At 42.5% G+C, this 72,089-nt stretch overlaps 2 protein-coding genes and 1 non-coding gene across 4 annotated transcripts; all 3 read left to right on the plus strand.

Moving 5' to 3' along the window:
• The first annotated feature begins 18,043 nt into the window (after nucleotides 1–18,043).
• Nucleotides 18,044–27,488, plus strand: LOC131239288 (CRAL-TRIO domain-containing protein YKL091C-like). Of its 2 annotated transcripts, XM_058236916.1 has the most exons (6): nucleotides 18,052–18,264; nucleotides 22,302–22,560; nucleotides 23,364–23,400; nucleotides 24,306–24,411; nucleotides 25,576–25,686; nucleotides 27,252–27,488. In XM_058236916.1, exons 1-6 carry the CDS (start codon nucleotides 18,148–18,150, stop codon nucleotides 27,372–27,374), a joined length of 753 nt encoding a protein of 250 aa, XP_058092899.1. In that variant the 5' UTR covers nucleotides 18,052–18,147; the 3' UTR covers nucleotides 27,375–27,488. The 2 variants fall into 2 exon arrangements, with proteins under 2 accessions (XP_058092900.1, XP_058092899.1); XM_058236917.1 differs by lacking the exon at nucleotides 25,576–25,686 and having other exon boundaries at nucleotides 18,044–18,264.
• A 3,058-nt stretch (nucleotides 27,489–30,546) lies between these two features.
• On the plus strand, nucleotides 30,547–30,619 carry TRNAK-UUU (transfer RNA lysine (anticodon UUU)). Its single transcript has one exon. It is a non-coding gene; the product is annotated as a tRNA-Lys (tRNA).
• A 4,521-nt stretch (nucleotides 30,620–35,140) lies between these two features.
• Nucleotides 35,141–41,328, plus strand: LOC131239289 (uncharacterized). Its single transcript, XM_058236918.1, has 5 exons — nucleotides 35,141–35,329; nucleotides 35,873–35,992; nucleotides 37,348–37,458; nucleotides 38,808–39,440; nucleotides 40,782–41,328. The coding sequence occupies exons 1-5, from the start codon at nucleotides 35,180–35,182 to the stop codon at nucleotides 41,208–41,210; spliced, it is 1,443 nt and encodes a 480-aa protein (XP_058092901.1). The 5' UTR covers nucleotides 35,141–35,179; the 3' UTR covers nucleotides 41,211–41,328.
• The last annotated feature ends 30,761 nt before the right edge of the window (nucleotides 41,329–72,089 follow it).

Here is a 72,089-nt window from a genome sequence, read left to right on the forward strand (position 1 = left end):
CGGCCTCGAAGACCGTAACGTAAGCCGCTCTCGAAACGGCGGGCCTTTCGCCCCTCATCATCAACCATATAAGGCGCAAACCTCGATAGCGCCACGAAACGAGCCGCGTATTGGGCCACGGTCATGTCCCCTTGCACCAGAGTCTCGAACTCCAGTGCCCTCTGGTGTCGAATGTGGTCAGGGAAGTACTGCTCCTCGAATCGCGGTATAAAATCATCCTATGTCCAGACGTAGTCGGGTTCCTGCGACGCCGGTAACCGAGGTCCACCAGTGCGCTCGCCATGAAAAAGAAACACCGCCAACCGAACTCACTGCTCGGCCGTGCATGACATGGTATCAAAATCTTCTCCACATCGGAGCGCCACCTCTCAGCCGCAGTCGCTCGCCCTGGAATCGTGGAGGATCAAACTGTCGAACCTCCAAGTAGGGCACTCGCGCGCTCTTGCTCTCTGGGCCGGTGAAACAACCGAGTGTCTGCTCTGCCCCTGGAGTGCGGCCGTCACAGCCTGCAGCATCTGCTGCAACTGAGAAGCACTCACAGATACAGTCGGATCCGCACTGGTATCTGGTGGAGGTGCAGCATCCTCAGGATGGGCGGTATGAATCTCTGGTAGAGGAGCGACATCCTCAGGCTGAGCGGTAGGAATCTCTGGTGGTGGAGCAGGGGTCGTAGGTGGTAGTGCGGGAGTCGCAGGTGGTGGAGCTGAAGTATCCGGTGATGGTGCGGGAGTCGATCGGGTCACTCTCCTACGCGCCATGTCCTATAGGAAAGAGCGAAGGTGCCTATCAACTTAAAGGCTCGCGAAGGCACACACGTTAAGGGTCTGCAATAAAAGATCGCTAGGCTATCCAAACTTAGGACTTAATCATTCATAGTAGACATGTAGTAATAATCTTGGTGAGACCGAGGTTGAATCCACAGGAACTTATGTCACGCCCCGAACTCGGAAACCGGGCTCACAAAATTCCCGATCGCCGAATCTGGCGCCGACAGCCTCCGTAGAACCCCATTCTCGGATCCCGACACCCATTTACCAGGTTCCGATCCTGGGATACTACAAGGAGGGTTTCAAATCATTAGTCTGATTCATAATGAGCATAACAAAAGCATAACCCACAAACAATAAGCACAAGAACACCACCACAAAATCCACTATGATCAAAAACTTTTTAGTACAATGCGACAGAAAGGGGAAATACAATGTAACAAAAGAAGCAAAACTCCAGAAGCTCAGCTGCACGCTCCAACTACAGCGAGACTATGGCTGCGACTGCGTCCTGGCGTCACCTGCACGCATCAATCGTGCATAAGCTTATGGAAAGCTTAGAGGGTGGTGTAAGTGTGTGCGCAATATAAACGTGCTCAAAATGCAAGGTCAGAGTGATGCGGAATCATGGTGATGAGCACATGAATGCAATCAGTCGTACCAAGGCTATGCGGTGCAAGATATGAATGCTATCGGCCATAACACGGCCATGCGATGCAAGATGCAACTCAAGCATGCCAATCCTCATCATGTATCAGTACAGTTCTCATTCTGGATAATCACCGGGGTTCAATACACTCCAAATGGCACTGTCGCTCTCCTAGCCGCACAGTCCAAGTGAGCGTAAGAAACCTCACTATCCGCCTGGCCAATAGTTTGCCAATACCTATCCGGCACGTCGATAGCGAACCCATTCGCGAGCTGGTCAAACTCAGCCTAGTATTGCCCCCTACCCTCGGGCGAGTAAGGCCACACTCCTTTCCAACCGACCACGACACAGTGGGAGACGCGGCCTCCTGGTATTCGGCCCTCGTGCGCTCGTACATCCACTCGGTCTCGACGTTGGAGTCATCCTCTGGTACCATCGGGTTTAGGGATTTTCACCCAGGGACGTCCATGGCGCCCGTATGCTAGAACCAAATATTTTCGGTATCCACCCAGCCATCCACGATGTGTCTATGGAGGCTATGGCCCTGATGTCGTTAGGGCATACAGTAACTACAATCACACAAATGCAAATGCATGAGTCACACTATCATTCATGCAACAGTCCTGTATATACCATGCACTTATACGAGGCAACTCCGCCTATCAGGGAGCCCATAAATAGTCTATCCAAAGATATATGCTATGATCGGTCACCCTCACATCAGGCATACATATGGTGCGAATGATCATGAATCATGGATCTATACTAAACATGTATAAAGGGATGGGCTCTAGATATAGTGGAGATGGGCCTAGACGGCCTACTTACCACAAGTTTGGGCCTGTCAGTGGGCCTTAGGGAGAGTTATAATGCGGACATTTAACCAACATTATCCGTTCAATGTGGACATCAAACCAACATTGCTCCCAAGGCACTATCGCTATAGGGGTCAACACATAAATCAAGAAATGGGCCTCATGTACATCCCATTGGGCCTCTAATACATCGAATGGACCCCATGCATGGGTCTCGTATGCATATATCAAGGTAGGCCTCAATGACGGGCCACAAATGCATCCACGTGGGCCTAGTCACATGGGCCTGCATACATCACAATGGGCCTCATAAAATGGGCCTTAAATTATCTCCAAAAATGGATGGACAGTTGGATGAAACACATGCATCATGATGGAGCCCATCTAATGGAGGGTATGGTTTACAACACATACATCAGTGGGTCCCATGAGGGGCCTACCATAATGTTTATTTCCCATCCAACCCATTGTTAAGGTCATTCAGACCGGGGCCCACAGAAATGTTTATTTTTCCAAGCAACCTAGGGCCCAACGTAATGTTTATTTTCCAACCAACTGTTCATATGGTCATGTGGACCCGGGTAGGGCCCACTACAATTTTTATTTATCACCCAATCTATTCATAAGGTCACGTGGGCCTGGATCATTTGACATCCAAACTATTCATGAGGTGATATGGGCCTGGATAGGGCCCACTGAAATATTTATTTTCCATACAACGTGTTGAGGGGTTGTGTGGGCCAAGGGCCCACTGAAATACTTATCTTCCATACATCCTGTTGAGGGGTTCACGTGGGCAGCGAGCCCACTGCAATAATTATTTCACGTCCAACCTGTTGAAGAGGTCATTGGACCTTGGGGCAGATGTGGGGCCCACCGAAATGTGGTTCACAAATCCAGCCCATCCATTATGTGAGTCCCACCTAACTGACGGTCCATGCCAAGTTTCAGCGACATCCAAAACTCAGGTAGGCCCCACCAAGCGATTTTATATGTTTAGACATGTCTTCACATGATTCTAGATGGTATGGCCCGCCTGAGTTCTGTTTACGGCTGATTTTTGAGATGGATGGGTGGTACGTGGGGACCCACCGAATGCATGGCCTTGATGTTCGAAACACATCACGTGGGGCCCACAACTGGAGCCGTGAGGCCCCAGCGTCCGCCCGCTCGTCGCTGCTGCAGCAGCAGCACTGCTGCTTTGAAAAAAAATTTTATTACTATATTTTTTTTTTTGTTTTGAGGCCCACCGAGATGTGATTCACAATCCAGCCCACCCATCATGTGTATCCCACTGTTCTACCCGTCCAGAACTAGTTTCACCTGCATCCGAACTTCAAGTGAGTCCCACCGAGTATTTTTTTATGATCTGGCATGTCTTTACATAGTTTTAGATGCTATGGCCCACCTGATGATCAGATCGCATTAAAATTTTGGTTCAACGCCTAAAGAAGACTGGAGAATAGATTGGACGGTGTGGATCACATACATACATCAAGGTGGGGCCTGCATGAGCAGTCCACTAAAAAGTAACCTTTTCTTCCTTTGCTTTTTTTTTTTTTTTTTTTTTGCTAGCCATGCCTACGTCCAGCGTCTCCGGACGCTGGACGGTTTGGGTAAACACTGCCTCATGGTGGGTCCCACGCGTGAGTGGCCCATGTTCATCAAGGTAGGTCCCACATGATCATGGCCTACCATATATATAAATATTAATAAAATATTATAATATATCATTTACTCTAAATAGGGGGGGTGGATCTTTCCTAAAATGAGGTGGGCCACCTTATTTGATGGATGGAGTAGATTTAATATATTGGTGGGGCCCACTTCATTCTAAGGAAGAGAGAAAGAGAGGGAAAGAGAGAGAACTAGAGAGAGCTACACGGTGAGATAGAGGAGGGACCCCGCCACTATGGGCCCTCCATTTCATACATGCATACATCAAACGGGTCCCACCACATGTGGCCCAAAAATATAGGAGAAATGACGGTGGATCACCCACCTTTAACCCTCCTCCTTGCTCCCTTGGCTTCAAATGCACCTTTCCTATACCTTGGATGGTGGATGATGGGGGATTAATGGTGTGGATGAGAGATGGGAGGGTGTAGATGGATGATGGAAGGTGGACCACACTTGTGGTTTGGGAGAGGAGTGTTGGACGTGAGAGGCTTGGTTGCTTGGAGAGATTTGAGAAAATGAGAGAGAAAATGAGAGGATGGGAGTGATATGAGGTGATGGAGTGATGGGTGTAATTAATGAAGCATGGGTTTGTTTGAAAAGTGAGTAAAGGAGGGATGGGTGAAGAGAGAGAGAGTTGACTTTGTGAAGAAAGAGGTATGGGTTGTTGTACTTGAGATAAGGTTGCATTTAATGATGATTGATGGGACTTATTGCGTAGAGATTCCCTCGAAATCCGCAACGCGCGGTGTTTCTTCAGAATAAACGCTGATCGGCATCTTCTTACCTGGGTATCGGTTCGGTGCGCAAGTCACGGCGTTGGAACCGCGGCGACGACGCGATCGTCAAGACATAAGTTTCAGATCGAACCGACGTCGGTGCGCGGGACCTGGCTTAGGATCGTGCGCAAACACCGAATTCGGTGCGAAGGTTGCCGAAATTTGACCGGAAGGACCGCGGAAGCCAACGGAATGGTACGGATTAGGACACGGGTCTTACAATCACTCTCTCTCTTTACATCCCATCTCTCCCTCTCTCTTTCTCTCTCATTTCTCAACTCTATCCCAAGCAACAAGAGAGCTCACGTCCAAGCTCTCTTCCATGTGAGAGAGTGCATGTTTGTGTCCCACTTTCCCATCCCAAATCCTCCGTCCTAGCCTTTCACTTCTCATCTTCCACCATTAAAGTGAAGCTTAAGGAGACCAGCATTTCAACGGACCGAGAAGATCGACCGGTGGGTGCTTCTATAGGCTAGATTTTCATGTTCTTATGATGGGCCAAGTGAGGCCTACCGATCAATGGTATGGATCTCACTTTGGACCCTTGATGTGGCTAATGGCCCACCTTGATGCTTAAGATCATTCCATGATGGGGCCATTCTCCATGGACCCCATCATGATTATTTTCTTACATGAATATGGTCATCTAGACCTTCTAGTTTGGTGGAGAAAGGATCTCCACCGTTGATTTTCAATTTGGTAGGCCCATATGCAATGGGACCCACTTGATGTATGATTGGATGCTTGAAACGGAGGGCCCATAGTGCCGGGGTCCCTCCATCACACGTGTATATCTCTCTCTCTCTCTCCCTCCCTTTCTTTTATTCTTCTTTTCTTGTGATGTTGGTGTGATTGTGTGGCCCGCCCGAATAGACCCCACCATAAGGCTCGTATTTTATCCTAAACCATCTATAGGTGGGACCCACCTTATATGTATTATATCCACAACACTCATCATTTGGTGGCCCACCTAAACAGGGCCCACCTTAGGCGTGTGAAAGGCCCACCTTATATGTATTTTATCCTGGACGCTGGACGTCCATGTGAAAACACAAATATAAGCTTGGTTCACAAGCTTCTTGGTGGCCAACTCATATAGGCCTCATCTTGATGTATACTTCAAATCCAAGCCGTCCATCTCATTTTTCAGATTATTTTAGGCATTGAGTCGAAAAATGGGATTGATCTAACTTTCTAGCGGGCCACACCCTTGAAAATAGTAATTTCCACCATTGAAACTCACCTTAATTTTTCTACATGCCCAAAAATGCCCAATATTGGACTCGATGGATTTGTTGTACATGGTAGAATCCATCGGCGGACCCGGATTCAGCAGATGTGGGCCCTACCTCTGAAAAACCACAAAATCTAGGGTTTTCCATATATATATATATATATATATATATATATATATATATATATATATATATATATATATATCAATCATTAATCACAAGAGAAGGTAATACAAGCAATCAATCATGCAGGGTCCCACGGCTCCAGCCGTGGGCCCCACCTTGATGTTTATATGTCATCTGAGCCGTCCATACGGTGGGTCCTTAGGGCAGAGAGCCCCCCTCCAAATTTCAGCCTCTTCCAAGACTCAGGTGGCCCACATCATGGGAAACAATGCGATTGAACGTCTGCCTTTGAAAACTTTGTCCGGGCCACAGAAGTTTTGGATCAATCTGAAATTTGTTTTTACTCTTCGTCCAGGTCTACGTGACCACATGGACAGATTGGATGGAGAACAAACATTATGGTGGGCCCCACGTGGGACCCACAATGATGCATATATTTTATTCATACCGTCCACAGGCAATGGACGGTTGTAGCACACAGGTGATGTATGTGTTTTAGTCGCACCGTCCAGGCGGACGGTGGGACCCCTTCATGTGTTTTATTCACACTTTCCATGACAGTGGGGTCCATCTTGATGCATGTGCTGCATCCAAGCTGTCCAATCACTTTAGAAGCCCATTTTAAGGCTTGAGACTAAAAATAAGATAGACCTGCAGTTCAAATGGACCCCACCCTGGCATATGTTTGGGGCCCATCTTGATTTACTTATGGCCGTTCATTAAGGCTCACCTTGGTATATATCTAGGGCCCATATGATTAGGCCCATTTGGTATGCATAAGGCCCATATGATTAGGCCCATTTGGTATGCATAAGGCCCATATGATTAGGCCCATTTGGTATGCAAAAGGCCCCATATGATTAGGCCCATTTGGCATGCATAAGGCCCATGTTACAAGGCCCATTGTGATGTTTTCAAAGGCCCATGGGATATGGCCCATTGCAACGTACATAAGGCCCGTTGGTGGGGGCCCATTAATCCGGCCCATTTGATGAATGTAAGGCCCATGTGATACGGCCCATTTGATGTATCCAAGGCCCATGGGTCGAGGCCCAACGAGATGTCCTTAGGGTCCATTGCAATGTGTGATTCCCTATGGTTTGTGTAAATATTTTATGGCGGGCCATGCCTTGGGAGCAATGTTGGTTTGACGTCCACATTGTAAGTACAATGTTGGTTAAATGTCCGTATTGTAACTCTCCTTAAGGCCCATTGATAGGCACATACTTGTTGATAGTTCATTACTTTATAACATGCTTAGTGCACTTCCATGATTCATGCCCATACCATCATATGTATGCTTGATATGAGGAATGTTTAATCATAGCATAAGCCGTTGGGCTGAGACATTTACGGGACTCCTTTTGAGACGGAGTGCCCCACATGAGCGCATGGTACGTGTGAGATTTCCGCATGACTGACGGTTTGACTCATGCATTTCGCATTGTGTGTCATGATTCACTGCACGCCCTAGCGACATCAGGGTCATGGCTCCACAGACACATCGTGGATGGCCGTATCGGATCCGTAAATACTAGGTTCTAATATTGTGGGCACTTAGGATATCCTTGGGTGAAAGTCCGAAACCTTTTTGTACCAGGAGATGCTCCAACGTCTGGCCGAGTGGATACACGAGCGCCCGAGTGCCGAATACCAAGATGGCGTCTCTCACTGTTTCGTGGTCGGTTGAAATGGGGTGTGGCCTTATCCGCCCGAGTGAGGGGGCTATAAGCTAGCCTGAGTTTGACCAACTCGCAAATGAGTCCGCTATCGACGAGCCGGGTAGATATTACTGGTCAGGCGGATAGTGTGGTCTCTTCCACTTGCTTGACTGTGCAGCTAGGGAGGAGGCAGTCAGTGTGAGGTGTATTAGACCCCGGTGATATCCAGAGAGGAACTGTACTGATATGTGTACTTGATGAGGACTGATATGCTTGCTTCGCATCTCGCATATAACATTTGGCTACATAGGCCTCGCATCGCATGGCCTTGGTATGGCCGATAGCATTCATGTCTTGCATCATATAGCTTTGGTACAGCTGATAGCATTCATGGACTTATCGCATATTTTCACATTACTCTGATACTGTACACTTGGCGCTGGCCTTACACACACACTTACACCACCCTCTAAGCTTTTGTAAGCTTATGCACGACCGTTGCATGCAGGTAGTGTTGGATAGCAGCAGCGCTGAGGCAGGAGTGCACACCAGTTTATTTTGAAGCTTTTGATCACCCTGTATTTCCCTTCCCGCATTGTACTTAAAGTTTTTGATTTAGTGGATGTGTGGTGATGTTGTTTTGTGACTTAGTTATGCTTGTAGTTATGCTCCATTACAAAAAAATTTATACTGAAAATCCTCCTTTTAGGATCCCAGGATCGGAATCTGGTATGTGAGTGCCGGAATCCGAGAATGGGGCACTACGGAGGCTGTCGGCACCGGATTCGGCGATCGGGAATTTTGTAAGCCCGTTTTGCAAGTTTGGAGCGTGACAACACGGGAAGGTCAGAAAAATCTAAAAATTTAGGGAACCATAGAACTCACTGGGCTTGTGGACTATCGCGGACCACGGACCCAGTGGACACCCAGAAGTAGGATCCGACACTGACTAAATGCACCCCACCAATGCCAGGACCGGAATCTGGCACTCGCAAATGAAACCGAGATACTAGGCTATCCAGCCGTCGGATCTCTTCTACATTTTCGGTGGAGGTCTAATAAATTTTCCTATACCCATCCACGAACTCTGGGACCCGATCGAGGGACGGTGACCGTGGATCATAAATCGAACCCGTACGACCAAACTCCATATCCGATCGTCTCTAAATTTTGCATGGCCCTTCATCGGGCCATGGAGTATCTATCTTATAAGTTTCATGGATAGAGGGCCACTAGAATCGCTTCAATCACCAGAATGGACCCCAGAGGGCCATTTAAAGGTCGGAATCACTTACTTAGACCCTATATCCGTTCATCCGTTTGTCCCCAAATTTTACACGGGCCCTAATCGGGCCATAAGACACCTACACACTAAATTTGGTGGCCAATGAGGCGTTAGGGCCACCCCAACTTCAATAGGGAACCCTAGAAGGCTAGTTTGGGCAAGTGTGGGAACTTAAGGCCAAATGGCCCAAGTCTAGGGAATAAACCCTAGCTCTCTCATAACTCTCTCATTTACCACAACCGCCAAGGAGAGAAGGGAGAGCAAGAGAGTAAAGGAGAAGAAAGAGCGAGTGAAGAAAGAGCTTGTGTGGACCCTAGATCAAGGTGAGGCCCAAGTGAATCAAACCCCATAACTCCCTACCTCTTCTTCGAGAAAAAACTCTCCACCACAATCACACCATTCGTTCCATGATCGTCTACGTAAGATCCTTCATCCTTTTTTCTTGAAACCCTTGAGTGGAGAAGAGATTTACATGGGGTTTTAACATACAAATGTATGCTTTAGGGATTTCGACCATTCAACCCTAAAGATCCACGCCCCTAGGTCGTTCCCAAGCCTTCAATAAATTCGAAGGTGTGGACTATTGTTCTTAGGTGGTCTAGCACCAATTATAGTACGAAATTAATGATTTTGATTGCTTGGATGCCATATTAGGAGAAACTAGAAAAACCCTAGGAATTGTATGTTTGTCGAAATAGTATGGAATTGTAGGTTTGACTCTTATGATGATTATTCTTGCCTCTCACATGATTTTGTATATGGATTATTACATGTTCATGCCTTGTTTGATTTTTTCATGTGTTGTTGCTTCATACGATGTATGATTCATTACCCTTGTACATATGATTTCTTAAGATGGAGGAAGTGTTTAACTTCCTCACAAACCCATACTCACACACGCACTTTATTTCTTGATAATGTTGCTTGCTTGCAGGAATATCCGTTTTGTATGGTTGAGATGTCTGAGAATATGATAATGTTAAGCTTGTTGATAACTTGGATAGTTAACATGTTATGGATCACCCTCACCCTCTTGGGTTGGTCAGGAACACGAGGAGAGACGGTAGTTCCATCGGTAGAACTACGCTAGGGCTAGACCTGGGGGTTTGGGCAGGCATGTTCGGGTGGCTATAGTTCAACTACATGGGTCCCTTGTGCCCGATGTCACTCTTCTCACGCTCGCCTAACTCATGCAGTCTAGCCTACTATCTGACCAACTTTGTTTGCCCACACATGTATGGAACCTGAAACACCCTACAACTGTTGTATCTGATCAATAACCCACTTGAAATTGGTCCACAGCCTCGTGAGCCGGGCATGGTGGAATGAGACACTGTGTCCGAACTGTTGGCCTACGCTGGGGTATAGCGTCTTCCCGTAGTGACCGCGAGCGATCCCTTTCTCTTGGCACTCCTCATGTGCTTGAAGTCAGGGATGAGGAACCCGACGGGATCATGTACCGCGGGGTCTCGGCCTCACGCATTGGGGGGTCTTGGCCTCGCAACCAGTTTAGGGCATTGATACATGTGGTGTATCAGAATCTCCAACCTGCTGGATGAATGGACTTAATTAGTAACTCGGCTAACACAATCGCATTGCATCGCATTAGTTACGGTGGCGACTCGGCAGTCGAGGTCGCTCTGAGGGAGTGTTGTCATACGCGATCGTTAGATGGAGTTGCTCGAGGGAGCGTTGTGACGAGGGCATGCATCATATAATCCTGTATGCATGCGCATTAATAAGATTAGTTAGATGTTTATGATTGATTACTTTTCATTAAGATCATATCATAAATGATGCATGTGATAACTTAAGAGTAATAGCACCCACTGAGTTGATCACTCACTCCCACTTTGGGACAGTGTTTTAAAACACTAACCAGACCTGTTCATAGATGCAGGTGACTCAGGGCTAGAGGAGCCTGGCGAGGCGAGCTTCGAGGAGGAGGACGAGCTGTCTTACTTCCAGTTGATGGACAGTTCACCGTCAGCTTGAGAGGCGGGATTGGATCGCTGAGCAGGGGGCTCAGTTTTATTCTTTTGGACTCTCTATTCTTTTTGTGATTTTGTTAGGTGGCGCCATGTGCGCCCCTTTTATTCTTTTGGACATGTATATAGATATATGTTTGATCTCTTCATCTCAGTAGACTCGTGTGATTATGTTCATGTTCCAGAAAATTTCAGGCTGCGCAAATTAAACCAGATTAAATGCACATTTTAAAAAATCGGTTATAAGTGACTCTCGGGAACTCGGGAGTTGAGCGTATGCACAACCCCCGATTTTCAGGGTGTTACATTAAATTCATAATGTAATTGATGTTTGTTACAATTTAAGGCTAATGGCACCTACTGAGTTGATCACTTACTCCCACTCTGGGACGGTGTTTTAAAACACCAACCAGACTCTCCCGTAAATGCAGGTGACGCAGAGTACGAGGAGCCTGGCGGTGCAAGTCTTGAGGAAGAGGACGAGCTGTCCTACTTCTAGCTGATGGACGGTCCTCCATCAGCCTAGTGGCAGGTTTTGGATTGCTGAGTGGTGGATTCAGCGAACTATTCTTTTGGAGTTGTCATTCTTTTATGATTTTGTTGGGCAACGCCTTGAACGACCCATTTGCATTCTTTTGGACTAGTATATATTTGACCTCTTTCATTTCAATAGACTAGTTATGATCGTGTTTCATGTTCCAAGAAATTTCATACTGCGCACTTAAACCTAATTAAATGCAAATTAGTAAAAATCAGTATAAGTGATACCCGGGAACTTGGGAGTCAAGTGTATGCACGACCCTCAATTTTCAAGGCATTATAGCTGGGGTGAGTTGCCCTTGGCAAGTGCCGTTGGGACGACGTAGATAATTCATTTATAAGTGTCTACTGAGTTTGTGGCCCGCGATGGACCACAAGCCCAGTGAGATCTACGGTTTCTCCAATTTTTAAATTTTTCTAACCTTCCTCAGCCATTGCAGGACCCGCGCAAGCAGTTGCCAGGCACAAGCAGGCTATCTGGCTTGACGGCTCGCACTCGGTTCGATCATAACCAGACTGGTCAGCCTTAATGGGTTAACTTGGGTTAATTTATTGGTGGTACCCCACATACGAGCTGTTTAAGTGAACGGTCCTACAGAAAATCCTACGTGGACGTCTTAGGATACTGTTCTGATTGGACAGGACGTTACAGAGATATACCTTCTTTTTTTTCTTTTTTTTTTCTATACTATAAAATGATCTATAAAAATAGATAGACGATATGGATGAAAAACATACATCATGGCTAGTGGCAGGGGGAGTAGCCAATCCATTTCCCATATTCGCACGACACGTATCTACACCAGCCAATCCACTTCCATCAAATGTATACGTAAAATGGACGCGGATTAGATACTAACAAGGTTAGTAGCCAAATGTCTACTGAAGTGACGTCACCAAGGTCTGTGGATCCCACCATGATGCGTGTGTTGTATCCATACCGTCCAACTATTTGGAGAGATCGTTTTATTGTAGGAAAAAAAGAATGACATTGTCGGTATCTAATCAGATGCAGATTGCGTCCTACCCCTGCCCGGACGGTAATTCGTTTGGGCAGGGCTCTGTGGGGCCCAAAGTGATGTAAGTGTTTTATCCACGCCGTTAACCGTATCTTTTAGATCATTTTAACGTACAAGCCTAAAAATTAATCAGGTCCACTTCTCCAGTAGACCACACCAAAGGAAGCTGCAATGATGATGACAACCACTGTTGAAACCTTTCTAAGGGCTACTGTGATGTTTTTTAACCATCCAACCTATTCATAAGGTCATGTAGACATGGATGAAGTGAAAAAACAAATATCAGCTTGATCCGAAACTTCTCCGGCTCCCAAGAAGTTTAGGAAGTTTTTAATGGTAGACGTTCAATCTCCACTTTGTGATCCACTTAAGCCCTGTAGCTACTTAATTTTTTGGCACATACCTTATCAAGATCTAACGGCGGATAAAACATTTACATCACTTTGGGCCCCACATAGCCCTGCCCGGACGGATTACCGTCCGGGCGGGGGTCGGACGCAATCCGCGTCCGTATCTAATCCGCGTCCATGTAAGATAGTTGTTGGTTCTAGAGTAAAGAGATTTGGTAGAAATTTTAAAATAATAATAGAATAATTCAGAGAGCTGAGGTATGTTATAAGTCTACCACTGGGAAATAGGGTTGTAGGTATTTCAAATGAAACTCAAATGTTTAATATCATCTGTTGTGTAAGACTTTTGGGATAGGCCCCATTAGTAAACCGGGTCAGAGATTTGGACGGTCTGGATTGTCCGTGCAACTATACTCTGAATACAGTGTATGGTGGTGGTGAACTAGCAAAAGAGTAACACGGTGATAACAAGATAGACACGGTCACCGATATAGGTGCGCCAACAATTCCATCACAGCGACCTGCTGGATAGAGCCCGTCCAGCATGGAAGTGGATTCCCCAGTGGTGTGTTGACGTGAACAAGTTCTGTGGGCCCCAAAGTGATGTATGTGTTATATCCACACCGACCATCCAATTTTTGAGATCATTTTAGGACATCAGCCCAAAAATAAGGCAAATCCAAAGCTCAAGTGGATCACACCACATAAAGCAGTAGAGTTATTAATTCATGCAGTTGAAACCTTCTTAAGCCCACGGTGGGAAACGTATTGACTAGCCAATGGCTATTAGTCAGTGCTATCTGCGCCCCACTATGATGTATGTGTTTCATCCATGACTTCCATACATTCTTCCATATCATTTTATGTTATGAGCCCAAAAATGAGGTTGATCCAAATCTCAAGTGAACCACAGAGTGGTGATTAAACGACCACTATTAAAAACTTCTTGGGCCACTAAGGTTTTGGATCAAGGTGATATATATTTTTTCCATTCATCATCTATATGACCTAATCAACAGGTTAGATGTATGTCTTTCATCCAAGCGTCCACCCTTCTTTCATATCATTTTATGTTAGAGCCCAAAAATGAGGTTGATACAAATCTCTCAAGTGGACTGTAGAATGTTGATTGAATGCCCACCGTTGAAGTTTTGGATCAAGCTTTTTTTTTTTTCCCTTTCATCCTATTTTGTATGACCCAATCCATGGATTAGATGTCGAATAACCATTACAGTGGGCTCCAGGAGGTTTTGAATGATATACATCCAATCACTATTATTTTCCCATGGTGTAGTCCACCTGAAATTTAGATCTATCTCATTTTTTAGATTTAAGTGCTTGAATTATCTTTCAAAATGGAGGGACGGGGTGGATAAAACACATACATCATGGTGGGTCCACATAACTACACCGACCACTAGCCAACCAGTGCTGGTGACAGTGTCATTAGCCAAACTGCGTCACCCACCATGTGATATTTATTTGCCATCCAACCTGTTAAGAAAGCCACGTAGACATCGATGAAGGTAAAAGATACATATCATGTTAATCCAAAGCCTCAACCGCAAGAAGCTTTCACTGGTAGACGTTCAATTCCCACTTATTTATGTGGTGTGGTCCACTTGAGATTTGTATCTATTTCATTAATTTAAAGACTCTTCGGATATAACACATATATGATAAATCATTTTGGGGCCAACACACCACCGAGGTCCACGCAATCCGCTTCCGTCCAACATAAAACTCCGTGGGGCCCAGTTTTACGGTTGTTAATTTAGGTGAGTGATTAATGTAGGTGGCACACTTTATGAGCTTAGGACAACTGGGTTTGAAGGTGAGTAATTAATGTAGGTGGCCCACTTGGCATTCGCTGCAAAATAAATTAAAATAAAATAGAAAAAAAAAGGATAAGATATGTGGAAGTTTTTGATTGACTCTGGTTAAACCTTGCTACGAAACAGCCTTAGGACGTCGCATCTCGACCACACGCATAGCTATATGATCTTTGAATCGACACCGTCTATCTCTGATAGGCTATATCATGGATTTACAAACGTACAAAGCCTCATTTTCTTGCAATTATAGTCGTCTGATCAGTGGAGTTGACGCAGGCTGTGAAGAAAATGATCAACGGTCCTTATCAGAAGCTGAAAAGTTTGCGTCTGGATGGTTAGTTGCTCAACTGGAGTGTATCTGGTATCATGGACCATCATCCACGCTCATGCATAGTTTTCGGACCATTTCAAATCATTCGAATAGTGGGCCCCACTGCAGAAGGATCCGAAATATAAAAAAAAATATGACTTAAAGATGATTCTAGCCGTCCGATTGGTGGGCATTAAATGGGCTTTTAAAATTAAAAGTAGTCACAGTCCAAAATTCAACGAAAAGATATCCATCAATCAGATCTAGGGGTGCACATTGTCATACCGGACTGAAACTGGTCAAATGATCTGATTTAGTTCAGTTTTAGAGAGCATCGATTCAAGTTTCGGTTCAAAAATTTAAAGAACCGTTTGGTTCGGTTCAATTTCAATTTGGGGTATTTAGAACCGAACCGTACCGTGATCCAAACCGTGAATCTGAACCGTGGATCTAATCCGTAGAACCGAACATGAAACTGAACCTAGAATCATGAGTTTACAATAATTTTTAATTGTATATTTAACTCATAATTTATGGTTTACAATGCACCTTTTGATTGTTTTCATAAATATATTTTTTCACATTATATGCAATATCTATACCATTAATTAAATGGATCACAATGTGAATGGACAAGGGCTAAATTATAAAATAGTACATATAATTAGGCTGGATTATAAAAAGCCTAGAACTGTGTAACCGATCCAAAATCAAACCGGTTTTCACGGTCCAGTTCCGATTGAGTTTTAGGGTGCTAATGGTATGGTTCCGAAAATCATAGAATTGTAAGGAACGGTTCCATTCCGCTTTCACTGAGAAACTAGATCGAACCGAACCGTGTGCACCCCTGAGATTCCAATCTATCTGATTTTGGGTAGTCTCCAAAGCTCAACGACGTGGACGGTTTACGTCGAGGTGTGTACATGCCATTATACAGTCAAAGCATGCATGAGTATGCGTGCTCATACCCGGCCCGCCTACTCGCCGTTCATCGTGATTACGGCTGTGCTGTTGATGAATCTAGACCGTTCATCTGGGGACTACCGTGGATGTCCAGTGGAACAGAAAATCACGCCGATTGGATCATCCTAGCTGTCTGATTAACAAGGCATTATCGGATCATCAGGCCTTCGTTTACTCGATTTGAAGTTTCAGTAAGTCGAACCATGGATCTGATGGGCCACGTCGTGGACGGTGTGATCCACTTGACATTTCCTTGATTGAACAATCCTGGCCCTTCTAATGTTGGCCTACGGAGAGATGGTTAGATAAAGAATCCAAAAATAGTCCATGTCCAACAAAAAGGAGGAAGATCGAATAGAAACAATTCCCAATCTGAGATTCTCGAGGTATCATTTGAACGGTCTAGATTACCTACTCGTGGGGCCTACTTGTCCAAACCGAAGGCTACAGGATACTCTGCCTATCCTTGGACCCCAGGACCAGATAATTCCTCCTGATTTATACTTTAATTTCCTTGTGAATCATGTGGTCAATCACCCCCTCTTTATTCATCTTCCTCTCGAGGACCGCATAAAAGGATGTTCCAAATTTTCTACGGTGGTGATTCATACATGAGAGGGCCCACAAGCTGTCAAGAAGAACCAAGACCGTAGGATCTAATTGCAATCGCTGGATCCGGGCTGAAACGGGCTTAAGTTTTAGGCCGGGAACAGCCTCGGGCGTATTCTTGCAGCCCAAACCGGATCTGGATATTCGGACAGACCCGACATTTGCAAACATGCAATATTCTAAGGAAGATCGTACCCGTTCATCATCCAACCACACATCATCCTCTGGCCCAAAAACTGGCTAGTCAGCTCAATCAGGTGGGCCATGCATGAGGGAAAAATGGACGGTGCACAGAGATCTCGTACAGTCCAAATCCAAGGCACACATGGTCCACTGAGCGATCTGAATCTCAGGCCAGAGCACATACCCAATGGAGCATGACAGATTAACGGCCCAGATCTTGTAAGCGTGTGCCACATTGGCGCGTGTGGGTTTTGTTCTCCTTCTCTGTTTATCTTTGCTGCGCATAGACTATAGACTGTGAACAGTCAAGCAGCCCCCAACCATTCAAATTTGCACAAATGAATTACATGGTCAGACCCGAGGATGTACGCAAGAAAGTCGTTTCTCATTTTGTACAAGTGGGGCCCAGGGATCAGAGATCCGGACCATTGATCTGTTTGACCAACAACTTGTATAGACTGCCGATGTATGAATGTTGTTAGCTATCTGAGGCAGAAATATCACAGGTTATGATTTCTACATCTATGAGTTTTTAAATGGATATGGTCCATCCATATTGAGAACCAACAAATCAATGGTCTGGATCAATTTTTCGTTTGCAGACATTTACAAACTAAAGACCCGAGTATAGGGTACGTATTCTGGTTGTAATAGTCTTTCCTGTCCGCCGCGACGAAAAGTCTTTAGCTCATACGTGAGTTGGGTTCGTCGCAACTGAGGTTTGTCAGCATGTCTCGCTCCGTTAAATGCGCACAAACAGATATGGTGCAAGGATCTGAACCGTTCGTATCGTGGTCACCATCTAAGTGGATGACAATCTACAAGTCATTTGAGAGAGATGATTCTGACTACCATATGAATAGATGAATGTTGACTGCTGTGATGAAAACGTTCAACGGTTCACATTCAACTCCATGAATCAATGGTCAGGGTCATATTTTCAGCAGACTGTGAAAATGGGTCGTGGATGTTCGATTTCAGTCCTGGAAGGACGGTTATGATTATCGGATCCAATTCTTCGAATGTGGGATTCATGAAGCTGAATACAAGGCCAAAACGACTCATATCGGTTCTGCACCATTCCTGAAATAGGGAAATATCCGTACAAGTGTAATGAATAAACATCAATCAATACTGTCCAAACCGTGGTACCTATCACGCTGATCGTGCGATGCTAACCGTCAATTTGGAGGCTATCAATATCAAATAGCGTTGAAAGGAAAATCGTCGGTGGACAGCTGAAACAAAGGGACCCAAATTAGTTGGTCTGGTTCGAAGGATATTTATGTGGCTTTTTAGCTGGACGTCTTTCTCTCATATCCTTGAAAGCTTGTGCACTTCGTCGCTGTATTGCAAATGGATCCCAAAGGGCCATCAGAGGGTGGGCGTGATAGCATCTGGACCGTTGATGTGGAGCAGAACAAAGTGAGGTTGATGAGAATCTTTGTTGAGAGAGAGGATCCTACTTCAAAGGTGTTCTCCTTTCCCTTTCCCTTCTTCTTCTTCTTCTTCTTCTTCTTCTCTCTCTCTCTCTCTCTCTCTCTCTCTCTCTCTCTCTCTCTGTTTTGGGATTTCATGGTTGCATGTGATGGGTCAAATAGGAGGGAGGAAGAGATTTGGGGTTGCATGGTTGTATGTAGAGAGAGAGAGAGAGAGAGAGAGAGAGAGAGAGAATGGATTTTTTTCCTTTTGTGATCTCTTTTGTTGGTTTGTTTGAATTTTATTAATTTATTTTGCCTTTTTATTTTCTAAATCAAGGAGAATGGATTTTTAAGGGTGCGTTTGGCTGCACCAAATATCATGATTTATCAGTCTAATTTGGTGCAAATTCTGAGTAAACTTGGTGTAACCAAACACACCCTAAAAATGCTTTTTCAGTTCCTATTTTAATGATATGGTGTTTGGATGCACAAGTGAATTGAATGGCAAACATTTAGTAAGTAGTAAATGAATGATTTTTGCTTCTATTGATATTTGAAAGCAATGTAGCTACAATTCTAGCCTTCATAACCCTAATTGTGACTGAAAGTCCCGTTTGGATGCCACTTTAAAATTATTTAATTTTAAATCTGTTGCAAGGTTTATGGTTGTCAGAAAAAACAAGTGGAAGATCACTTCTCTAGAAATGAATTTGGGTCCCTAACTTCTTCCACACGTACCAAAATGGTTACGTGTGGAAATGATCAAAACCATCCGCGTGTCTTTTTTTTTTTTTTTTTTTTTAAATTGTTTTAAGTGTATGGTTTTAAATATCCACGTGTTGTACATTGGCTGTCCCTGATCCAAAAAAATTCATACTTAATCGTGTGTAAAGAAAAATCTTGAGAAAAAAATATAAAAATATATATTTTGTTATTTACTTAATCCTTAAATGAAATATTAATCCCATTTATAAATGCATACGAGGGTTTTTAATTGTTAAAAATAAATTCATGCGAGGACACTATTACCCAGTAAATTCATGCGAGAACACTATTACCCAATATATATATATATATATATATATATATAGGGGAAAGGTTCTGTTACATTGAGCTCTTAGGAACTCCCCATGAGATCGAGCTGTGTGGACCCCCACCATGATGCGCGCGTCGAACATCTACCTCACCAGTCAGATGCACCATTCCATGGTGGACCTAGGGCTTATATATATATATATATATATATATATATATATATATATATATATATATATATATATATAACATGGGGTATTATGGGGTACTACATCATGTGTAATATTCAAATTTTATAGGTGTGTGTGTGTATATATAATGAGGTCCAGGTCAAGCTGTGTGGGCTCCACCATGATGTGTGTTAAACATCCACAACATGCATTACGACTCAGGTGGGTCACACCATCTAAATCAGTGTAAAAACATGTTTAAACATTTAAAAATACTTGGTGGTGCCTACTTGACTTTTGGATATGCCTGAAACTTGGTGCGACACCTCATCCAAGTGGGACACACACAATGGATGGGTTGGATGTTAGAAACACATCTTAGTGGATCCTATAAACAATCATGAAGTTTTAATGGGTTGGTAACCACTCTTGACTTTTGTTTGTGGTGTGGCCCACCTAGCCATGTATTAACCTGATTTTTAAGCCCATGACCCCCATGGAATGGTGTATCTGATTGACGGGGTGGATGTCCAACATACATCACGATGGGCCTACACAATTGGACCCCACACAGTTGGACCTCATAGGAAGCTCCCATGAGCTTGACCTTATAGTAACATACACACACACACACACACACACACACACACATATATATATATATATATATATATATATAATTTTGGCATGGAAGTAACCTTATATCAAATCAAACAAATAACAGATAAAGAAAAATCCAAGTAAACATAGTGAACACATGATAGTTTACGTGAAAAACTCTTACAGTAAAAAACTACAGCACAAGTAATAATCAATCTACTATAATCAGAAGAATTATATATAAGAGATGAAATAATTTTCAGTAGAAAACCTAACTTTCCATTACAAAATATTTGAGCAATGGTGCTAGGCTCTTCTTTTCTAACTCAAATCAAGATTATAGGAGCGTATATATAAACTCCCATATACAATTAGAAACAAAATACTCATGCTTACACAAACTTACGCATTCAGTCAGTTGAACTGAGTGACCTCAGTCATATTATACTGAACCGACTCACACACATTCAGTCGAACCGAAAATGTGCAACTAGAGCATCCAATATCCATTATTCAGTTGAACCCAAGCTAACACCACAGATCAAACCGAAACAGAGGACCTCCCTGCAACATTAAGCATAATGCTAGCCACTTTTATTGTTGGGTAATGGCTGTTAAAACCGTTTTTTAATACCATGATTAGATCCGCGCATACCATGCGTATCTTATCATATATCTCATATGGATATAATGCAATCGCAAGTCGATTTCATATTGTATCAAAACGCCTCTTTAAATTTTGTTTTAGTTTTATTATTGCTAGAATATTGCTTTGTCATTTTAAAGTTGATTTGAGCTGAAGTTTTAGTTTCAGTTATTTCTAAGTTGAGTTTCTTGTTTAAGCCCGGCTATGGCTATTGTGCGTAAAGTAAGAATCCTTCTTACAGCTGCAAATGCCATTGTTGATTACGGGCGTGAGATCCAACCATTGATCAGGTGACCCAAACAGTACACGGTGATCTCACCCATGAATCAGGCTGGTTAACTTATCAGGTGGGCCACACGTGTTGTTAGAAAATTGACTGTTAAAAGAAGATGGGCAACAAGCTTCCCGATCAACGGACTGGCTTGATTTTGGGCCATTGCGCATACACGGTTGGATCTCCTGATGAATAGCTTGGATTCTTCACACCTGTGTCACTCTCTCATGTGTTCAGATGAGCAGCAGTTGTATTTCTGTCCCTTACTAAATATTTCGAGATTTGAAATGGGAGACTGAAGAGTTATATTTGCTTGAGTAGTGCAAGAACCGGGCCATCCCGATGGTGGGGTCCACTGTCCCACTCATCAGGTTAACAGGCCACATTGATGCGGATGGGCGTTATGAGGTTGATCATCGTCTTTCTCAAGGATAACTACCCTAAATACACGAAGTTTCTCTGAACTCCTCACACAGATTCCTAATGTATATGAGGAAAGAAATAGAAAATAATTTCTAATAATTCAAAATAAATTGATTCATGGTATATATTTAAAATTAATTTTATTTTTTTTAAAAAAAAAAAAACAAAAACAAATTTGCAATCCTTTAAATAGTGATATCAAACCTTGAAAGAAGTCTCATAATCAAACTCCATATGATTCATAACTTACTATAAATAGTAAACTTACTATTTAGTTTATTATTCATAGACGGTCATAATTTATAATAAACTTCATGGTTTTTGAACAAAAATTGTTGGTGTCCAATAAAGCCAAACCACATTATTCTCCTAAATTTTCTAAGCCTTTTTTATGTTGGTCACGACTACTAAAGATCAACAGTTATCATCTAATTAAAACTTACTATAAATAATAAAAACTAAATTAAAAAGTATTTTTGACTGTCCATATGTTGGAATCTTGCACATACGGTGTTGGCAATGTGGTGTAGCTGGGTTGGGTGTATAAAGTAGATTCTCCTACCTTGAAATCATATATGGTACATCGAATAACTTATTCCGATTGGCAAGATATGCCTGTTTTAAGGTTCCAACGGTCATGATTACTTTCGCATCCGATCCGGCCTTCTTTGGTCCATCCTGGACATGAAAGTAACCCGCTCTACATCACACATGCACATCAAAAATTGGACAGTTTTATAAAAAGAACCCAAATTCCACTTTAATTGTATGAGTCGCCACCATGACTAGAATGACCTGATTTTTGAACCGTGTCACACACATGGCGTGGTCCACCTGATGAACATCCCCGATCTCACACCCATGCCATATTGTAGCGAGAGTACCATGTCAGCGCACCTATGGCGCATCGCTAATCGCCGCCATTTTTGAATTCTATGTAGGAAGCGGATGATCTGATGCTGAGAAGATTCTTGCGAGCACGCGATCTGGACGTCGAGAAGGCCTCTGCCCTGTTCCTCAGGTACCTCAAGTGGAGGCGAGCCGCCATCCCCAATGGTCTGATTTCTGAATCAGAAGTCCAAAATCAGCTTGCCGAGAAGAAGATGTTCATGCAAGGATTCGATAAGAAAGGGCGTCGAATCGGTTTGGTGTTTGGTGGCAAACATCAATCCTACAAAAGAGATTTCGAAGAGTTCAAACGTATGTTCTTGCTTTTGATTCTAACAACTGGAAGGATCTTGACTCAGTTCACAATCTGAGTCAGCATCCCAAACCCAGTTTCCAGTGGAATGATACTGTCAACACGTGTGAGATCTGGGTCGTTCATCAGGTGGGCCACACCGTTATTGTCTGCTGGTCCAAAAAATCATGCCGATCTGGCTATCCGGAGTGGTTAACATGGGATGATAAACGTGCGCATTAAATGAGCATGCGTGACCCACCTGATGATTGGACTGGATTGATTTGTTTGGCCAGGGATCGATAATGGTGTGGCCCACCTCATGAATGGCCTAAAAAATAACGCATGCATGTGCCCTGCAAATACCTTAACGAGCAGAGACTTGTCTGAGTCAACTCAGTGAGTTTTTCAAGCAATTGATTATGTGACTCGATTATCTTATGGGTACATTGATTATGTGTATGGCACACGTGCACAAGATTGAGCAGTCCATCAGGTGGGCCACACTGTATAGATCTTCTGGCCCCAAAATCAGGCAGATCGATTTATCAGAATGGAACACATGAGCAGCTAAAACGAAAGTTCTTTTTCTGTCATCCATTTGTACCGTGCACAGCAGACCACCTGGTGAGTGAACGGTCATGATTTTTATAGGAGAGGACATCTAAACAGTGCACCCCACCTGGTGGACCGCTTGGATCATCCACATGCATGCCACGTCATCAATGTGCCGTTGGTTTGAATGGTCAATTTTAATTGCTGGGAACTCAAGTTTTCTTAAATCTTCCTTAAGCTAATGATCAATCTCTTTGATCTGTCGTAGGTTTTGTAATATACACTCTGGAGAAGTTATGCGGCAGGTAATTTCTTCACTTGTCACTGTACACGTGCACAACACATGTGTGGAACATCTGAGCCGTGCGCGTTGGGTGAGTCCCACTTTGGATGATCAGGCCGATCAGATCAACACGTTGGTAGCTAGACATGTGCAAAAGAAGGGGAATGATAACATGCGCTGCAACATATGGTAATTACCATATGTAGGGGCTGTGGGGCCCACCGTGATGCGTGTGTGGAATCCAAACTGTGCATCTGGTTTGACTTCTTATGTTCTTCGAAAATGATAATTATCCTGATCTAAAACATATTTGGAACCCACCACATAGAGAAACCTGCTCTGACGTCTAGGACCTATGTATTCACATGTTGTGTGCAACCTTTGTCTTTTAATAGATTTAATTTCATAAAATTCGTTTATTCTGGTAGAACACACCTGATGAACGGGTTGGATGACATATACACAACACAGTGGACCCCACTTTCCATCTGTAAGTTTGTAAGGTGGGCGTTCCCATTGTTTCGCTCAGTGTGGCCCTGTGAAATGTATATCAGGCTGGATTTTTGTATTCATGCTTAAAATTGGGGGACTTGTCTGATGGACGGATTGGATGGAACTGAAACATCACAGTGGACCCTACAATGCTCGAACGTGTGTGATCATGTTTTAAGTCGCTGAGTCTTTCAACCATTTGTGTGTATATGATCACTTTCCCAAAACCAATTATTAAATTTTAAAGGAAATAAAACCGTCAACGGTCCACATTCGACGTGCATGTGTGACCCCAACGGACCCACTTGATCTCTGTAGCCGAAAACATCTACCGTCGGGCCCTCGTGATGCTCAGCTCAGATTCTCCACCACGTGTGCATCGTTGGCACGTGTGATCATGCAGTTTTAGTACCGAAACGCTGTTTGTTATGGCAGTATGCAAAACGGGGAGGAAAAGTTCATAGCAATCGGTGATCTCGAAGGATGGGGTTACTCGAACTGCGACATTCGTGCGTACATAGCAGCTCTGGACATCATGCAGGTTCGTTTCTCCACCGTTGGATCTTTTTCCTCGAATAAATTTTTAAGAAAATCAGAGTTCTTGAAAACTCACTAAGTCTAACTCAACTCAACTTGACCGGGACTCGGAAAACAACTGTTTTCAATGGACTCAATTGAATTCTTGATTTTGGATGGAGAGAAAACAAGTGAGTTCGAGTCAACAAAGAATGTAAGGAGTTCTCTTCGTCTCACACAGGCAGTGTTTGGATGTATAATTGCATTGAATTGCAATAATTTAATTCAATGAAGTGAAAATAACTAAAGGGTGACCTGAAATGGTCGATTGAACTACTGCATTTAACTCAGAACACGAGCTTTCTGGCAATGGGTTAGGTGGGCCCCTGGGTCTACTGGCCTGACCCATTTCTGAGGCAGCTTCTAGCTGGCTTGGGCTAGAAAATATGGCCCCATTTTAAGTAAATGGGTCCTACATGGGTTGAACCCTACCTTACCCCACTTGTCTGTACAGGTCATTGATGAACTTGGCCAGATGATCTGTCCTAACCCAGCCCAAAATCCATAAACTAATAGAAGGTAAGTGCAAGCACATGGCTAGGACGAATGCAGGCTGACATAGCTTTCCTCCCCTGACAATGCCAGTGATGAAGTGAACCAATATTCCAATGCAAAATTTATGCTTGTGGTCTTAAATATTCTTTCCTCACATATTCACTTTTTAATGGCTTGTACGGTGTCAGATTGATCCGTACAGTTCGACGCAATTACAATAAATGGGCCTATTTTGGTGGAGGCTGGGATTAATGAGTTTTTAAGTTGGTTGGGTGGCTACAACGTAATGAGTGGCGATTGGGTCAGTGCCAGATGGGTTCGAGGATAGGACAGACCCGACCAGAACCGAACCTAACCCATTTCCTCCCTAGCCGTTTTATCCATTTTGAAATGGGTTATTGCAATTCAGTTTAATTGGGCATCCAAACATGCCTTTCTCCTCGATCATTTTGGCCATGTTGAATCGGGTTTTTGCAAATCAGTTTAATTGAGCATCCAAACATGCCTTTCTCCGCAATCATTTTGGCCATGTTGAATTGGGTATTTGCAATTCAGTTCAATTGAGCATCCAAACACGCCCTTCTCCCCTCCGCCATTTAAAAGATGATTGTACTCTGAATTCTGATGATGGCAGAACTACTACCCGGAGCGGCTGGCAAAGGTGTTTTTGGTCCACGTGCCGTACATATTCTGGACGGCGTGGAAGATTGTCTATCCGTTCATCGATGATAACACGAAAAAGAAGGTATGATCGATGGTCCTGATGATATGCATACAATCAAGTATCAACCAGCCATCGTACAAGTGGACCATTTGGTGTTCCATACCGTTGGACAGATGGGCCCCACCATTGATGTCTGATATTCATGAAATCTTCGAAATTGGGAAAGCCTAGCCTTTGATCTTTTGGTCTATTTTCACTTGAATAAGGACCGTTGCTTTATTTTCGATACCTTCTGGTTGTAGGCCACTGATCCATAGGTTAGGATCCCTCAATCTGGGATTTCTTTTTGGAAGCCCCCTATCCGGAGTGAGGCCCATCAAATTGATGGTCAAGATCACCGATCTGTGAGCTCCGAATCATGTGCCGTAGTCTCGGAAACGGGTGGCTAGGAAAAAAAGGCCAAAACGAAGGACAGTGTGGATAATCTCATTAATGAGAATTTTACATGGCAGCCATTGAAATGTGTTGTGGGGCCTAACAATATTGATTGTTTAGAATCATAAGCTGTCCACGATGAATCCCAACCGATGGATGGACCAAAATGTTGATTGGACCTAGTTTTGCATGAAATGATCCTGACCGTTCATATTAGAGGCTATCGATCAGATGGTTAGAATGCCGGACCAATGTGACGTTTCCATGGTAGCCTGTCGAACCTAACTGGTGGTCCAGATCGATCGATTGCACTAAACCTCCTGATGCAAGTGGGAGCACCATAACCCATACCGCACCGAGGGTACTGGATCATTTCCCAAAAAGAAGCAGATTGCATCGTGACTCAGCCACCAGGGATATCCCTGCTGGCAGGCACTGTGGGGCCTACCGTGATGTTTTTATTTTATCCACGCCGTCCATCCGTTTTTCCATCTCATTTTAGGGAATGTGCCCAAAATGGAAGAAGATCCCAAGCTCTAGCGGACCATACCACAGGAAACAGTGGAGATGATGACAGACACCGTTGAAACCTTCCTATGGCCCATCGCGAGGTTTATTTGCCATCCAACCTATTCATAAGGTCACGTAAACCTGGACGAAGGTAAAACGCAATTATCAGCAAGATTCGAAGCTTTTATGGAGCCCAAAAAGTTTTTAATTGTAGGCGTTCAGTAATGCTTTCCGTGGTGTGGTCCATTTGAGATTTGGATCTGCTTCATTTTTTAAATCAATCTCTAAAATGAGCTGAAAAAACGTATGGACGGGGTTGATATAGAACAAATACATTACGGTGGGCCCCGCAGAGCCTGCGAGGAATCCGCTTCCTTCTCAGATATGGCTTGTTCGTGATTTACCTCCTACCGACGTGTCACATGTGTGTAACATGTGAGCCATTCAAAAGATGGGCCACATCAAAGAGATCACCTGGGGAGCGTTCATTCGTCAGATGGGCTACAATACTGAAATTGATGGACAGTCGATTGTGGGGCCCAGTTTATATGTATGCCACCAATCTGATGCGTGGATTGTTTTCCATTTTCGCTCCAAATGATATTCGTGGCATGGCCCATCTCTTCCACGGCTCAGATGTTCCAATGCAGTGACACAGCAACGTATTTTTGTTGTATTCATCCGTACATGTCCCCGTGCAGTTCGTATTTGTGGAAAACAAGAACTTGAAGTCAACACTGTTGGAAGATATTGACGAGAGCGAGCTCCCAGAGATCTACGGTGGAAAATTGCCCTTAATTCCAATTCAAGACTCAACAGCTTAGCCCGCACCCCTTGAATCATTTGCACCTTTCTCCATTGTATGAAGCTAGTTCAGACTCGAGTATTTTTTCATAAGCTCTTCATCGAAGGAATTTCTCTCCTAAGTTCTAATGCTACCCATGCACGTGTACTCCTTTAGAAATGTCCACAAACGTTGTAAAGGAGCTTTAACGTACAACGTTTTTATTTAAAATTATTTTTTGCTAATGTGCGACTTTGGTGGAAAATCTCAGCCGTGACGATGGTGGGCCATACTATGAAGATCCCCTGAAGCAAAAAATAGGCATATTCCACTGATTACGTGGGCAACACACATGCGTTGAATCAGACAATTGGGTATCCACTTATTTCGATGGTGCAGCCCTAATGAGCCGTCGTGCTTTTCACCTATCCAACCATTTGCACGGATCGGATATTATAGATATATGACAGATCATAGGAAATAAAGCGTTGTATGTTAAAGTTCCTGTACCACATTGCATCTGAACATTTACCAAGCTCCTTCATACTGGAGCGGATTAGGTGCGACCCTGGCCTTACTTAAGACGGTGCGGCCCTTACCGTGGCGCCCACCTTGATGTATCAATTGTACATCCACTCCGTCCATCCGTTTTGAAAGATCATTTTAGAGAAGGAACCCAAAAAACGAATAGATAAAAATCTCAGGTGGACCCCACCGTAGGAAGAAGTGTTCATTAGCCATTAAAAATTTCTGGTGGGGCTCAAATGTTTTGGATCAAGCCGATATTTGTTTTTTTCCTTCATCCAGGTTTTTTTTTTTTTTTTTTAAATACCTTTTTCAACAGGTTGGATGGAAAATAAACATTAGGGAAACATTATGATGTGCCGCAGGAACTTTTTAACGGTGGGTTGTTCAATCACCACTGTTTCTTTTAGTATGATCCACCTGATATTTGAATCTGCTACATTTTTTGGGCTTGTGCGGTAAATATTCTGGAAATACGGATGGACGGCGTGGATATACAATAAATACATCAAGTGGCCCCCACGGTTAGGGCCGCACCTAATCTGCTCCCCCTTCATACCATTAAAATCAGATGTCTTGCATGGGAGAATTGAATTCATGCATGATGCAAGCTAAGGGACCGCTAGTTGGTGATTAAGGCTGTTGATTTGATGGATCGTATGTACGGTGATGCCAGAAACTTCTTCCATGTTAGAAGATTTTAACAATTCAATCCGTAGCCAAAAAATAGAGAGTTGAAAACAAATACACCGACAGTTTGGGAAAAAGGCCACATTGGATGGACATGATCTTTCCATCTGAATTGTTATCGTCCATGCCTCATCTAAGGTGGGCCCAATCTGGCAAACGGACTGGATCAACGAACCATGGGCACCACTTTTGCCAACGGTACATGTTAGGCTGGGTCCCATTGAATACTTGCATTAGCCCAGAGTAGGTTTCAGCAGTGGTTGTCTCCGTCACTACTATTTCCTGTAGGGTCTGTTTGGATACCATCAAATAAATTACTTTTTCTACTTACATTAGCACATAAGTGATTACTTACATTAGCATATAAGTGATTTATTTTGGATAAGTAACTTTTTTACTTAAATGTACATGATCACTTTAATTTTTTTTTTTTAACTTTTCTACTTTTTTATAAGTTGTTAAAAAGAGACACCATAAGAAACGAAAGAAAGGAGTAACTAATAAGCATGTTGTTTGACAAACATACTTATCTTTTTAATAAATATAAAAAGTAAAATAAGATACTTGAGAAATAAGTAAATTATCTTAAACAACCTAGAATGGATTGGGTACTCAGCCACTCAGTACGCTTAGCCTACTGAGTAAACTCTATGAGGTTTAACATGATTTATGTATTTTATCCCCTCCGTCCATCCATTTTATCAGATAATTTTAGTGCTTGAGCCCAAAAATAAAGCATATCTAAAGCTTAAATGGACCACACCATAAGAAACAGTGTGAATTGAATGTCTACCGTTGAAAATTTCTTTGGGACCACCAAAGTTTTGGATCAAGCTTATATTTATGTTTTCCCTTCATCCATATCTATATGATCTTATGAATATTTTGGATGACAAGTAAATATCACTGTGGGCCCATAAAGGTTTCAACGGTGGAAATCATTATTCTCGCTGTTTCCTATGGTATGATCCACTTGAGGTTTGGATATGCTTAAATTTTGGACTAAACCCTTTAAATGAGCTGAAAAAATGGATAGACGGTGTGGATAAACCATGTACATTCATGGTGGGCCCAACTGAGTTTACTCGTACGATAAGAGCGTATTGAGCAACTCAATACGCACTCTGATTCCAGTGTTCATATGATGCAAATAGGGGTGTACATGAATTGAGCTAGCTCCGGTAGCTCGCTCGACTCGACTTAAAAAAGCTCGATTCGGCTCAGTTCGAAGCTGAGTTTGAGCCGAGTCGAGCTGATTTTTTGAGCTTGAAAATGAGTTCGAGCAGACCCCAGCTTGACTCGATTCGGATCGAATCTAGCTTGGATCAAACCAGTTCAGGGACTCGATTACTTTACCATTGATGTTGCTCACCATCTCTGTGATAAAATGACTCAACGAAATGTGGCTGGTGGCAAGGAAGGTATATACATGAAACAAATACTATTTTTTTCTTTGTTTTTCTTGGCTTTTATGTTGCTTAGAAGGCATTTGAGAAAATACCTATAAAACTATTGCTTCTGTTTGTATACCCGTGAAATTTTAAAATTGTAGTTCAGGTGTTTGTGGAAATACCTCAATGGCGAACTCGATATACACTCCTAGATGCCAATGCCGCTTTAGAGACCCAGTCAACTTTTCAATCAGCCTGATTTTCAGGCTCATGTTATAACATGAGTATTTGCTGCTTATCGACGGGGTGGAATCTTGGTGGGCCCACTGAGTTTTTTGCTGCATGGGCTCCCTACTACAAGTGTTGCAGGAAATTCCTCTCCATGATTGGGTCCCACCTTAATCATTCGGACGGTTGTACAGGTGAACTCGGCCTTGGATTGCCTAATAACCATCTTCATCAGATAATCTTCGACGAACATGCACCGTTAGACTTCAAATCAGCAGACTAGAAAATTTTCCGGCAACGGTCTGCGTCATATATTCAATGTGAATGTAATGAATTCTCTTAAATCAAGTATTTAATAATCATAAAAAGGAATCAACAGCCGTCTTAGCTCAGCTGGTAGAGCGCATGGCTTTTAACCATGTGGTCGTGGGTTCGATTCCCACAGACGGCGCATTTATTTTTTTTTGTTTTTTAGGTCCACCTTCATCCACTTCTCGTGTGCTGAAACATGAACGGTCCAGATTACAGACCCCTGATTTGGTGGGGCCCGGGCCTGAGTATCATATAACTCCCTAGCTGTTTTAGCTGTGGTTAGGTGTGTATATCGAGTTGAACCCAGTCGAGCAAGCCTCGGCTCGAGCATTGGCTGACCTTAGCCCAAACTTGGCTTAGCTTGGTCATTGAGCCCGATTGGACAGCTTGGCTCAATTCGGTCAATATCTCGGGCCAAGTTCGGGTTGAGTTCGAGCCGAGTTTGTCATTGGGGCATTTCTACAAACACCTGAACTACAACTTCATAATCCCACTATTTGTAAAACAAAGAATGGTTTTATGGGTGTTTTATTAAACACCTTCTAAATAATATAAAAAAATAAAGAGAAAAAAGTATTTGTATACTGTACCTGCTTTGCTTGTCACTAGTCAAACCTTCCTTGCCACTAGCCAAACCTTCCTTGCCACTGGTGACATTTCGTTGAGTCATTTTATCAAATAGTTGGTGAGCAACATCATGACAAAGTAACCAAGTCACCCAACTGGTTCAATCCGAGTTCGATTTGAGCTGGATTCGATCTGAGTCGAGTCGAGCTGGGGCCTGTTCAAACTCATTTTCGAACTTAAAAAATCAGCTTAACTCGGCTTGAACTCAGCTTCGAACCCAGTCGAATCAACCTTTTTCGAGTCAAGTCCAGCGAGCTAACCGAGCTAGCTCGGTTCATGTACACACCTACTTGCGATATGCTTCATCCACTTCTCATGTTTTGAAACATGAATGGTCCAAATTAACGGGCCCATTGTGGTGGAGGAGAGCCAGAGAATCAAATCAATTGGACAATCTTAACCGTCCATTTCACATCCATCATTGGGAATGTTTGATCACTATAAACTGTGGGGTATGATCTACCAACCAAAGGCCCTACAATTTGGACGGTTCATATTACATACATTTCATTCCTATCACAGTAACAATAAGTTGTCACGATTTTAAAAATATTAGTTAGCGGATGCCAAATAAGCTAGCTCAGTATAGGGCCCACCATTCCTTGGGTCGGTTGCAGAGTTTAACTGTGGTCCCATGCTCGGTGGGCCCTATTTTAGTGGGCCCATAAAGAGAATATCCCAATCAATCTGGTGGACCTTTAAATCAATAGAGCCGGAAATGGTAGTTTATTTGGCAGGCATTCATATCCCACGACTAACGAAGCTCATGTTTCGTTAATCCAGACCATAGGTATATTCCGTCCGACGGTGGATGGGCCATTGGTGAATCCTGACTGTCCATTCAATGGGCCTAATCATGGGTGGCCGTCGTAGAACTATCCACACCAATTGAAAAATCCTGCATGGTGAGTCGCGATGAACTGCAAGACAGTTTCATCAAAGCGGTTCAGTCAACACAGTTCTCAGGACGAACACATCGATGGGCCTGCCTGATGAACGCACCGGATATGGCAAACGTGTGCTGTGTCGGCACGCTTCCAGCGCCTGCGTTTGGCACATCATTCCGGTCAGGAATATTTGGAGATTTTTACCACTGTAAATCTCACCTTTTAAACCATTGGACACACTATTTGCATACCAAAATACCATTGCTTTGTAAGATTGTACCGTTGGCTCTATTGCTACGGATATAACACGTAGTCATATCGTCTGTGGCTAAAAGTACATACAACTATAAATAATTGAGCAAGCATAATATAAAATTAAACGAACTACAAATGAAATTAAACGGCCTAGCATGAAATTGATTGATGCTAAAATGAAATTAAGTAAGCTTCAAATGAACTTAAACGTGCTTCAAATGAAAATGTACGAGGCTAACATGAAATAAGAAGCTTCCAATGAAATTGAACCAGCTTCAAATAAAAATGAGCAAGGCTAACATTAAATTAAGTGAGCTTCAAATGAAATTGAATGAGCCTAACATGAAATTGAGCATTCTTTAAATGAAATGAAATTGAACGAGATTAACATGAAATTGAGTGAGGCTAGCATGAAATTTAATAAGGCTAACATAAATTTAAGCGAGCTTTAAATGAAATTGAACAAGTCTAATACAAAATTAAGCGAGGTTAACTTGAAATTGAGCTAGGCTAACATGAAATTGAATGAATTTCAAATGAAATTGAACAAGCCTAACATATAATTGAGTGAGCTTCACATAAAATTCAACAATTACTTTAGTGAAGTTGACCGAGTAGTTCATGAAATTGACCGAGCATTACATCAATTTGTGGAAGTTTTCAGTCATATTCTTATGATATCTAAGTCAATTTTATGAATTGCTGACATAATTTCACTACTCATACACCGGCAATTTCACCAACAAATTGAGCAAATTGCCGTGAATTAGGTTAAATGGACTGAGATAGATCCAAATCTCAAATGTTTCATAAATTGCTACCTGTAGCCACCTGCTAGTGGTCCGACATGATGTATATATTTCATCTAGGCTGTCCATCCATTTTTTCATATCATTTTATGGCATCATCCGAAAAATGAGATAGATCCAAATCTCAAGTGGACCACATCACAGGAAATTATGTTGATTAAACACACACCTCGGGCACAAAAGTTTTTGATGAAGCTGATATTTGTTTTTATCTTTCATCCAGGTGTGCGGACATTTAATCATTACTGTTTTCCAATGGTGGGATCCACCTGAAATTTAGATCCGTCTCATTTTTGGAATCAAGCCTTAGGGGTCGTTTGGCACCTTGGATTGGAGGGGATTGGAGAGGATTAGAGGGGGTTTCAAATCCCCACGGTTGTTTGGCAGCAAAAAGCAACTGGGGATTGCCAATCCAGGGGGTTTCCAATCCCCTCTTTGAGGGGGTTTGTAATCCAAGGTGAGAGCTTGGATTACACCTAAAATCATTTGAATAGTTGCATGTATAAATGTATGTCACTGTACACTATCATTCTACTGGGCACATGGCCCACTAACGATGATCAGCACCGTCCAAACATTGTTCATGTAGATTAGCACCGTCCAAATATTGTCCAGCACCGTCCAAACATTGTCCATATCAATCAACGATTAAAAATCGTTGGTTAGTCACTCAGACATGATCTTGTGCTTGTGGTCCATCTAAGACTTGGAATTTCATCACTTTTAGACAAAACATATATTTTAGCGGGCTTATCACAACCATAGTGTCAAAAATTATACATCTCACTAATTGGAGATATTAAAGTTGATTTACTAATTAAATTCAAACCCCCGTGAATATACCGTGTATAGGTATTTTTGAATTAAAGTTGATTCACACTCAAGGGTACCAAACACACCTAGAGGATTGCTAATCCAGGGGGTTTCCAATCCTGGGGGTTGTGAATCCAGGGGGTTCCAAATCCACGCTCCCAAACAGGCCCTTAGTATGATGGAAAAAATATGGACCGGTGGATAAAACATACAACATGGTGGGGCCCACAGAGCACCGACCAGTAGCCACATGGATATTGGCAGTGTCAGTAGCCAATCCGCATCCCCCCCATGTAGCGTTCCCCGTATGGTCTACATGATTGGTGGCCTTCATCTTTCCATGTGTCATGAAAATGGGTTTCACAGGAAATCCAGACCATTGATATGTTGTGTTCCACTGTGGATGGAGTACTTACCAGTTCCCATATATCTTATTGACAGGGAAATTTATAACCTTTCAGTTTTCGGCCCACCTATAGAGACGGCAGAGAAGAAAAGTATAAAAAAGTCCACGTTTAACTAAATATTCCAAGATTTGTCTCCAAAATATTTAATCCAGGAGAATTTCAATCCGTTCTCATCCACGGAGAGACCCAATAGACGGTCTGGATTACCGATCCATGGGTATCGATAGTCAGAACTGAAAACAAGTGTACACTTTGCAAAGATGCGGGCCAGTATTGTATGATTCTCGGAAGCGGATTGCGTCCTACTCAACAGGATTATAATCCGTCCGCGCAGGGCTATATGGGGCCCATTGTGATGTAAGGATTTTATCCACACCGTCCATACATATTTACAGATAATTTTAGGTAATTTTAAAAAAAATGAGAGATAAATAACACTTAATAGGCCATAAATTTTGGATTGAACTCTTACCATTAAAAACTTCTTGGCAGCTGAAGAAGTTTGGAATCAAGCTTATATTTTTGTTTTCGCTTCATCCATGTATAAAAGACATTATGAATAGGTTGGATGGTAAAAACACATCACGGTAGCTTCTAGAAAAGTTTCAACGGTGAGTGTCATTAGCACCGATGCTTCCTTTGGTGTGGTCCATTTGAGAAGAAGTGGAATTCAATAATTTTTATAAAATTTTAGTAAAATGATTTGATAAAAGTGATTAACGGCGTGGATAAAATCATTACATCAAGGTGGGCCGCACAGAGCCCTGTCTGGACGGATTATTGTCCGGGCGGGGTAGGACGCAACCGCTTCCGATTTTTGGCCTTCCTCAGTGATTCCTCCAGCTTCAAATCCACTCCCAGCTTCCCTCTCTTTTTTAGTTCATTCCCGCCATCGAGAGAGATGGAAGATCGTTGTCTCGGTTCTCACATCTCCCTTTCTCCTTCCATGGAAGATATCCGAACCAAGCTCCTGCGAATCGTCCGCTGCCATGAAGAATCCAAAACTGCATTCCAGCAGCTCAAATCGCAGATCAAGATCAGCTTACTTGAAGTAGACTCTCTCTCTATGCCTCTCTGATTTAATATCGAAATTTCCATGATTCTCCTGGATTTTCAGCAAGTCAAACAGATTGGGGACGTCTTTTCTCGGATATTTTTTGAATTTGGAGATTCGCGATGAAACTTCGCTGCATTTCTGTGATTCTAACCGAGAATATCAGATTTTGAAACTTCTCGAAAAAAAAAGTTTTGAATTTAGTCACTTGATTTTATTAATTTTCTCCGATTTTTCAAAGAGATCAGAGCTCGCGAGAGGATTTGTCCCAGAAATTCCTCCCATTTGAATTCTTCACCCATTTCCTTACATTTTGATATCTTCGAGACGTGTTCTTCAAAATTTCCCTTTTTTAAAAAATAAAATAAAATTTCGTCATGGAATTTCGTGAAATTTGTAAGTTTTCTAACGAGATTTTGATTTTGATTTTTTTTTTTTTTTTTGAAATTCATCATGCGATTTCTCCAAATTCGCTCATTTCATAACATAGAAAGGGAGATTTTTGTGCTTTGTACTTTAGAAATTGCGGGATCTTCGCAGGCAGAAGACGTGTTTGCGTCGCTTTCGATTCCTTTAATGAGACTCGTCGGTCTCAAGACCGAGGAAATGGCGGAAGAAGGAAGATCCACCCGCGTTCTCATCAACCCCGATTTTCAGAGTGTAATTTCTATCTTCCCATCCCCTGGAATCTGTACTGTTACAGCTATTATTCTTATCATCCATTGAAGGCTGCAGATCAACGGATCGGATTGCTTGCCTCCCATACATTTTATTTTCTACGATGAGCCGGTTTTAAGCCTGGTTCCGGCCGAGCCTTAGGAACCGTGGGTTGGATCACGGCTTAGTGTTCATGGGCTGGAATCGGACATGCGTTCGCCCATACCAGCTTGACCCATTTGCCACCATGGCCACAGAGGCGTCTTCAAGCAGCAAAGTCCAAACATACGTGGCACATTCTGTGAGGGATCAGGGACTTTCGTAGGGTGGTCCCCACAGTGATGTCCTTGAGTACAAAATCAGTCATGCCCTATTGGGTGGGCCACACGCACGAAAATGGACTGTTAGAAAAATGACATCCACGATCAGCATTCAGTGCTGGGCATCACCTGATGAGTGGGACTGATGAATGTCTCTGATTCCTCACACATGTACAATGGCACGTGTTTGTAATTGGCAATTCCAGATGGAATTAGCGTTCCTCTTCTCTTGCACACGTTTTTCTCCCTCCCTATGGGGATATGTAAGTTCATGCTCACCAGCCAACATATAGGGGCCATGATATGATGATCCAACCGTTGAAATGACGACCCTCAAATAGATGAATGCCCCCTGGAGATATCCAAAATTCAAAGATTTGAACCCTTTTATAGTGGCCCACAAATCCGCATGTTGAGAGAAATATGGCATCGTCCAGGGAATATGCCATCCATGGTGGGGTCCATCATTTCAACTTTGAACAATTGCGCCACAAGAACCAAGGTTAATTAGATGGACGCATGTTGCGTCCTACCTCAACCTGTCCATCACTTCTCTAGTATCATTTTAAGGTATGTGCAAAAAAATAGGCAGATCCAACACTCATGTGGACCACATTAAATAATAAGCTTGGGCTGCGTTAAATGCACAAAGCATTAAATGCAGGAGTCATCACAGTGTAAGTCCACTTGAGCTTTGGATCTAACTCAGTTTTATTCACATTCCTTGAAAAGATTTAAGTGGAGGATGGACAGCGTGGATAAACAGATAAAACTGCCCATTCATGGCTAGAGACCAGTGGGGTAGGACGCAATCCACATCCTAACAATATATTTGATGCTGAGTACGGATTAAGAGCCGGCCGGGTGAGGGCCAGGTTAAGGTTGACCCTTGCCCAGCCAGGCCCGAACCAAATTTCAAGCCATAGCTCAGCCCTCGGGCAAAGTTTAGTGGTCCAAGCCTTTGGCTCTTCCAGCCGGGCATCCCGGCCCATTACCACTCCCACTGCTGAGTAGGACTTCTAATTCCTGTTCTTTTAGGCTCCGGAGAACAGTCGAAGTCTCCAACAGCATCGCAGAGGGAGCAAAGCCGGACATGAAAGCGCGACAAGAATCCATAGGGACCGTGATCGTCAGCATCGAAAATCAGAGGTAAGCAGTCTAATTTTGGGAGGAATTGTGTGATACTTCACCGAGGATATGTAGTGTCCATCGAGCCTCACGTTCCTATAAGTGGGGCCCACATCTTGGTGGTCCGGATTGCTGACATGATGGTCATGTTATCGATGGACAATGGCCCAGAAGTCTCAATAATGAAATATGCACCACTCGTTACCATTGAAAACGAACCAATTGGGTGGCAAGAATCATCCATGTAGGTGATTTTTCCACGTATGGGGTTTGTTTAATCCAGATAAATGATCTGTTCTGTCTAAAAATGGATGGATGCCTCAAAAAGTTTCCTTTGATGGGATAATCTTAACCTTTCATTTTTAGCCTAGATAGATGGCCGGAATAAGTAGAAAATAGTCCACATTCAACTGAAAAATGCAATGGATCCCTGGGCTAACATTTGTTGTATCTCTGCTCAGCCACTCGTACGTATATGGCAGAAATCCTATGAGATTAAAGTCGTCCTAATGAGGAAATTTTGGTGGCATTCCCCATTCATGGTGGACACAACATACCAATGGTCAGAAATTATGCAGGCCACCTATCACATATGACCTATTATATCATTCCTTATGTGGACCCACGCCATAAAATTCCAACGGCCAAACCTATTTGGCCCACATTGCCACTAGCTCAGGTGCATGAGATTATGACACTACAACAATTTAGAATTTTTGTGATGAGTGAACTTGTCACTAAAAATTTTTAATTGGTCCAATCTGTTGCTAATAAATTAATTATTTGCGACAACTTAATAAGTTGTCGCAAATATAGCTAATTAGCGATGACTTAGAATATTGTCGCAAAAAAGTCTAAATTTTAACTTGGCACGCTGGCTCCAATGCTCAAGTGGGAGCTTCAAATTAAGTGGGCCAAGATGGTTAATAAGACCATATTCGACCCTGCGGCCCACCTAATGAGCCAGCCTACCTGATTTTTAGGCCAGTGCGCATTCTTGATGAGCGGCTCCGATCCCCTCACTGTGGTTAGCACGGCTGCGTGAGGGGACTGGACTTGAATGTTTGAAGAGTAAGCAGTTTTCTATGATATATACAAGGATTATTATAGGATGCTTTGGGCCTAGAGCCGTTAAATCTGGATATGATCCCCAACTATTGATCCAGCGAGATATGCAAAAGACGGTGGATACGGTTCATTTAAAAAGTCAAAGAGCTAAATGATCAAATACGGGACTTTTCTCCCAGGCGAGGTCCATCATATAGACGGTTTAGATCATTTTATCCAATGGCCATGGTCCCAACGTCTACGTGATATAAGAGTTGTTGCGTAGTTCTTCATGCTAATGGCATGGATGCGTTTGAGCGTAGGAAGATAGCTACAGTTCTCAAGCTGAGAAGGCACGCAGAGAACTGGAAGAAAAACAACGTCTCCGGCTCCATCAGCTCGTCTTCATACTCCGGCAGATCGAGAAGCTTGTGAATTCCCGCCAGGCGGCCATCCTACAGAGCCTCGACGACCACCGCCTCTCCCTCCGCAGGCTCTTCCAGAAGGCCACCTCATACCTTTTCAACATCCGCCAACGAGACCAACCCATCGACCCAATGCTCATCGCTGCATTCAGGCTCCTCCGGGCCACGTTCGAGCACGTGGGCCTGACCCTTGGCTCGGTGGAGGACGACGTGGAAGCAATGGTGCAGGAGCTAGCAGAGAAGATGTGCGAGCCCATGGCGGGCCATGTTAAGAGCCTAAGGGCTGACATGGAGAGGGGCCCGGCAGGCCAGCTTGTGGGCGTGGTGGAGGAGATGGAGTGGGCAGTGAGAGAGAAAGTAGCAGAGGCGGAGGTTGCGAGGAAGAGGGCGAAGGCGTCCGAGGAGGAGAAGGCTGAGGTGGTGAGGAGATTGAAGGATTTTGAAGAAAATGTGAGGAGTACGAAGGAATTCATTGGGCTGTTCATGGAAGCCAAGAGACGGGGGATGGAGCCTTCCACCGTTGCTCATAAGGTGCGCCTCCCTTCCTTTGTTATGTTTACGTGCGCTGTCAGGAATAGTTAACGTTGTTACGCTGTTTGGGCCACATGGGGCCCACCTATGAGCGATCTGTTCCGTTCTTCTTGTGAGATCCACCGTTGATGGGAGATGCTGCAAATTACTTCCCTGATTCACATGGGTTGGAAGTCAGGAAAATTAATGATCACTTGGGCCACACATGTACACGAAATCTTATCCGTTGGTAAATTTATCTTGACCATTGACTTATTTTGTATAGGTGTGGCCCACTTGATGTTCATAAGGGGGCCGGTGTTTTGGATATTGCTTCAACTTTCTTCCTGCCCAGCGGCTCTGATCTCCTACATGTGTCCCTCCTCCAGCGAGTGCAATTTGCATTCTCGACCACATGTGCTGCCATGAGCAGGTAAAACACCCAGGCTCTGTGGGGCCCATCATGTGGTGGGTGGAAGATTCACTCATACATCAGGTTCACCTTCTCATGCTCACCGTACATTCCAAAATCATCCAGATCCAAAACTCATGTGGGCCATACCACTGGGGACAATGTAAAATCACCTATAAAACCTCCAAGATCACGCAATGCTGGCCCACCTGAATTTTGGATCTGACTGATTTTTGGAGTGTCTGTTCATTCAGGTTAAGGGCACATGATGAATGGGTTGGATGCAATACACGCACCATGGTGGAGCTTCAAAATCCTATGGTTGGTGTCCACTGCGAGTTGTTGATTGGATGATTTTAAGCCGCATGGCGTAAAACTGTAATGGACGGTAGACGTCACACGCATAAGGATTATGGTTCTATGTGGTGGTGGACCATCGCAGATGAACGGCCAGGACCAAAATCTCCCACTTCTGGCAAACCAATGGTCCCCATTCGACAACAAGCACTTTGATAACCATGGAGAGGATGTCTTGAGTTTGGACATGACCATCCAAGATGAATAGCTTCGATCTCCTCAAGGTGGGCCCCACCAATACGGTTGCTGGCCAATCCAGTACCGTCATTTTCTCAGCACAGCATCATATATTTGCTTGTCCCCAGCACGTGCTAGTATGCCACACGTGTGTCATATTGAAGCCGTTCATCACGCAGGCTCGAGAATTAAGCCGCTTCACTCATCAGGTGGTCCACACTGGTAAAGCAAAGCCAACATTCAACATTAAACCAACAAATGTAGCCCACCCCATGAAAGGGTTGGCCCTCATTTTCAGGCTAGAATTACATTCATCGTGGACCCACCGGATGAACGTCTAGGATCCGGCACATCCCTTTGGCACGTGTGGTTCGTCGACCTTTAACCTCAATGTACTTTCATCTCTTTGGATGAAGCTCTTGGCAATGGAGAAAGATCAAAGAGCTGATGACAAGCTGCTGTGGAATATATTGAATCAGAAGAGGCAAAGACAACAAGAAGCCAGCCCTGTGGGGCCCACGCTTCTCTACTCTCCCCAAAACAGCACATTAGCCAACGTTAATCGCGTCGAATCCTACCGCAAAAACAACCTCCATGGAGATGAGATCTTGACGATGGACCGTCCATCAAGGAAGAATGACACGCAGACTCCGAGACCGGTCATCATTAGCCCCAGGCCCATCACTAGGAGCTATTCGCGCAAGTTCGTTCGGGAGACCCAGCGTGCTGGCCCATCGTTGCCGCAGTTAGGTCCGTCGCCTTCCTCCATCGTTCCGAACAGCAGCAGGTCCCACAAACACGGCCCCCCTTCCACTCGGTCTACCAAAGGTAAGCTGTACTCATGATATGATCATCAGATTCTTGGGTTGTTTTACTAATTAGATGATTGCAAGACGTTTTCACGGACGGATCAGATGATTTCTGATAATGAGAATGAAATCCGCAAAAAGGTTGGAATGCATACGCACGGGTGAATTTAGCGTGCTAGAAAACACCGTTTTTTTTGTATATCCATGCCGTACATATGTTTTTACATCTCATGTTAGGATGATATCCAAAATCATAAGAAGGTCAAATTCTCAGGTAGACCCATACCATGAATAACCATTAAAAACTTTTTATGGGCCACAAAAGTTTTGAATCAATCTAATATTTCTATATTCCCTTCGTCCAGATCTTCTTGACATTATCAACAGGTTGGATTGAAAATAAACATTATGAAACTTTACGATAGGCCCTTTGGAATTTTCAATGGTGAGTCACTCAATCACCACCGTTTCTTATGGTGTGGTCCAAATGACATTTGGATCTGCATAATTTTTGGTATCCCGTCCTAAAATGTGATGGAGACATGGATGGACGGCGTGGATATACAACACATCATCAAGGTGGGCCCTCTGGTAGGGTTAACACTCACAATGCTGTTCCCTGGGAACACCTAATCTGCTCCCTATCGACGGATCCATCCGTTTTAACAGCCCTTTGGACTGCACCAAAGGAAACAGTGGTGACTGAACGCCCCCCATCAAAAACTTCCTGGGGCCCGTTGATGAATGGGGCTTTCAATTCCTTTCAAAGCTGGAGAGAGAGGGGACTGAGGCCCTAGATTTTTAGAGTTGAAAGGCCATTGAATCTTTCTCATCGTTGCTCTTACTCTTTTAATTTTTTTCGTGCCTCTCAGTCAAAATTCTATTTAAACTATGATTGTTCCTTTCCCCATTTATTAGATAAGGTACACCACACTGATATGAGGCCCACTAGACCCCCCTCACCTCAATCTCAACCATTCATGTTCTTTATCTAAACACAAGTGCAACATGTGCCATCTGTGGTAAACTTCTAACACCCACTAACCATGATCCTAACAAAACCATGATTCACATAATTAAGAAATAGAGATTAGGAAAATGGGTGGGACGGTTACGTTAGTTTACTTAAGTCCAGAATTTGGACATGGGGATAGAAGGGAGTTAAATAGGCAACAAATAGGTGAGGAATAGAATACCAGAATCTAATCTTCCTCACCCATTAAAACTATCTTCCCACTGCTCCGTGTGCTTATCACTGCTATAACATTCCACCCCTTATGCAGAGTATCTGGAAGTATCACATTGCTGTGGGGCCCACTGGTTTACCCGATTACATTCTCTAGTTTTTAGGTCAATTCAGACCATTGATCGATGAGGCCCACCTTATAGAGATCTTACATGTTAGACAAACTCTATTTCAACACTGAAATCATGCGTGAGTACGCATGTGGTGTGGGTGTGCACGTTTTGTTCATGGAGACTCATGACTAGGGACTTGATTATTTGTATTATAGATCTGTCGAAAGGAGTTGTGCTTGGGCCCAGGTCTAGACCCACCAGCAAGTGAACAAAACAAAGGAGTTGTGCTTGGGACCGGGGCTAGACCCACCAGGTAGATACTCAGGCCCAATTATTTCTAAAGAAAGCCTGGCTCCACCGAAATTCTTCTCCACACACAGCGGGCCTATGTGCAATCCGCGTTGTTCATCTGGAATTTATATGTTGTGGACGAAAACCCATGCTGGCCTGGTCATCAGGGAGGCTACTTGTGCAAATGGAAGGATCGAAGATGGATCCAAAGTCCACTTTCATTTCTGTGTGAGCCTCACGTGAGACCCGTACAACCGTTTTGAGGTCCACCAGACATATCCAGGACAAAAAATGAGAAGTGGTAGTCTTTTCTCTAAAATATGGAATAAATAGAGGTTGTAATTAGGTGGCCCACACATGGAATTGATCGGGTGGCCTCTTGGCCACTTGTGTGGCCTGAGATCGTTTTGATGGGGTTTTCCTCCTTAGTTCAGAGGAGAGATAGTGTAGCCGGTGAAAAATAGGAGTGTTTTACTGCGTTGCATGACCAGTCGAGTGAACAGTGCTCGACTAGTCGACGACCACTTGACTCAAAGTCCAGCGAGCTCAGTGAACAGTGCTCGACCAGTCGAAGGCCTGACTCGACCAGTCGAGTGAATAGTCTCGACCAGTCAAGAACTCTGCTCGACTAGTCGAGGCTACGCAGATTCAGTCCGGATTTTGTGCGAACTAGGGAAATTAAGGCAGTTTCGCAAGAGGTGCGAAAGGGAGTTGCCTAAACTATAAATAGGGGTTCCTAGAGTTTTTCTAGAGAATGCAAGAGAGTTTCCTAAAGCTTTGCAAGGGTTTGCTGAAGGGTTTAGGGCTATCAAAGGTGTGAGAGAAAGAGAGAGAGGAAGCTTGTGGAATGGAGGTTATGCTCGTGAAGGTGATCTACTGTGCAATCAATATCTCAGTGCTTTTACGTCCTCATAGTCGGTGAGATCTCTCCGTTTTTCTTTGTTCTCTTATTGTTTATCCGTTCCTGCATGAGTGAAGAAGGTTTGATCCAAGCGGTGTATGCTTGTGATCGGTTGTAAAGTTCTGCTTGATAGTGGATTGTTGATCTGGACGAGGTCCCGTGGTTTTTACAACTTTGAGGGTTTTCCACGTAAAAATCGCTTGTGTGGTGTAGTTTATGCTTTGATTGTTTTCATTACTTTATTATCCCATAATTATGGCGTTTTCGGGAGGCTAGATCCTAAGGTTTTGTGCAACGGCCCCCAACAAAGTGATATCAGAGCACTAAGTTCATTGAACGGAGTGTGATCGGTTCTAAATTATGGAAGGTGACTCATCAAAGATGATCAGCGTCAATGGTTCTAACTGGACCATATGGAAGGCTAAGATGGAGGACTTGCTTTATTGCAAGGACTTGTATTCTCCAATTCAAGGCATATCAGCAAAGTCAAAGGATATGACAAATGATAATTGGAAGAAATTGGACTGGAAGGTGGTAGGGTTTATTAAACAATGATTGGACGATTCCGTATTCCACTATATCTCTACGGAGACCTCAGCCGCTAGCCTATACCTGAAATTGGAAGGGTTGTATGAGAAGAAGACAGCCGACAATAAAATTTTCCTGATAAAATGACTTGCGAATCTCAAGTTTAAAGATGGTGGTTCTGTAGCTGAGCACATGAATGATGTCAGCAATATATTGAACCAGCTCTCCGCTATGAAGATGGTCCTAGACGATGAATTACAGACTCTGCTATTGCTTAGCTCTTTGCCTGACAGTTGGGAGACATTGGTGGTGTCTCTAAGTAACTTCGCGCCAGACGGAAAGGTATCTATGGAACATATCACTAGCTCTCTCTTCAATAAGGAGATAATGAGGAAGTCTTAGGGGTCCACTCAGCAAGAGGCCCTTGTGGCATAAGAACGGGGAAGAGGAAAGGACAAAGGGTGGGTAGGCCCGAGATAAATCAAGAGGCAAGTCGAGTACCAGGAATGATGTTAAATACCGGAATTGTGACAAGAATGGTCACTATAAGCATAAATGTCGTAAGAATAAGAACGACAAGAAAGGAAAAGGAAAGGAGAAGGAAGATGAATCACATTCTACTACAGTCGCTTCAGATGGCGACGTTGTAGTTATTCTTTTAGCAAATCACGGTGTATGTTTAACAGCGCTACGAGTCAAGACACCGACTAGGTGATTGACTCGGGAGCCTCATTTCATGTGACTCCACGCAGGGATTTCTTCATAAGCTACAACTCAGGTAACTATGGGACCGTAAAGATGAGAAATTCTGGCATATCAAAGATTGTGGGGGTCGGTGATATTTGTGTGAAGACCGATGTGGGCTGTACTTTAGTTCTCAGCGATGTGAGGCATATCCCAGACCTTCGCCTTAACTTGATGTCAACGGGAAGGTTGGATGATGATGGCTATGAAAGCTGATTTGTTGGTGGGCATTGGAAGCTCATCAAGGGTTCGTTTATCGCAGTCAGAGGAAAGAAGTGTTGCACCTTTATAAGGCAAGTGTCAGTGTGTGTAAGGGTGGATTGAACGTAACGAAAGATTCAGCTATTGACATATGACACAGGCGTCTAGGCCACATGAGTGAGAAAGGGCTTTAGGTACTAGCGAGGAAGTGACTCCTTCCAGACATGACAGATATACCTCTTAAAACCTATCTTGATTGTTTATCAGGGAAACAGCATAGAGTTTTATTTATTAAATCTGCTTCTCATGTTAATAAAGTGCATGCATTAGATTTGGTTTATTCTGATGTTTGTGGTCCAATGAGGACAAAAACCTTGGGTGGGGCATTGTATTTTGTCACTTTTATAGATGATGCATCTAGGAGGGCTTGGATTTATGCTTCGAAATTCAAGGACGAGGTCTTTGATATGTTTAAATTGTTTCATATTATGGTCGAGAGAGAGAGAGCTAGATCATTGAAGTGCATCCGCACTGACAATGGCGGTGAATACATCGGTGACTTTCATAAGTATTGTAAGTCCCTGGGTATAAGACATAAACAGACGGTTCCCAAGACCCCCTAGCATAATGGTGTGACTAAGCGAATGAATCGCACCATTGTAGAGAAAATTAAACGCATGTTATCCCATGCGAAGTTGCCTAAGACATTCTGGGGAGAAGCAATGCACACGGTAATGTATTTGATAAACAGGTTTCTATCAGCCCCATTGAATGGATAAGTACTTGAGAAGGTGTGGATTGGACAGGATCCATCGTACAGTCATCTTAGGGTATTTAGATGCAGGGCATCCGTGCATGTATCAAAGGACTAGAGGTCCAAGCTCGATATGAAGATCAGGCAGTGTGTATTTTTAGGGTACGGTGATGAAAAGTTCAGTTACAGATTGTGGGATCCAACCGAGAAGAAGCTCGTCAAGAGCAGAGATATAGTTTTCTTCGAAGATCAGTGTATAGAAGACATTGGTAAGCCAGAGAAGAATTAGCCTAGTTTAGGTGAGCTAGAGGACATGGATCCGGTTATTCCTCTCGTAGTACCTGATGAAGGGGGAGTACAACAAGGTGCAGAGGACGAGAGAGTTCCTACAAAAGATGGACAGGGGGAGCAGCCCCCACTTGATCCACAAGTGAGGAGGTCATCTAGGGACAGACAGTCGTCCAAGAGGTACTCGCCGCATGAGTACATTATGCTCACTGATGGGAGAGAATCAGAAGATTATTCTGAGACCTTAGCCGACGAGCATAAGGGGGAGTGGTTGAAAGTTATACAAGAGGAGATGAAATCCTTACATAAGAACCACACCTATGATATGGTGAAACTGTCTAAGGGTAAGAAAGTTCTTAGTAACAAGTGGGTGTTCAGAAAGAAAATTGAGCAAAAGAATTTACAAATGAGGTTCAATGCCAAACTTATAGTGAAAGGGTTTGGTTAGAGGAAAGATTTAGACTTCAAGGAGATATTCTCACCAGTGGTGAAGATGACATCCATACAGGCGTTGCTTGGGTTGGCGGCTAGTATAGATCTAGCGATAGAGCAGTTAGATGTTAAAACTGTCTTTCTCCATAGTGACTTGGAAGAAGAGATCTACATGCATCAACCAGAGGGGTTCGAAGTCAAAGGCAAGGAGCATATAGTGTGTAGGTTGAGGAAGAGCTTGTATGGGCTGAAACAAGCTCCACGGCAATTGTACAAGAAGTTTGACTTGTTCATGTTATAGCATGGGTATGGCAGAACGGAGTCGGACCACTGTATGTTCACGCGTAAGTTCTCAGATGGTTATTTCTTAGTTCTGCTATTATATGTTGATGACATGCTCATCATAGGAAAAGACATTAAGAAGATCGACAGGCTAAAACAGGAGTTGGGCAAGTCGTTTGCGATGAAAGACTTGGGCTTAACTAAACAGATCATAAGAATGGATATAACCTGTGACAGAAACAACAAGAAGCTTTCGCTATCATAAAAGCGGTATATTGAAAAAGTCTTAGAGTGGTTCAATATGAATGCAGCGAAGCCGGTCAGTACTCCACTGGATGGTCACTTCAGATTGAGCGACAGGCAGTGTCTTAGGACGAAGGCGGAGGTAGAAAAGATGCAAAAGATACCTTACACGTCAGCAGTAGAAAGTTTGATATATGCTATGGTGTGTACATACCCAGACATGGCATATGCGGTTGGTGTTGTCAGCCAATGTCTTGTCAATCCTGGTAAAGAGCATTAGGCAGCGGTGAAATGGATATTGCAGTATCTAAGAGGCTCATACAGGTTAAGTCTATGCTATAGTAACGGAAAACCTGTGTTAGAGGGCTACACAGATGCAGATATATAAGGCGATATAGACTCCAGGAAGTTTACATTAGAGTTCATGTTCACGTTTGCAGGGGGAGCAGTTTCTTGATAAAGCAAGCTACAGAAGGTCGTAGCATTGTCGACGACAGAGGTCGAATACATTGCAGTTACAAAAGCATGTAAAGAGATGCTTTGGTTGAAGAAGTTCCTACAAGAACTTAGCCTGAAGCAGGAGCAGCACGTGGTCTATTGCGATAGTCAAAGTGCTATACACTCAAGCAAGAATCCAAGTCAGCACTCCAAATCGAAGCACATAGAGATTCGGTATTACTTGATCAGGTATACTTTAGAACATAAGGTGTTACAGCTTGAGAAGGTCTACATGAACGATAATGGGTCAGACTTGATGACCAAGGCTTTGCTCAAGGGCAAGTTTGAGGTTTATAGAAACCCAGTTAGCTTGAAGAAGGTGAATTCCTCCTGAGTCAAAAAGGGAGAGATTTGATGGGGTTTTCCTCCTCAGTTCAGAGGAGAGATAGTGCAGCCGGTTGAAAATAGGAGTGTTTCACCGCGCTACTCGACCAGTCGAGTGAACAGTGCTCAATCAGTCGAGGGTCACTCGACTCAAAGTCCAGCGAGCTCAGTGAACAGTGCTCGACCAATCGAGGGCCTAGCTTGACCGATAGAATGTGAACAATCTCGACCAGTCGAGGACTCTGCTCGACTAGTCGAGGCTACGTAGATTCAATCCGGATTTTGTGCGGACTGTGGAAATTGGAGGCGGTTTCACAAGAGGTGCGAAAGGGAGTTGCTTAAAATATAAATAGGGGTTCCTAAGGCTTTTCTAGGGAATGCAAGAGGGTTTCCTAAAGCTTTGCAAGGGTTTGTTAAAGGGTTTAGGGCTATCAGAGGTATGAGAGAAAGAGAGAGAGGAAGCTTGTGGAAGGGAGGTTATGCTCGTGGAGGCGATCTATTGTACAATCAACATCTCAGCGCTTCTACGTCCTCGTAATCGGTGAGATCTCTCCGTTTTTCTTTGTTCTCTTATTGCTTATCTGCTTCTATGTGAGTGAAGAAGGTTTGATCCAAGCGGTGTATGCTTGTGATCGGTTGTAACATTCTGCTTGATAGTGGATTGTTGATCTGGACGAGGTCCCGTGGTTTTTACCTTTTTGAGGGTTTTCCACGTAAAAATCTCGTGTAGTGTGGTTTATGCTTTGATTGTTTTCATTGCTTTATTATCCCATAATTCTGGTGTTTTCGGAAGGCTAGATCCTAAGGTTTTGTGCAACGGCCCCCAACACGTTCAAGTCTACACCTTGAATTGTATGCCCAGCCCATTTGTCCGTAGGTATTATTCAAGATTTTAAGGCTAGGATCTTCCAATGTGGGCCACATTATGCACTAGTTAAATGGATTATTTTTTAAAAAAAGAAGAAGAAGAAGAAGAAGAAGAAGATGATAAACAATACATATTATTATATTAACGTGGGCATAGACCAAGGCATGCTCATGATGGTCCCTGTCTGATGAGTGGCTACACCAATCCCCACCATTAGCTGTCTTCAAGACCACCCAAAAATCATACTCATTGAGCCCTCTTCGTGCATGGTCATCTCTTGGTGATGGTAACCATTCATCTAGTGAGCACAGTTGTAGATGATCTATGGTGCTAAAATTCTACTCAGATAGTCCTATCTGTCCATTTAAAGGGTTTACGTATGTAGGATGGGCACCTTTTTGTTTTGACTCCATCCATTAGCTTATAGGCCACACAATAGGACCCACGGGCACTAAGATTTTAGCATCAGGTGATCTCATAGAGTGTCATACAGGATGAACGACTCTTATCAAGATCAAGGCGCCCCAACAACACCTACTCCCCTCCCCACTAAGGCATTATAAGTGTTGCTCCCTTGGATGCAGAACTCGGTCACGTGTAGTATTTGCAAGTATGCCAGAATTGACTATGCGGCTCGATTCCAACCAAATAATTTTGACCCCAACTGCCTAGATAGGCAAATATGTTAGAACTAACGATATATGACTGAGATCGGGGAAGACTGGTCGCCTATCTAGCCACTTGCAAGATATTTAAAATGATCGGGTGATGGTTTTGAGAATGGGTTACACCTTACATTCCATACAAAAAGACTTTCAAATACCAAAAAAAATAAAAACAAAACACTTATAGTCGACCGCAAGGAGTAACAACAAAAGCACCTTTTCTAAAGAACTATTTGTATTGTGATATAAGATGGTCCAACATATAAGCATAGACTTGAATTATAACTATTGATTACAGCTAAAATATTACTGCTACTCCTAATGTAAGATTGGGCTACTAGTTACACTAAGGAGCGTAAATGACTTATTATACTAAAGAACATATAGGATAATTGAAAGATAGATTTGATTTGTTTGATTGGGTTAGTGTGAGATATTTTGCTTCATTAAATTCTTTTGTTGTTTGTAGATCTCCTTGCGACAGGATCTAAGATGCTTTTTCTCCATGTTCAGTCAATGATAGCAATCGCTTTGGCACCACTCTATCTTTTGGACTCTTCTTGGACACATGTCCTAGTAACCTCTTCAACACCGTCTCTCTCTCAACCATGTCCTCCTTTTGAACTTCTCGGTCACGTTCCATCCATGGATGACATGTATCACCCTTATCAAGGTCAGTTGTATTTCTGTGAGCAACGCTCCAATTATCTTTGCAAATCTTGCACATGTTGTATATCTCTCGTGCAATGACATGTGTCTTTTTTTTAATTGGCTCTTCCTGAAAAAAAAAAAAGAGTACAACAACAAGATCCCATGATGCATGGAGGGCCTGTTGGATTCTAGGCTAAGTCCATCATGGACAGGCTTGGGTTTAATTTCTAGGTCGTAAACTGGACGGGTTGACTATGCCTTCGTTGGGTCCATTGAGCAGGGGTAACGGATGTATGTAGTTTCATGATTTCTCAATGGATCCGTCTTCAGGAATGACCCGTGTCATATAATCAAATTTCTATGATACATACAACAATGGATGTTTTGATCATGCTTTTGAATGATCGACTGCGTAGAAGCTTTCCAACGAGTGATAATTGATGCAAATCCTTTAATCCAGGAGGTCCCTTCTCGATCATCATGGATGAAGGGATTTCTAGGGGAAAACACAAAGATCCACTAAAGCAGACTATAAAGAGAAGGTGATGATACACGATATTGATGAAGGATGGAAGTAAGAGAGAATAATATCTCTCTCACTCGTCTCGCTTCTCTTTATAACGAATGTCCAAATGGTTGACGCCCAACCCTCTTTCTCTTATGGTATAAATTGCAAAATTCTATATGCTTAACGGTGAAGGAAGTTTGATAATCTATCTCTCACATGCACATGTTTATAATTTAATCCTTCCATTATTTAAGTCATCCATTATAGATTCAGATCCTATGTTGATCAAACAGTAGACCATCAGATCATTATCAAGTGCAATCGAAATAATTTTAATGGTTAAAACAAAATTTTAAATGGTTGGAAACCTTTTAAAGTCGATTGAAACCTTGTAAGTATTGGGCCTAACAGTAAAATCACTTGAATGGTATATAATCTATTTCAATTTATTTCTAAATAAGTCACATGATAAACCCAATTGATCTATTATTGGCTGGTACAAAAATTAATGAATCTTGATGAATGTACCCTTGATGGACGTACCGAATTTTATCCACTTTTAACCATAGAAAACCTCATAAAGTGAGTTAAAGCCGCTCAATTAATATTTAAGAACCATTCACACCCTTAGATCTATGCATTGATCGATTTATGCACAACATTAATTCTTTCAGCACATGATCACAGTTTAAGCTAATGGGTCATTAGATTATCGATTTGATCTTTAATCCACCAATGTAAATGTCCAAAGATTCAAATCAAAATTCTATATCAATGATACACTCAAATTCCCATGCCCCGGTGGCAAACTCACAAGAGTTTCAACATCAGGTCGTGGTGAAATTCCACCATGTGGCGTGAGTGTATGACTATGTAAAAAAATGGTACACTCAAAGTCCTATGTGGGGTAAGGGAATAAGGTACAACATACACCAAGTCACTTCACAATAGTGGAGACTTTCCATACCAACCCAAGTCAATCCTTTCACATAGGATGACCATGCATTTCCATGAATGATGTCAGCAAATGTGTCCCAAGCATCTATGTTGGCCATGACTTATCAGGTTACTAAGATCAACGAAACACAACTCTCCCCAATTGATGACCACTGTATTCACTCTCAAACTCTCAAGGATTAGAGGATGTAATTCCCACACAATCCATAACATGTATGATTAAGGTAATGATAGATTTATCGAAGGCATATTACATATGTTCAAGAGGATATATGGTCATTAAGATCAACGACCGAGATCATGGGATCGAGTGCCCTTGTGGCGTGGGTATGCTTGTGAGTGTGGCTGTGGGTGGGTGTGTAAAAAAGAAAATAAAAGAAAAAGATCAATGATTGAGATTGACTTTATCACATCCATATGAGCAATGGGCGCATGCATATCGGTTTTACAAGACACCACTTCCAATAACTTCATTATGGGCCCCAACAAAGAAATGGGCTAAGCAGGATCATGGATTTAATGGCATTATCACTCAAAGGCAACACCCACCTTGGCTTGGGTCTAAGCTTGGTTACATCTACCACAATTGGGCTTGGGCCCAACTATTAGGGTTACCAAATGAGAGTGCATGAAACACCTAAACTTTATGGGCCTCACCATGTTGTATATGTAAATTCACTTTGTCCATCAAATGAGAACTTTTACCTAAACCTTATATGCAAAATATAGCTTAATAAAAATCTCTAATGGGATTGCTCCTAAAACCTCTAATTTCACTCGGTGCGGCCTACTTGAGTTTTGGATTAGTGTTATTTTTATATTTTCTTCGTCCTAGTGAATTACATCTAATTAACGAGTTTGATGAAAGATACACACCATGGTGGCTCCACACAAACCTATTATTGACATCACATCCCCATTTGCACCTGGAATCACAAACAAAACATGATGAAGTGGATTTTACACATACAACATGGTTGGCCCCCATGGAGCTTGGGTGTTTTATGTGGTGTATAACAGGTGGAGTAGCGGATTCCAATCATTAAATTTCATATGTAAAACTTAAATGGGCAAGCCCTTTGCCTCTCATAAGCTCAATCAGTTGACAACCCTAATGCGAGTGGGCCGTTGAAATATAGCATTGGGCCATAATTGAAGGCCACTGGCAGCATGACCTCCCAATGTCATACCATATATTTAAGACTCAAGTGACTCTGCTCAACCCATTCAAGTCCTAAGTCAGTTAATAGGCTTGGGTGAGGTTGATAGGCTCTTAAATGCTACCTGACCTGTTCTAATTAATAAATATATTTAAATATTAGGCTTGGTTCTGCCCTGGGGCCTAGCATTCTAATGGCATGTTTGGATACCACCAAATAAGTTAGTTTTTAACTTACGTTGAGCAGTTACTTTTTTTCACTTAAGTTATTTTGGTAAGCATCGTGGTAAAAGTAACTTATGTGCTAAAAGCTACTTATCTTATTGAGTAATTATTTTTCGCTTTTTAAGTTATGACTTTTTTACTTCTATCTCACAGTCCATGTCAAATGAGGCTTTATAATGATCCATATCAAATGAGGCCTCGCGTTATGGACTATCCAAATTAAAGGTGGAGCTCACATGGTGGATGGTTCACATAAAAGGTGGGCCCCACATGATGGATAACCCCATATTAATGTGGACCTAAATATGGATGGTGTATATCAAAGGTCAACCCATAATAATAAAAAGCTCACACCCAAAGCGAGTTAATATCATAAATGACCCACTTTAAAGATAAGGCCTACATGATAGACAGTCCACATCAAAAGTAAGCTCCACATGATGTTAAGCCCTATATGATCGATGGCCTATATTAAAGTGACCCCACATAATGGACAGTCCACATCAAAGGTCCACCCCTAATGATGAATAACTTACATTTAAGGCGAGCCCTGCATGATGGGCAACCCACATTGAATGTGGGGCCCACATGATGTACAATCCACATCAAAAGTGGGCTCCACATTATGGACAATTAATAGTGGCGGGTCACACATGATGGATGATCCACATCAAGATGGGCCCTGCATAATGGACAATCCACATCAAGGTAGGCCCCACATGATGGATGGTCCACATCAAAGGTCAACCCTAATGATGATTGGTCCATATCTAAAGCGAGTCCTGCATGATGGACGACCCATATCCGAGGTGGGGCCCACATGATGGATGATCCATATCAAAGGTGGGCTCCACATGATGGGCAGTGGATACTGAAGGTGGGCCCCACTTGATGGATGACCAACACCAAAGTTGGGCACTACATAATGAATGGTGCACATTAAAGGTCGGACCATAATGATGAATGACACACATTCAAGGTGGGCCCCATATGATAGATGACCCACATCAAATCTGAAGCCAACACAATAAATGTTCCACATTAAGGGTTGGCCCCACATGATTGATGATGGAAGTGAGGGGGACCAAAATAACTTGAAGGATAATTACTCATAATGTTGGGAACCAAATATGTTGGTGGTAGACTCTCCGGAGCTTCAACACCCAGTTAAGGGTTGAGTATCCATAGGTAGTGAAATCCTACTACGGCGTGAGTGTGTGTGCATGTGTTTAACAAAAATATATATGCTTTTTTTACTTTTTGGTTGGTTAGTATGTTGGTTACCAAACATTTTAATAGCCGAATAAGTGGAAACCAAGATAAGTTACTCATGGCATAAGTAGCTTATGCATATTAACTTAATGATCAAAATGCTTCCTAAGAGCCTATTTAGATATAAATAAGTTACATGTTAAGTTATTAAATTACTTTTTTTCATTGAAATTAGTTTAGTAAACATGATTACAAAAGTAATTTATTTGTTAAAAATTACTTACTTTAATGAAGTTTTTATTTTAGCCTTTTAACTTATTGGTTTTTTACTCTTCTCTTTCTCAAAGCTCGTCAAATGAGGCTCTATATCATAGCCCATATCAAAGGAGGCCCCACGTGATGGACTATTCACATTGAAGGTGGGGCTCACATGGTTGACGGTCCACATAAAAAGTGGGTCCCACATGACGGATTATCCCATATTAATGTGGGCTTATATATGAATAGTCCACATCAAAGGTCGACCCATAATGATAAATAGCTCACATCAAAAGTGGGTTGGTATGATGGACGACCCACTTCAAAGGTGGGTCGTACATGATGGCCTATCCATATCAAAGGTGGGTTCCATATTATGGGTAGTGGACATTGAAGATAGGCTCTACATAATGAATGGCTCATATTGAGGTGGCCCCACATGATGGATGGTCTACATCAAAATTTGACCCCTAATGATGAATGACCCATATCCAAAATGAGCCCGACATGATAAGCAACCCACATTGAAGTTGGGCTCCACATGACGGACAATAATATTGATGGTGAGCCCCATGTGATGGATTACCAACATAAAAGGTAAGCCCTATATAATCAACTATTTACATTAAAGGTTGGCCTTTAATGATGAATGACCCACATCAAAGGTGAGTCTCACATGATAGACAACCCACATCAAAAGTAGAGCCTGTATAGTAAATTGTCTACATCAAATATTGGCATCACATGCTAGATAGTAGATGTAGGGAGACCAATCAACTCGGGAGATAATTACTCATGATATCATGAGTTGAATAACAAACCTATTTTGTAATTTTTTAGTTGATAAATATATTGTTTTTCAAGATGAATTACTCATGACCAACTAAAGCAACGCTAACCTATTATATAAACGTCTGTGGTTATCATAATACTAATGCAAGTATAAAAATTTTACATATAAAATTAATAAAAAAGCATCATGTGCATGTGGCATTGTTATGCAGCAATCATTACTTCCCTTATGACACTGCCACTAGCACTAACACCTGCATCTTACGAAATAGGATGGCAGATTTGCAACCTGATAGGATTTGTCTGAGCAAAATGTTGGTGTCAGACATGACCCAAGTTGTGTACGACCTAACAAACCCTCGAGAAAGAAGCGTCCAATTAAATCCGGACACAGTATAACCGTTGAAGCCAATAAAAGGAAGATGGGACCCACCAAGTTGGCGATTGTGACTGACCACATCGAGTCTGCTGCTTGTGCATTCCCTTGAAACGATAAGAGCATGGTTCATTGAATTTTTTACTGCTGGGCCATCTACAGAGGAAGAGTTAATTTCATGTGGTGAAAGAGCGTGAGGCCAGATGCATGCATTCGGCTATTTTACAACTGGCATACACGTAATATATATTTTTTTTAATTTTTAAATCCGCCTGAATAGTGGGCCCTACTGTAGATGGTGTGTAAACCCAAAATCAGATCAATCATATGATGCTGACCTCTGACGAATGTGGACTACTGATACTTTCTTCTTTGAACCGTCCAATGTATGCCCCACCAATTGCCCGGTCAGATCAAAGGGTGGATGTGATTTTTGAATAATGACTTCTATAAGGCTGGGCCCATGTCTTGGACGGTTCAATTTGAGGAAGATGCATGACATGGTGTATAATTGTTGTATGCATGTGCATGGATCATCATACACTGCCAGAGTATCAAAGAGTTCCCATAGTGCGGTGCATAAACCCCATCCTTGAGATATTTAATATTTTTGAGCTTCCCAAGAAAAATAAGTGGAGAGAAAAAGAGAGAAACAGATTGGATGGAGAGGGAGATTTCATATTAAGAAAATGGGAACATGCACCTGTTTTCCCGCTAGGCATGCTGAAAACTTTTGTAAAATAGAAAAATAATAATAACTGATACTCGGGATGAGTATGAAACTTCATACTCGTCCACTTCACTATTTTGCAAATGGCCCGCTTAGACTTCAATCGAAGCCATGAAAGTCAATGAGCTTATACTCCAAAACTAAATTCTCCTACCATCTTAACCTTCGGTTAATGGATATAGTGTTGTTGAATTTTGGACCATCGACTGTTTTTCATGTAGCGGTTCATTTGATGTACCGACGGTCATGATTGTCCATTCAATGAGCTTTTCGGCAATGCTAAGTACACATGTGGCTCGTAATTTAAACACTTTCGATTAAGGTTCTTTATGCCTAGTTAATGTGTGTGCATGGATCGTATGTGCTCCACCATATGTATCAAACAGCTACTATGATACATAAATATATGGGCTTAAAGGGAGATGGCCCACCAATTTTGGCAGACTCTTGTAAAATATCTCCACTACACCAACAGAGCATGTTGTTAGGAAGGGAAAAATTAATTAAAAAAATCAGTCAATGAACTGATTTTATACTTAGCTCAGATAGAGAAATTGTACTTAGTTGCAAGAGAAAAAAATTTAATACTCTCTTAGCCCGTGATGGTTAATACACTAGCATTCACTAGCATTCATGAATTATGCACCTTACAATTTGGACGGTTTAATTTGGATAATACATGTTATATGTGCAAATTTTGAAGGCCGGTTTGGCATGTGCAATTTTATCCACTCCATCCATATGTGCCCTCTACACATTCAAGTTGCACACGTGTGTGCATGCGTGCGTGTGCGTGCTTGCACACCCATGTAGGTGACTGGCATTAATTGCGAAATATGATCCATTGATTGCAATCCTATGGTTCACCAAATGCGGACTCACTTAATACAATATATTTCTTAAGGGAAGAATTTGATTCCAAACATGGGATTAAACCATGGTATTTTGGGACATGTAATCATTGTGTAGTAATAGTGTTAATATTATCTAATGCAATTCCATACCATTTAATCCCGCGGTCCAAATAGGCCATGAGTGAATGGTGAAGTATTAAATAATTAATTTTGACTCTAACTATTAAGTTTTTTTAATCAATTAAAATTTAAAATTTTGAAACATGCTTATTCTTTTTTAAGTAAAATAAACTAAACAAATAAGTAATTTGAAGTGGATGTGAATATCCTGCGTAATACATTAATGAGCCTAAAACTTAAGTTTTAGTGTAATCCAAGTTATAAGGAAAATGTGAAAATTGAAATAATCAAGTTTTGTAATTAATGGACAGCCAAATTTGTGGACATTCAAAGTATATGACCCCATTTAGTGGATTTCAACCAATATTTCAAGCTCAATTGATAATCAGATCAAATTCAAGTTCATGGACTTGCATCCGAGTAGAAATCGAATAAATACAATAAGCTTTTGCTACGTTGTGCAACGGATATTGCAATAAAAATAATGTCTTTTGGAAATATTAGAATTCATTTCTCCCACAATGGTACGATATTTTTAGCCCTCTGTTGGACCTGAGCTCATACTTGCCTATCATGTGACTTCATTACTGCTTTAATTCACCATTTTTTTAAAAAGTCATAAATGTTTTTTCTTAAAATAATATTTAATAATTTATAGCCAACTAGTCTAGCAAACTTCTCAATGGATTCCAACAAGTGCCGGATATATTCCTTCGAATGCCAATGAAAAGGTGTCATATGCTAGTATGTGTGCATCATGCATAAAACCCATGGTGAAAAAACTAAAGACTCCATGCATGAAATGAAGATATTTTTCCTTTTTGGTGTGGATCTGGTGCCTTTACATGCACAAATGATACGTTTTTTTTCATCAGCGTTGGGTGGAGGGCTTTCTTGTGGCATGCTAGACACAGTCCACTTCCCTCATTTTATTTATTCATCAAATTTAGGCAACAGAATCTCTTATACATCCCTTTCTTCTATTGATGGATCCATCATGAAAAAAAAAAATCTACTTCCATACATCATATTTCTCCGTGATAAAATCATCACAACTACGACGAATTGCCCCCCCTAAATTCTATTTACAAAAGGGTTATATTCTTAAGAGATGTGCTTTAACCATTCAATTATCTTAAGGGAGATGATGACTCTTTTTCTTTTTCTTTTTTATTTAATGATGACATTGTCTCCTGCCCTTATTAGGATGGAACTATTTCTTGTGGATGCACATAGTCACCTGCAAACAACGTGTGTCACGCCCCAAACTCAGAAATCGGATTCACAGAAATCCCGATCGCCGAATTCGGTGCCGACAGCCTCCGTAGTACCCCATTCTCGGCTCCCAGCACCCATATGTCAGGTTCTGATCCTAGGATCTTACAAGGAGAATTTTCCAATGTACATTTATCTCGTAAGAAGTATAACTACAAGTTTACCCAAATCACAAAAGCAACATCATCATCATATATCCACTAATATAAACATTTGAATACAATGTTGAAAGAGAAATACATATGTTAAAATCAAAGCTCCAGAAGTCAGCTACATGCTCCAAGCTCCACGCTGCTGCAACCTAATATCACCTGCACGCATCTATCGTGCATAAGCTTATAAAAAGCTTAGAGGGTGGTGTAAGTATGTACACAAGGTAAGTGTCAAGTATTCGATACAATGTCATAATCATACAATATCGGAAATGCTGATAAGATCATGAATCATACGATATCAGAGTAAGCGGGAATGAGTCAATCAATATCAGAATACACGATACAGATCGGATATGCAAATGAGGAGTCATAAAGAGTCAAATATCAGATGTCAATGATGCAATGCAATATACAATTCCTGATGAGTTCACGTATATCATCAGCCGTACCTGGACCATATAAATGTAGAAACATAGTAATCTAAAATGTCATATGTCGCGGATGTAATGCAATATGCGGTGCAAATGGAATGACCATGCTGGAGTATGAAGTCGGGATGATAGTACGTGGTATTGCAGGGTATGGGGTCCATCACAAATGACTTTTATCCAAACCAGTCTCATACCAAATTTGGTGTGACACGCACCCATGCAGGACTCGGTTTAGGATCGCGTATAAACATTGGATGCAGGACTTTGGTATGCAGGACTCGAGCACTCCTGCTCTGCCTGGGATGGTGAAACAACAGGGTGCTTGCCTTGCTCCTAAAGGGCGGTCGTCATAGCCTGCAACATCTGCTGTAACTGGGAGGCACTCACGGGTACGGTCAGATCCGCACCTGCCTCGGGTAGAGGAGCGGCATCCTTAGGCTAGGGAGCAGGGGTCTTAAGTAGTGGAGCGGAAGTCACTCAAATCGCTCTCCTAGGCGGCATGTCCTATAGAGAATAACAAAGGCGCATATCAACCTTGAGAACTATCAAAGGCACGCATGTTAAGAGTCTATAACAGAAGATCACTAAGTTTTTCGAACTCGGGACCTAATCATTCTAAGTTCTCAACAATCACAGAATTAGCGGATAGTTATCAGCGGATATGTGATGTTATCCTCAGGTATTCCCGAGTTATGATCTGATACCAACTTCTGTCACACCCAAAACTCATAAATCAGATTCACAGGAATCCTGATCACCGAATTCGGTACCGACAGCCTCCGTAGTACCCCATTCTCGGCTCCCAACGCCCATATGCCAGGTTCCGATCCGGGAATCCTACAAGGAAGATTTTCCAACATACATTTATTTCGTAAGAAGCATAACCACAAGTTTATCCAAATCACAAAAGCAACATCATCATCATATATTTACTAATATAAACATTTGAATACAATGCTGAAAGGAAAATACATATGTCAAAATCAAAACTCTAGAAGTCAGCTACATGCTTCGAGCTCCACGCTGCTGCAACATAACATCACCTACACGCATCTATCGTGCATAAGCTTATAAAAAGCTTAGAGGGTGGTGTAAGTGTGTGCACAAGGTAAGTGTCAAGTATTCGATACAATGTCACAATCATACAATATTGAAAATACTGGTAAGATCATGAATCATACGATATCAGAGTAAACGGGAATAAGTCAATCAATATCAGAATACACAATACAGATCAGATATGCAAATAAGGAGTCATAAAGAGTCAAATATCAAATGTCGATGATGCAATACAATATACAATTCTTGATGAGTTTACGTATATCATCAGTCGTACGTAGACCATATAAATGTAGAAACACAGTAATCTAAAATGTCATATGTCGCGGAGATAATGCAATATGCGGTACGAATGGAATGACCATGCTGGAGTATGAAGTCGGGACGATAGTACGTGGTATCGCAAGGTATGGGGTCCATTACAAGGGACTTCTATCCTGTAATGCCCTAAAAATCGAGGGTCGTGTATACACTCGGCTCCCGAGTTCCTGGGGTCACTTATAACCAATTTTCATTAATATGCGTTTAATTCAATTTAAATGTGCAGCCTGAAATTTCTTGAAATATGAAGCACAACCACACAAATCTACTGAAATAAAAGGATCAAATATATACAGGTCCAAAAGAATGAAAATGGGTCGCACAAGGCGTCACCTAACAAAATCATAAGAAAAGAATGCCATGTCCCAAAGAATATAAGGCTGAGTCCGCGACTCAGCGATCTAAGCTTCACCCGTCAAGCCAATGGAGAGCTGCCCATCAACTGAAAGTAAGACAACTCGTCCTCTTCGTCCAAGCTCGCGTCAACAAACTCCTCGTCACCTACAGCTATGGAAGAGTCTAGTTGGTGTTTTAAAACACCGTCCCAGAGTGGGAGTGAGTGATCAACTCAGTGGGTGCTATTGACTTAAGTTATAATAAGTATCAGTTATAATAAGAATTTAATGAAAAGTAATCATTCACAAATACATAATTAATCTTATTAATGCACATGTATGGTGGATGATATGATATATGCCCTCGCCACAACTCTCCCTCAAGCGGCTCCGTCTAACGATCACGTATGTCAACACTCCCTCAGAGCGACCTCGACTGCCGAGTCGCCAACCTAACTAGTGTGGTGCAATGATGATGTTAACCGGGTTCTGAATTAATTCCATTCATCCAGCAGATTTAGAAATCTGATACACCCCACGTATCAAATGCCCTGAACGAATTGCGAGGCCAAGACATGTGAGGCCAAGATCCCTCGATCCTTAATCTCATCGGGTTCTCCATCTCCGACTTCAAGCACACGGAGAGTGCTGAGATAAAGGGATCGCTCGCGGTCACTACGGGGAGGCGCGTCACCCCAACGTAGGCCGACAGCTCGGACACAGTGTCCCATTCCACCATGCCCGGCTCAAGAGACTGTGGATCAATATTCCATCCGGTATCGATGGGCTATAACGGTGGTAGAGTGTTCCAGATTCCATACATAAGTGAGCAAACATGGTTAACAACCAGGGTTGGAGAGTAATTAGGCTAGACCGCACGAGTCAGGCGAGCATGTGACGGACGACATCGAGCACAAAAGGCTCATGTAGTCAAACTATTACTGCCCACGCGCACTCGCCCAAATCCATGGGTTTAGACTTGGGTAGCTCTACCAATGAGGCTACCGTCTCTCCTCAAGTTTCCTAACCAATCCAAAGATTTGAGAATGACTCTTAACATGCCAACTATCAAGAATATCATCTAGGATACAGTATCATGTTCACATACATCTCAACATATGATTCAAACACTCCTAGCAAGTAAAGTACAACATTATGAATAAGGTGCATGTAAGTAGTGTGGATTTGGGGGAAGTCAAGCACTTCCTACACCTCAAGGGATCAATTACACAAGACCAATGAATCATATATACTAGGAAGCAACACATATGAGAGAAAAAGAAATCAAACAAACATGAGCATGTAATCATCCATACACTAGATCATGAGAGGCAAGATTTAACATCAAAGAGAACTAAACATATCATTCCACACAATCCAACAACATACCATTCCTAAGTTCCTCTAAATTCTTCCATACAACATACCAGGCAAACAAAATCATTACAGTCCAACTATAATTGGTACTAGGCCACCTAAAGATAATAGTCCGCACCTATGGATCGTTGAGATCTTGGAAACGACCTAGGAGGGTGGATTTGGGGTCGATCGGCCGGAATCCCTAAAGCACACATTTGCATGTTAGAAATCTATGTCAATCCTTTCTCAACACAAGAGTTTTAAGAAAAATCATGAGGGATCTTACCTAGACGATTCTTGTGATTGTGGTGTAGGGTTTTCCTTTGGAGAAGGGATAGGGAGTTGCAAGATTGAGTTCCCTTGGGCCCACCTCGAACCATGGTCCACCATTGCTCTCCTTCACTCTCTCTTTCTCTCCTTGCTATCTCTCTTCTCCCTTTACTCTCACCCTCTTTCTCTCTTCTCCCTCATCTAGGGCAAAATCGTATAGGGAGAGGGAGTGCCCAAATGAGCCCCTTTTATAATGCCAGATTTGAAGAAATGGCCCCAAGTGTTGGGTTTTTACTATACTAACCCTATAGAAAGGTTTTTCTAGCTTCTAGGGCCCACTCTGGAATGTACAAGTCGATATACAACGTAGGATGGTTAGCCCTAATAATGATCTACGCATGGATATGATCGGCCCGCCATTTGAATGTGCCAATCAACGGATATGATTAGAAGTCTGTTTAACGGTCACCGATGGTCGATCGAGGCTATGATTATACGGATATGAGCAAGAAAATATCCTTACTCCAGGTGTGAATTTTGGTCGCAAACCGACGATCTGAAACTCCCAACTTTGCATAAGAGTGGACGACCCAATTCACTTAAGTTTCAGCTTCTTTCTTTAGGGTATTTGCACTTCTCATGCGCTCATCCTTTAGCTCAAGTTGAGCGATTCTGGGCAATACACAGGTTCGGCTCTCGTGATGGACGTCAAGCCCAGTAAGACAGACATTACTCTATAATTTTGTAACTAGTGGCCCACCAACAAGCAGTTTAGAGCTTGTTCAGAAAATTGGAGCATTTTTGGAATGAATTAAGTATTGAGATTTCTCGTGGGCGATGATTAGGGTTTGGATTAAATATGTTCATAGTGTGGCCTATTTATAACCAGTGAAAGTGGAGATTTAGTCATGATTACTCTAAGCCGTCAGTTTTAGGATAAAAGAGTAACGGGGTTGATTTGGTTTATTATTTAAGATCTGAGCCTTATCTGACTCTGCCCCGGTTGATTAGTTAGAGAAGGGTCGGTTAGATTTGAGCCCTCTGGCCTTAAGTTCCAATGAATTCCCACAATGGCCCTTTAGGACTCCTCATTGGCTTTGGGCCGGACCCAACACCCCCCCTGGCCACCAACTTTGGTGTGTATGTACCTTATGGCCCAATGAGGGGTCACATAAAATTTGGAAACAAACGAATGAACGGATATGGGGTCTGAGTAAACGATTTCAACCTTTAAATGGCCATGTGGGGTCCATTCTAGTGATTAAAGTGGTTCTGGTATCCCTTTGGCCATGAAACTTATAGGATAAATGCTCCATGGCCCGATGAAGGGCCATGCAAAATTTGAAGACGATCGGATATGGGGTTTGGTCGTACGGGTCTGATTTGCGATCAACGGTCACCGTGCTACGATCGGGACCCAGATTTTGTGGGCGGGCATGGAGAAATACATTAGACCTTTACCTTAAACTTGGAAGAAATTCGACAGTTAAAATGCCTGAAATTCTAGTTTTATTTACCAGTGCCAGATTCCAATTCTGGCATTGGTGGGGTGCATTTGGCAAGTGTCATATTCCAATTCTGGGTGTCCATTGGGTCCGTGGTTCGCGATGGACCACAAGCCCAGTGAGATCTTCAGTTCCCTAAATTTTTAGATTTTTTTGACCCTCCTCGGTCGCTGGATGGCCCACACGGGTTGTCGTTAAGTGTAAACGGGCCATCTGGCTTGACTTCGGTTAGATCTTTGGGTCCAATGTGAGTGAATCATGGGGCTAAACTTGATGTTCAAATGATCGGGCGGATTTGTTGGCTTCCCACGGTTGATTAAACGGACTTGTGCGGTTCTTTACTGGTTTCACCCGTGTTTAAACTATCGTTGAGTGCTAATGGTCATTAAGTGATGTTATAAGTTAATTATAAAAAAAAAATCAAGAATTTTTGGAAATCCAAAACAGTGAAAATCCAGGATGTTACATATCCAAACCAGTCTCATACGAAATTTGGATAGTCATACTCAATGTGGTAAACTCCCGATCTCAGATTAGTCGCGCACCCCAACCGAAATCCTCACCATTGTGAAGGTACACGTAACAAATAGTTACGCACCACCAGCTCGAGTGGATAGTGAATGAATGAATGAATGAGTATGCAACGCCTTCTCCACAAATCCATACTGTACATCTCTGGGATCATCACCGGGGTCTAGTACACTCTGCATGCAAATCGTCATCCACTGACGCGCGACCATGCAAGTGGAAGAGACCTCACTATCCGTCTGACCAGTAGTCAGCCAATATCTACCCGGCACGTCGATAGCGGACCCATTTACGAGCTGATCAAACTCAGCCTAGCTATACCCCCTACTCTCGGGCGGGTAAGGCCACACCCCCTCCCAACTGACCACGACACAGTGGGAGACAAGGCCTCCTGGTATTCGGCACTCGGATGCTCATGTATCCACTCAGTCGAGACATTGAGGCGTCTACTGGCCATGGAGGTTTAGGAACTTTTACCCACGGACATCCAAAGTGCCCAGATGCTCAAACCAAACATTTTCGGTGTCCCATATAGCTATCCACGACATGCGTGTGGAGGCTATGGCCCTGATGTCGTTAGGGCGTACAATAATCACAACACACAATGCAAGATACATGGGTTATACGACCCAGTCATGCATCAATCATGTGTATACCGTGCGCTCATGTGAGATAACTTCCGCCCATTAGGGAGTCTCATAACAACCTGCCCAATGAAATATGCAATGGTCAACCACATCTCATGACAAACATGCAGATGATGCATATGTGCATGTATCATGATGCTATGCTATCACATACTCATAATCGGTACTAGTAACCGGCCTCGATAATCGACATCGATAGTCGGCCTCGACAATGTGGATATTTAGTTAACATTGCCCCCAAAGAGTGGCCCACATAGTGCTTAACGTATAGTAGACCGATGCCTCATAAGAGTCAAATATACAACACTATAGGCTTTACTCAGGAGCTTAATACACATCACGATGGGCCTTTCACATGGGCCTAACCTACATTACAATGGGCTTTATCGCCTAGCCCTCAATACATCACAATGGGCCTCATCACATAAGCCTCATATACATCACATTGAGCCTTAAACACGGGCTGAATACTCATTACAACAGGCCTCAAATACGGGTCCCATATACATCACATTGGTCCTCGACAATTGAAATTGGCAATCGGGCACGACAATCGGAATCGACAATCGACTACGACAATCGGAATCGACAATCGGCCACGATAATCAGCCTCAATAATTGGAATCGGCAATCGGCGATAATCGCCCTCGATCTCTAATCAGTCAATCGGCCATGTCAATCGGAATCGGCAATCGGCCACGTCAATCGACAATCGGCTACGATAATAGGCCTGGATAATCGGAATCGACAACCAGCCATGATAATTGAAATCGATAATCAGTCACGTCAATCGACAATCGGCCACGATAATCGGCCTAGATAATCGGAATCGGCAATCGGCCACGACAATCAGAATTAGCAATCGGTCATGTCAATCAGAATCGGCAATCGGCCACGTCAATTGACAATCAGCTACGATAATTGGCCTGGATAATTAGAATCAACAATCGGCCATGACAATCGGAATCGGCAATCGGCCACGTCAATTGACAATCGGCCTCGATAATCAAAATCGATCGATAATGGGCCTCGATGAAAATGGGCTGAACAAGTCCTAAGGGAAGGTCACAACGTGGACATTAAACCATCATTGCCCATCAATGTGGCCATTTAACCAACATTGCTCCCAAGGCATGGCCGCCAGAACATCATTACATACATCGTGGTGGAATCTCACATCGTAATGGGCCTCGTATACATCACAATCAGCTCACACAAAGGCCTCACGTACATCTTATTGGGCCTCATATACCTCAAGTAGGCCGCATCATGTGGGCCGCTCCAATGGGTCAATCATGCATCAAATGAACTATATCAAGTGGGCCGAATCAAAGGGGCTGATTCAAATGGGCCGAGTCTAATGGGCCGAGTCAAATAGGCCGAGCCAAATGGGCCGATTAAATGGGCCTAATACAAAATAGGCCGAGTCAAATAAGCCGATTCAAATGGGCCGAGTCCAACACACCATACATCCATTGCTAGGGATCATTATAGTGCATAAAAAAATGAATCATATCCAAGGATAATCTGGACCATACCACAAATAACAGCGGTGATAATGATCAAAATATCATTTGGACCGCTTCACAAATAGCAGTGGAGATAGTGATTTCCACTGTTAGAAATTTTCATAGCAACCACCATAACACTTATTTTCCATCAGACTGTTCATACGGTCATAAAGACCTAGATATAAAGGAAAAACAAATATCATATGGGTCCAAAACCCTGTGACCCAAAAAAAAAGTCTCAATGGTGGACGTTCAATTCCCACTGTTTCTACAGTGTGGTCCACCTGATACGTGGATCTGCCTCATTTTGGTCTCAGCCTTAAGACAAGCTCACCAAATGAATGGACGGTTTAGGTGTGACACGCACACCCTGGGTGGGGTCCACGTGCCACAGCTGGGCGGTGGAGACCCCACACGTGTTGATGGGTCCCACCATCCAGTAATGGATGGACGGTTGGAATATAACACACGCCATGTGATGGGGCCCACATGGATGATGACGTACAGCACCCCAGCAGCTGAATAGCTGGGGTGTGTGACCAGGCCAGACCACCGTCCAGTCCAAATGGACGGTCTGGATGCATGGCGTCCACAACACATATATTACGTTGGGGTCTGGCACAGTTCACTGACATCACGGTTGCTGGTGACGTGCTCCACCCAATCCACCAGCAGGTGGGTCCTACATGGGGTCCACCCTATAGGAATATGAGCATATGCATATGTATTTTACATAATATAATATAATATTAATAAATAATATTTAATATAATATTACTTTAAAGGGAGGTTTCCAGTGTCCAACCCTAGACGTCTGGACATGTGGGTGGATGATCACATAATAAAGGTGGGTCCACACGTGTGGCCCACCTAAATGTACTAGCCTTGTATAGAATATTATATATATATATAATTTAAATATTAACTTCTCTTCTCTTCTTTCTTTCTTTCTTTCTCTCTCTCTCTCTCTTTTTTTTTTTTTTTTTTTTTTTTTTTTTATAAAAGGTTGCTTGTGTGATTTCTCTTACACAGTCCAGCAAAAACTGAACGTCCCAGGTATGGATGCAATACCTTCATCAAGGTGGGGTCCACGTACTCATGGCCCACCAACCACATATGTATAGAGGTGGCCCCACTTATACATGGTCCTCAAATAGACGGCGTGGATCTAATCCATTCATCATGGTGGGGTCCATACGTCTCAAAATGGACGGTGTGGATCTAATCCATTTATCACGGTGGGGTCCATACATCCCAAAATGGACGGTGTGGATATAATATACACGTCATAAGCGGGCCACACATTCGTCATCAACATCACCAAAAGAAAAGGAGAAACAAAGAGAGAGAGAGAGAGAGAGAGAGAGAGAGAGAGAGAGAGATCAGTGTAGTGGAGGGAACCCTGCCACTGTGGGCCCCTCATATGATTACATCACATAAATTAAATTGGGTCCCATCACAAGTGGGCCATTAAATTAAAAAATCAACAGTGGATCACCCACCTATCGGCCTCCTTCTTTAACTCCTTTGACTCCTATGCTCCTTGCCTTCAATTTTGATGGAGGTAGATGAAGTTTTGATGGTGGTGATGAGAGTTTCTTTTTGGGTGGTAGAGAAGTGGGTCACACTTGAGTTGCTCTTGGAAACTTGGGGAGCTTGGATGTTAGATTTTTTTTGTTGCTTAGGAAAATGTTTTGAGAAATGAGGGAGAGAGATAAGTGATGGGATGATATGAGATGGGTATTGTAAGGAAGGAGATGGGAGAGGTATGGGTTGGGTTGAAATTGTGAAAAAGAGAGATGGGTAGGGGAGAGAGAGAGTTGACTTAGGAAAAAAGGAGGGATGGGTGTTGGTACTTGTGGTATGGGGTGTACTTGATTGATTGATTGTTTGATTGATGAGACATGTTGTAGAGATTCCTTCGAAATTCGCAACGTGCGGCGTTTCTTCGGAATGAATGCGAGCCCATATCTCCTAGCCCGGGTATCGGATCGATGCGCGATTTGCGGCGTTGGAACCGCGGTGACGGCGCAGTTGCTAGGGTACAAGTTTCGGGTCGAGCCGACTTTGGTATGCAGGACTCGGTTTAGGATCGCGCGCAAACATCGAATACAGGTCGAAGGTTGCCGAAATTCGACCGGGATGACTGCGGAAGCCTACGGAACGGTACGGTCTAGGATACGGGTCTTACAACGTGCATCGAATAAATCATGTGTTCGGAAATCGAACTTGCTTTTTTGAGAAGTTAATCTATGGGGCTAGTCATTTGTCCAAACCTATGATGAAAGATAATACATATTTAATAATAGGATCTAAAATATGAGGTCACAAGTGCAATCAATTTGATTACAAGTTACAATTCACCTAACAGATAAGTTCTAATATTTTTATGTGCATGCAACATCCAATCCATCCAATAAGTTGGATGAACCATGAAGATTTCCATATGAAATATTAAAAAAATCAATGGATAAACATTGTTTTCTATAGTGTGGCCCACCTGATAAGTAGATGTGGCTGATTTTTGCACTAGCCGATCCTAACAATGGTGCCAACCAATTAGAAAGTTGGACGTCACATTCACTTAATAGTTTGGAAATTATTTTTTGAGTTGACCATAACTTGTGGTCCAACAAGTTAGGCTTGGGACCACTTCACAAAATATACATTGATCAGTTTTCCACAATTACTGTCTTATCATAGTATTAAAGAGTTTACTAATTGCATTTTTCTCCCTTTCCAACACTGAAGTACTTGACATGTGTGAACTTAGTACATTCTAATGCATGTCATCACCTACATTAGGTCCCACTTTCCCACTTTGACCATGTGGTGGGAAAAAGAAAAAAAACACAGATCGTTCCACTCATTAACTGTCCAAATGGCTAGATAAAAAATAGATTATCTATGTTCTATAATTAGCTCACATGCTTTGGTTATTAGATAGGTAGACTTTCATTTTTTGGACCAGGCATGCTCACTATGCATGCGCGCGGACCACATCCATCGGCACCGCCGAGATCTTGAAACTCTCCCTCTATCTTCATAAGAAATTAGATGTGATATTATCATGCTGAATAGTATGAGATTTTCAATATATAAAAATGTATCTTATTTCCCAAATTTATTACAAAATTATCATATACACATACTTCGAAGCATTTCACAAAACTTCACTTTTAAAGCCACTTTCCGCGACGTTTCAGAATCACGCACCCAAAATATCAAAGTTGGCAAAATACAAGACATTTCATTTATGTTTTGAAAAAGAAGTACGGATTACACTCGTGATCATACTCACTTGCCTTAATATTAATGTAAAAATAAAATTTTTATAATAAATTGAAATATAATTATACAATTGAAAATTTAAAATTATCTATTTCTTTATAATAATTAATTTTAAATTTTTATTTTAGTGAAAAAATTCAATAATATTTTGAAAAAAGTCTCAAAATTTGGAATCTCTAGAAAAATTCAAGGGATGAGAAAAAAGTCTCAATAATATTTTGAAATTTGTTTATTTTAAAATTCAAATAGTTCATAGGGATGAAACTTTTATATTTGTTAGGAAAATGAAAAGTATGATTCAACTAAGGATTGGTGTCTAATTTCGTTGTTCAACTATTTGATACCCAAAAATTTTGATGGCTGTAAATTGAATTCCAACACGTGGCCCTTCGAACATGGATTAAATAGTCAGGGCCGTACCAACACTCAGCGAGATGTGATTGGTGGGGCCGTTTAGAGATGGGCATGAACATTTTTTTAAAAAAATATTTTTGTTTGAGTATTTACTCAGCCCATCTTTGACAGCAACTGCACCAGTCCCATCTTGCCACATCACCGCACTATGGCGAGCCTGACCACGTAAACCGGCCGTGGATTAGGTGTTGTACAAGTGACACCTCAGTGGTGTAATCCTCAACATGGGGCCCATATTAATGTAGCGTTGTCTGTGAACCCTGTTTATTTGTCACTCCAGCTCATTTTAGGTTGAATCCCTACTGTTAAAAACTTTCTCGAGAGCCACAATTTTTTAAAGATAAAGTTGATAATTTTACTTTCCTTTCATTTAAGTCTGCGTGACTTTATCAGTGAGAAGTTATATGGCAAACAAACATCATAACAAACTATAGGAGCTTTTAATGGTGGACATCCAATGACTACTGTTTCATATGGTGTGGTTTAGATGAGATTTGGGTGGAGGTGTACACGAGTTGATTCGAATCGAGTTGAGCTTTGCCCAACTTGACTCGACTCGGCCAACAAGACCTCAGTTTGGCTCGGCTCAGTCAGCAACTTGGTCCAATTTGAGTCCAATTCAAGCTAAGCTTGAGTTCGAGTTTGAGTTTTTGGGTAGGGTCTGATTGTCCGATTTGGACATAGCCACCAGGCCAGTGGTCGAGTAGGGTTCGCTAATCAGACGGATGCTGAAGAATAAAAAGACATGTAGAGGAGTAGAGGAGAGTACCTTTCAGTTGTCGGTCGTCCTGGCGAACGCTGGAGAATAGAGAGAGAGTACATGACAGTAGTCGATGGTCATCATTTGGGTGCTAAAGAACGGCGAGAAAGAGAAGAGAGGAAAGTGGTTGTCGGTCGCGCGTTCGGGCGCTGGACAATGATGAGAGAGAGAGAGAGAGAGAGAGAGAGAGAGAGAGTGGGTCGGGCACTGCAACTGGAGTGTGTTAGCGGTTTTTAGGGTCGGGTGCTAAAGAATGGCTGAGACTTGAGTGGGTTAGTTTTTTTTTTTTTTTTTTAATATTATATATATATATATATATATATATATATATATATATATATCCGGTCAAAAAATCAAGTTGAGCCAAACAAAAGTCAGGTTCGAGCTCAAGGCTAGGTCGAGCTTGGTCCAGCTCAAACTTGACTTGAAATCTTTTGAGCTCAACAAAACTGGCTCGACTCAACTTGAACACAATTTCAGTTCAAGTTGAGTTGAGCTTTTCCAAGCCGATTCGAGCAAGCTAACGAGCTAGCTCGGTTCATATATAGCTCTAAATTTGAATATATTGTTATTTTATGATCATGTTCTAAAATGAGCTGGAAAAATATATGGACAGTGTGGATATATAACACACACATCAAGGTGGGCCCACGATCAAGGTACCACCCACTAAAAATTGGAGCATATCCTAATCTCAACTAGACTACATGATAAAAATTGAATGCCCATTATTAAGTAAAAATTGAAAGCTACAAAATTTTAAAAATAAAGTTGATAATTTTATTTCCTTTCATTTAAGTCTGTGCAACCTTATTAATAATAATTTAGATAGCAAATAAACATCATATCATGTTGAAGGAAGTTTTTAACGGTGGGCATCCTACAATTGCCCTA

Source organism: Magnolia sinica, chromosome 3 (genome assembly GCF_029962835.1).
Source record: "Magnolia sinica isolate HGM2019 chromosome 3, MsV1, whole genome shotgun sequence".
Classification (NCBI taxonomy): domain Eukaryota; kingdom Viridiplantae; phylum Streptophyta; class Magnoliopsida; order Magnoliales; family Magnoliaceae; genus Magnolia; species Magnolia sinica.

Excerpts from the sequence above, each read along its gene's own strand:
- LOC131239288 (XM_058236916.1), top strand. The coding sequence starts at position 18,148 with ATGGATCCCAAAGGGCCATCAGAGGGTGGGCGTGATAGCATCTGGACC. Across the intron at positions 18,265-22,301 it reads GAGAGGATCCTACTTCAAAG|GAAGCGGATGATCTGATGCT; the intron begins GTGTTCTCCTTT and ends AATTCTATGTAG. Across the intron at positions 24,412-25,575 it reads CAGCTCTGGACATCATGCAG|AACTACTACCCGGAGCGGCT; the intron begins GTTCGTTTCTCC and ends TGATGATGGCAG.
- LOC131239289 (XM_058236918.1), top strand. The coding sequence starts at position 35,180 with ATGGAAGATCGTTGTCTCGGTTCTCACATCTCCCTTTCTCCTTCCATG. Across the intron at positions 37,459-38,807 it reads GTCAGCATCGAAAATCAGAG|GAAGATAGCTACAGTTCTCA; the intron begins GTAAGCAGTCTA and ends GTTTGAGCGTAG. Across the intron at positions 39,441-40,781 it reads CTTCCACCGTTGCTCATAAG|CTCTTGGCAATGGAGAAAGA; the intron begins GTGCGCCTCCCT and ends CTTTGGATGAAG.